This window comes from Arvicola amphibius, chromosome 15, assembly GCF_903992535.2.
Source record: "Arvicola amphibius chromosome 15, mArvAmp1.2, whole genome shotgun sequence".
NCBI classification, from domain to species: Eukaryota; Metazoa; Chordata; class Mammalia; order Rodentia; family Cricetidae; genus Arvicola; species Arvicola amphibius.
The window spans coordinates 4979677-5050592 of NC_052061.1; the positions used below are offsets into that span (position 1 = coordinate 4979677).

The window sequence follows — 70916 nt, forward strand, 5'->3', positions numbered from 1 at the left end:
GTGGGTGGCGGCACTTTGGGCTCCAAGTCACCTCCCTCTGAGACTTAGTTTCTACATCTGCAAGATGAAATTAATAATAGCAATGACATCAGAAATCTACGGTGCCTTTTTGTAACTATAACTGGCAAATTGAGCGTGTTCCTGATTTTAAATGCCATCTATATGCCCGTGACTCCGACTTTCAGAAACTGCAGACTCAAATATCCAGCTTCCTACTCAACACACCAAATAGGCATCTTCAACCCCCATGTCCAAAACTGAGTTCCTTTTTCCCTCACCCCCACTCCTACTCCACACACCCCCATTCTCCACCAGCCCCTTCCTTCCGGTTGCATGGGCCAGGAGCCTGGGTGCTGTCTTACCGCCTCTTCCTCTCTCCCTACATTCCATCTGCCGGAGAGCTCGGTGTGGCTTTCAGAGCCTCAGAATCCATTCTCTCTCCTCTGGATTCCTTCACCCACCTCCTGGCCTCTTCTGCTACACTTGCTCTGAACTCTGTCCACAGCACAGTAGCCCCAAAGTCACAGGTCTCCTGTGCTTAGGAATTCCCTGAGGCTCTGTGTTCACTCAAGGAACAAGCCCACAGCCCTCCTGGGCCACTTCCGGCCTTCACAAGTCTTCCTACTCTGGCTTCCTCACTAACCTCACATGCTGGACACATTCTCTCCAGGAAGAACAGTCCAAAGACCTCTGCACAACCTCAAGATCCTTATTCGGATGCCCCATGAGGTGCCATGTTTCAGCTGGCATCCCACACCTCCTTGGCACCACTTTTTCCTTGTCTACTGGCATTCTGCTATGGACTCCTTCTCAGGTCTGCTACTTGCCGCCCATTTCCCAGCTGCACCCCAGCCACGTTCCCACTGGGTCGAAATGTGTCTTTTGTTCAGTGCTGTTTATCCCCTGGCCCAAAGTCAGCTGAGAGAGAGAATGGAAAGGAGAGAGAGAGAGAGAGAGAGAGAGAGAGAGAGAGAGAGAGAGCGCTAGGCTAGCCTGGTGTCCCTCCCGAGGCAGAGTGCATAAGCTTTTACACAAGCCCTCACTCCTGATGATGAGCCTGTCTCAACACCTCTGATGTCTGGGCCTCAGGATACTGAACTCCCCTCTAACATGTACATCCGTTCTTTCTGCCCATCGCTAAGGGCCAGCTCCTCCCAAGGAGCTCTTATTCCAGTTGTCAAATTATTTCCAAGGTAAGTCCTTGGTAAGAACAGTTCAAGGCCCAAATGATGGAGACAATGAAGGAATTCATTGAGAAGTCAGCAGTGTGCTGTTCATAGGGTGACAGCTTGTTTATTTGGGCTGCTAGGGGCTCTTTCCTGCCCAGTCAATCCCTCTTGGTTCAGCACCAGGGCCAGCGCTAGGCACCCAGGTCTAGGAGGTGGAGTCTGGATTCTAAGGAACCTACACGATCCCTCCTGGTTGAAAGGTTTGTGTTGAAGGATTCCCCCTGCAACTTTATCCAATCCCAGCCAGAGCCAAAGGCCATCAGGAAGCGGGGCCAAGCCCCAGCAACACTTGGTGGCTTGACCACCCCAACCACTTCACCCCTTTCTTAGTAGGCAGGATTAGGAAGGGGTGTGGGCCCTTCTGAGCAGGGTCCATCCAGACCCAGGAAATGTGACCCTGGAGACCTCTTTCCAGAGAAGCTGGCATCCCACAGCCTCTGCCCCAGCCAGCAGGGGCAGCAGCTTCCTCCCTGTCTTGCTTGCTGCACAGCCCCACCTTTCTGCCACGCCTGGGCTCCTTCCAGCTCTCAGCTGAGTGCTGCTGCTTCTATTTTTAAATGAAACCAGCAGATCTTAATCCACCTCCACAGAAAACTGGAGGCTGCAATGACTTTACAGATTACTTAGGAAAGATGGACGTCAGCCCCATTCATATTCTCTACTCCCCTAGCCGCCCTCCCCACCCCCCCACCCCCAGCCAGATTTTTCATGTCTTCTTTCGCCCAGGAGTGGGAAGGTGGGACTCCTTCCTCTCTGTGTAGCCTTGGCCATCCTGGAACTAGCCCTGTAGACCAGGTTGGCCCTTGAACTCAGAGATTTGCCTGCCTCTGCCTTCTGAGTGCTGGGATTAAAAGTGTGCCCTACTAGCACCATGGGGCTCTTAGGTGAGTCTTTAAGGATTTATAGGCAAATCCTGGTGGTACAGGCCTATAATCCAGCTATTTGGGAGGCTGAGGCAGGAGGATCACAAGTTTAAGGCAAGCCTGGGATACATAGTGAGACCCTGTCTCAAAATACAAAAGTAAAAGTAACACCGGAGAGCTGCTGCTGGGGAGATGGCTCAGCGGTTAAGAACACTGGCTGCTCTTTCAGAGGACCTGAGTTCAAGTCTCCACACACATGTGGTGGCTCACAGCTGTCTGTAACTCTAATTCCAAGGGATCTGACACCTACTTCTGGCTGCTGCCGGCACACTAGTGGTACACAGACATACATGCAGGCGAAATATCCAAATACATAAAAGAAACAACTGAAGTATTTTTAGAAGAGAGATGGGAATGTGAATGAGTAGTATAGCCTTTGCTGGATATATATATGAGGCCCGAGGTTCAACCACAAACAGATAAAACAAAACACCGAAAAACAGCATACGGTGGGGGAAGGAAATGGCGAGGGAGTCATAGAATAAGAAGGAGGGGGTAGAGTAACTTAATGAGCAGAAGGGTGATTTCAGCATGCTGCCCCAGGTTGCTCAGGAGTATGAGAAATCAGACCAAGCAAAGAGAACCAGGCCAGACGCGTACCAGCACCGTGAGCCATGCCCATGTGTCCTTCCAGGCGCTCAGATGTGGTAGCCATGCCCCTGAATGTTCAGGTTCTTCTCCAGTCACATCCTCATGTACGAGGGAGAGCAGAGTCCGGCACCTGCTGGCCCCACATGTTCCTTTGTACTTTTCTAAGCACTGTGTACACCCTTAGTGTCCAGTTGTTTCTCGGTACCTCAGGGGTACCCTGTCTCGAAAAACCAAAAAAAAAAAAAAAAAAAGACAGGGTCTGACTAAATAGAACTGGCTGGCCTGGAACTCATTATGCAGCCCAGGCTGGCCTTGATCTCACAGAGCCCGACTGTGCTTCTCTACTGTTGGGATTAAAGGTGTGTGCTGCCACCCACACCAGGTTGTAAATCTGTACCTGATGTTTTGGGCCCATGGCTGGTTGATTTTTTTTGTGTGGACCCTGGGGTATAGGTTGACTATGTGGAATTCTGAGAGCACACTTAATTTTGCACGAACAGTATCACATTGTGTCTGTGCTTCACATCCCCAGCACTGCCCATTAACCCTTTGTGTTGATGGACACTTTGTGTTTCTTCCCATGGCTGTATGTTATTCTACATAGTAAGTACAGTACAGACGACAGAAAGCAAGTTGAGTTTTCGAGAGGCAGAGCGTTGGCTCAGTCACTCACGACCAGTGTGACTTTGGGTCTATTTGGAACCTTCTCTGGAAAAGGTAGCTCCTTTAAGCATGAACTCTTCTGAGAGCAGGAGTTATGTGAGAACACGTGTCGGAAGGCTCGCAGCAGGGATGGGGATCTGACTTGGCAGTTGGCACGCATGAGGTTCTGGTTGCCCTTAACAACAGCAGCAGCAGCAGCAACAGCAACACCTCCACACACGGAAGTCCATGGCTTTTGCTTAAGCACACCTCTCGGAAGAAGTCAGTGAGATCAGCACCTCTGGTAACTGACAACGGCTCTTCCCCCCACCCCCTTCTTAGCCATCCTACTCAGGAACAAGAACCCTGGGCCGTGTGGGTGGCACTCCAACCCTAAGTATCTGATGGTGGTCATGATAATACAGAGGCTACTGGAAAGAGGTTCCATGCATACAGCAGAGTGCCATATGGACCAAGAAACTGGTTAGGGACGAGTTTAGGTTCTCAGATTGCCCAGAGCTCAGGCCTGCTGGGCTCCTCAGCCACTGGTCTAAGGAGGCTGGAGGACATACAGGGCACCGTCCAAGCCCAGGCTTCCTGGGAGTCCTGGCCGGGCCTGAGGAGCAATATCCTGACAGGATGTGATGCTGGGTGGAGGCTCACCAGTCACCAGGGATGTGGGTGCGTTGCACTGGCAGTCACCAACGCCTCACGCCTCGTGGAGGCACCAGATAGGCAGCTCCCCACAGACAGACTGGTTATCAGGGGTACAGCACAGACATCAGGCTAGAGAGTGCCAAGGGACACAGGTGGGGCTCTGTCTCTTCCTCTTGTCACTACTTCCTGTATCCACGGACTGCCACAGAGAGGGGAGCCAGAGCCCCTCCCCCAGGGATCTTATAGAAGTACAGTGTTTCAAACCTGGGACAAAAGGCTGGGGTGCCTATTTGACAGACCAAAGTGGGCCTGGCCGCCAGGTTCTCCCCGCATCCTCAGTCCCTACCAGTTACAGGGCCCTCCTGGCTGGCATTCCCCACCCCCTAACCCTAAAGTTCTCCAGGCCAGGGGCTGGGCTGCCCTTCCCTATATAATCCAAACCATTTTGATTACCTGGTCCTTTCATCTACTCTCTTTTGGGCCTCCTAGTTGTTGCACCTGGCTCCCCTCTCCCTTTTCCCCTCCCCCCACTCCTCTCACATGGACAGAGCTCTGTCTGGTCGTGAACCCACTCTGTACTCTCCTAGATGTTCCTGGCCGCTGGCTATGCTTTCCCACCTATCTATAAGGAAATGTTCTCCTCCCCGACATAGGGACAGATTGTTGTCCTTTTCTTTCCTCTGTCTGATTTCTTGCGTTCGGATTTCGGTTCTTTCGTTCTTTCGGCTCGTGTCCTTCTGCTTCTGCTTCTTCGTCTTCTGTCGGTCTCTGCTCTTCTGCGTCGTTCGTCTCGTCTGGACTTTCCTCCTGCTCCCTTCTCCGTCTCCTTCTCCTTCTCCTCTTCTCTCACTCCTCTCCCTCCTCCTCTTCCTCCTTCTTCTTTTTGGTTTTTTTTTTTTTTTGGTTTGTTTTTTGAGACAAGGTTTCTCTGTAGCTTTGGTGCCTGTCCCAGAACTAGCTCTTGAGACCAGGCTGGCCTTGAACTCACGGAGATCCGCCTATCTCTGCTGCCTCCTGAGTGCTGGGATTAAAGTGCCACCACCGCCCATCTATTTTTTTTTCTTTTTCTTTCTTTTTTGTCATTCACAGAGAAGCAGCAGCTTCAGCTGGAAACACAGAGGGAAACTATCACTTTGATGAGGTGAAGGGAGGGCTCATCCCTCACCCCTGGTTCCTTGCCACCTACTGCAAGCGGGGGAGGGGTGGGGGGCGGGACTGGTTCTGGGGTCATGAGGGTGGGAGAGCTGGTCCTACCCTCACCGGCTCCTGCAGGATCGGGTCCTAAACCTCTGATAGAGCTGAGCTGACCCTGCTGATGGAGGCGCAGGTGATCCAGTGCCTAGGATGTGCTTGGGAGATCACCTGCTGTATTGTTGGAGTGGGTGAGGCAAAGATGTTACCACCCGTGGCAGGAGGGAGAGCTGGCCTGAGGCCCCAAGAGTGGGAGAACTGGCCCTGCCTTTGTGGCCATGGGTGAGGGAAATATGCCCTCTCCCCAACACCTTGCCACCTGCGGCCAATAGGAGAGCTGGCCTACTCTGGGACCTGAGAAGGGAAGAGATGGCCCGGCCCCTCATCCACTGCAGTAATCAGGAGAGTGGGCCTTGCACCTTGCCTGGGCCAAACAGTAGCGCTGACCCTGGTGGTGTGAGTATGGGTGAGCGGGACCTGAGGGCACGAGAGCAGGAGAACTGGCCCTGATCCTTGCTGCCTGCTGCCCTGGGTGAGCAAGCTGGGTGGGCCAGTACTGGAGAGTTTGCCCTGATGGTGACCACGAGGGAAAGCTGGCAGGCTGACCAACCCATCTACCACCCAGGCCTAGAACCAGGGCTATGAATTAGCCCACGACAACACCCACCTTATCTGTGAACTGTGGAGCATGTGAAGGGGCCGGACCTGCAGATCCAAAGTTACAGGATTTCCAGGACGCAGGCAACAACAGGATATCCAAGAGGAGTCCCAGTGAGAGCTCACTATTGATTTTGTAGCAGAAGCCAGAGGCATTGAACCAGACCAACGACTCATTGCAATGAACACTTACAAGTAAAGATGTATGGACTAACTGTGTTGTTCACTGGGCCACACTACAGCTTCCATGCCCAGATTTTTTTTTAGTTGCCAATTGTTGTTTATTTGTTTTTGCTTTTAAATTTTGTTTTGTTTTGGAGGAGGTTGCAAGGGCAGAGGGCAGAAGTGAGAAGACAAAGAGAAGAGAGGGATCTGGATGCATGATGAGAAATCCATAAAGAATCAATAAAAACTTTTTTTTAAAAAGAAAGAAAGAAAAGGCCTTTGAAAGAAGTGACACCCAAGCTAGGCTCGAAAGTGACTGGGAGCGAGTAGGGGAACGAAGGTGGACAAGCTGATCCCAGGCAAGAGGAGCTACAAGATGTGTGAACAAAGGGTAGGTAGGCATACCAGTCAGGGTTCTGTAGAGGAAGGGAACTGTCAGAAAGATCTGCATACATATAAAGAGGATACATTAGACTTGTGGCTCGTCGGTAGTGGCGCACACCTTTAATCCCAGCACTTAAAAGGCAGAGACAGACAGATCTTTGTGAGTTCGAGGCCAGCCTGGCCTACACAGTAAGTTTCAGGACAGCCAGGACTGTTTCACAGAGAAATCTTGTCTCAAAACAACAACAATGAAAAAGACTTACAGGCTGTGGTCCAGCTGGTCCAACAATGGCTGTCTCTCAACAGAAAGTCCAAGGAAACCGTAGCTGCTCTGGCCAAGGGGTTGGAGGTCTCGGTTGGTCTTCAGTATACGTTGCAATCCCAAAGAAGCAGGCTCTAATGCCGGTGAAAGAATGGACTTGCTAGTGAGAGCAAGGGCAAGCAAGCAAAGAACAATGTTTGCTTCTTCCATGTCCTATATATGGGGTGCCATGAGAAGGTGTGGACCAGATTCCTACCTCAAGTGATCTGACCAAGAAAAATCCCTTACAGGAAACCCAGCTGTGTGGGTTTCTAGTTAGTTCAAGATGCAGTCAAACTGACAACCAAGAATAGCCATCACAGGTCCACCCTTGACACACACTCGTATCTCCTTATGTCATGCTTAATTTCCAATTGAAAACAATAGTCAGGCCCTAATTATGCCTAATAGAAGGTAACTACCCCACGTACAACCACAAAACACTCTATGCATTTTAGAACAGGCCGCAATGTTGCTTGAGGGACATTTTTTTTTTTTAGCGTCTCATAACTTAAATATGATAACCACCGATAGTGCCTCAATTGATGTTACGTCACATGATAAAGCAATCAAGGAAAGAAAACAGACATCTGCACATCCACATGCTTAACACAACACTACAGAAACACGCATGTAAATTTGATCCTTGGTTCTGCAGCTGGTCACGTGGCCTTAGTTGGTATTTATCTCTACCCTCCTCTACTATCCATTCTGCACGTCCTCCACCCTCAACAAGCACCTCCCCAGGTCTTGGTTCTTTTCCTAGAGGAGCGATTCATACCTTCCTTTCTGAAGGGCCTGTCATCCGGACTGTACTGGGTGGTTGCGCTTTAACCAAAAGATGCCCTAGAGCATCTCCTGCACTTCAGACGTAATTTTCCTCATCCCCATTGAAAAGCAACCCAATTTCCCCATGCTAATTTGCATCTATAACCCCCCCCCCGCCCCCCGACACTGTTATCCCTTCCTTAGCCTGTTGGCTTAAGGCCCAAAGTGGCCAGCGGGAAGTCTGAGGTTCTAGTTCAGTAGAATGTTTGTTTTGTCTCCAGGCGGTAGCACTCCCTATTCTGGAATCAAAATTTAGCAGAATTTAAGATCTCTGGAACTGGAAGCAAAAATTTTCCTAGTGACTCACTAGGGGTGATGGATTAAAGTTTGCAGTAGTCAGCTGTGATCCTCCGTCATTCGTTTGTCTCCGGCTCAGGCCAAATGGGAAGTTTAGAGGGGGAGGTGAACCCCTGTCCTGCATCTTTCAAGTCTTCACTAATCTCCAGGATGTGATGCTGCTTTGGGTTCCCTATTTTCCCTGGTAAAGAGAACTCCAAAGGCTTCCATTTAACTTTCTAGGCATAATAACCCTCACTCCTCAGGTCAGGAAACTAGAGTGGAAATTCCGCTAATTTCTAAGTATATTTGTCCCAATTATACTTTCTGATCCCGGTGAAATAATCACAGAATGAGTTCTGTGACCCACTGGCACCTACTGGGAGTCGGCCTTCAGCCCAAAACTCCTTTAGTCACCTGACCTCTGCAAGCTCCTACTTTAACTGGAGGGCCACAAGTTTCTTGGGGGTCTCCTGAAATTAGAATAAATTCAGAACCAGCATCCAACAGACCCAGAAAGTCTGACTGTTTTCTTCCCCCCATTGTACAGTTACTTGTCTAAAAGACCATCGGTCCTGAACGACTGGAAAAGGCAGACAGTAAAACTCTCGGGTATTTTATCAAGGTCCTTCCTCAGGGGAACCTGGCTTCCCTTCATTCAAGGGGTTCTGGGTCTGAAAACTGAAAATCAACCCACAGGCCAGGATCCTCTTTCACCATGATCCAGTGTAGTCTTTCTTTCATTTGTTCAAGATTTTTCCCCCCCACTTATACAGATCAAGCAAAAACGCAGCAGGTTTCTTATTTATTTCATGCATGGGAACACCATGAATGATTAGCCACTACCAAAGGTCCACACAGGTCATGCCGCTATATATATATCGCTTTTTTGTGTGCTGCTTGTTACAGGTCAGGTCGTTACGGACATCGCTTTGCCTATGCGGTCCATTACAATAACCATAATCATCCTGCCTTTGGCACTCAGTGTTGCCCCCCCCCCCCGGCCTATGCTACTTTGGGGCCCAGTTAAACTCATGGAATTCAATCATCCAATAGCATCTCTGACCCCAAGTTCTGGCAAAAGGAGAGGATGACAATCCAAGCTCTATCGAATATGCTAGGGTCCCTCTCGCCATTTTTCATCTCATGGGATTAGTGAAGGGTGTCTCCTGGGCTTTCCCATTGTGGATTGGGTTTTACACAAGGATTCACTCTAGCATTGTGGCTCCTCTGAGCCTTAAAATCCTTTCATCAGAGTTGTGGGGTATTCGCCAGCCAAGACTGCTTGGAGTGGGTTTAGGTCAATAGAAAGTCTTTATTAGCTGGCCAGCAACTACACCGGGTGTTCTGGATCCCAGCATAGCCCCAAGACTTTCTCAGGGCAATCTTGTAAGCACACAGACCATGCCCTGGGTTGACACTTCAGTTAACAAGAACAGTTAGCCTGGCTTTCCACAGCTTCTTCCTTCTGCATCCTCTATATGAGCTGCCATGCCTGGTATGGCCCAGATAGAGGATGGGTGCTCCATCCTCAGACGATCCAGTCAAGAAAAACCCCTCACAGGTGTGCCCAGCTTGGGGATTTAGTTAATCCCAGATGTAGTCAGGTTGACAACCAAGAATAGCCATCATGGCAGGGCCAAGGCTGCAGGAACCTGGGGCTCAGCTGACCAATGGGGATCTTTGTAGAGTACAGATACTGAAAGAGCCTTTGTCAATCCTCAGCACTGTGGAAATGCACCCTGAGATCCAGAGAGCCCAGGTTTCCACTTTTGGACTCAGAATGTCCTTGAAAAGCATTAGATTGACCAGAGCAGTTGGCAAAGCTGGACCTGATGGTGTTATCATTCTCTCTGTTTACTCCCTTGTCTTGTGTGCTCAACAAGGTCACTAGAACACATTTGATGAGAGCCAAAGGCAGCCGAAGGCCCATGCAGATGCCCGTGCCATTTTCAATGAGGGTGGGTAAAGAGAAGGAACCAGCATGTGGGCAGCGTATTTATGCCCATTAAGAGACAGTATTTAGCTGGTTATGGTGGTGTGCGCCTGTATTCCTGGCTCTTGGAACCTAGAGATAAGAGGATCAGGAGTTCAAGGTCATCCTTTGCTATTTAGCAAGTTCAAGGCCAGCTGGGAAGTCTATGTCTGAATCAGAAGTGCTCCAGCCTTCGAAGGGCATCATGCCCAGCCTCCCTCCAAGCTTGTCTTTTCTCAGTGGTATCAGAGCCAACTGGATGGACTGATAATGCTGACTCATGAGTAACCTTCAACCATCCCAGATTAAAACCACAAAGATTTGTTCTAACCCTGAATATTTATGTGGATCAGCTGGGCTCTTTCCAGAGCCAGAAGCTCCATGTCCCATGTACCCAGGGACCCAGGTCCTTCCTGGGCTGAGTCAGTGGTACCGTAACTAGAGGCAATGAAGAAATGACAGGAACATCTGATGGAGAAGCCCCAGAACTCCAGACACTTGGTCTGCTTATATGTACCATTGAACAGGGAGGCAGAGCTGTTACAGACGGATAAACGAAGAGGCAGGGTGATTGCACACAGCTGGACAAGGAGGCAGGTTTCACCAATCGCAGAGGGAGCAGGCTCTGCGGAGGGGTAGCTGTGGAAGTCGGGGGAGAGAAAGCTCCGGAGACATTTTCTGCACACTCGGTCAGTACTTTCACTTGGACCCAAGGAAGGCTTTGCCGTCCCTCTGAGTCTTACCTGGAGCTGAGGCGTTTGGGTCCTTGTCACGCCCATAGCCGTGTTCACAGCATGAACTCACTTAAGAGCCCATTTGCTCCGTGTGCCACAGAGGCTCTGATGAGTGCCCATCTAATTAGCCGCTACAGACTGCCAAGTTGAGATCCACACCCTCCTCCCATCTCTCCCACCAGAGCTTCTGGCTCAGGCCCACCAGTCCAAGAGGAATGCCAGGTCATGTGCCTGAGCGGCAGCAAGCCAGGAGCATCCATAGCAACCCCAGTCTCCAAGGACCTGAAAACTTAAAAACTTCCCTTTCTGTTCAAGCATCTTAATAGTCTGGTTTGAATCATTTGTGATTCAATAATTTTACTTCATTAAGTCCAAAACAATAGAGGAGAAAACCCCTATCAACTTGAATAGCAAGAAACAGTTTAGGGGGAAATACTGCAAATTGCAGATTCTTCTTCTTTTTTTTTTTTTTGACATTTTATGTATTTTTGTTTTATGTGTATGGATGTGTATCCATGTGTCTGCAGTGCTTGAGGAGGCCAGAAGATGGCGTCTGATTCCCTGAAAGTCTGGAACTGGAGGTCAAAATGCTTATGAATCACCATGTGGTTGCTGGAAACCAAACCCAGAATCTCTGGGAGAGCAACCAGGGCTCCCAACCACCGAGCCATCTCACCAGCCCCAAATTACAGATTATTTTCATCTGCTTAATAATACCATAATTTTCCCCTCCTTCCCCTCCTTCCTCTCTTTTCCCTCCTTCCCCTCTTTCCCCTCCTTCCCCTCCTTCCCCTTATTCTCCCCTGCTGCTTCTTCCTCCTCTTCCTTTTCTTGAGACAGGTCTCACACTATAGCCCTGGCTGGCCTTGAACTCTCCACAATGATCCTGCCTCTGCCTCTCTAGTGATGGGATTACAGGCACAAGCGAATATGAACTATGTCTGGCTCTGGTGACATATTTCTTCACTGAAGACTGGGAAGACTGTATTTATTTATGGTCACTGTGTTTCTATGTTCTTATTGAATACCCAATAACACTGTGTATTCCCGGATACTTGGGAGGCTGAGGTTGAGAGGATCCTGTGCCCAATAGTTTGAGGTCAGCCTGGGTAACAGATGATATCCTGTTCCCTATTCCCCCAATTAGGCATGGTGGCAATCCCAGTACTTGGGATGAAGAGGCAGGAAGATTAGAAATTCATGGTCACCCTTGGCTACAAGGTGAGTTCAAGGCCCATCTGGTCTATGTGAGATCTTGCCTTTTTTCATTATTTATTTGTTATGTGTATGTCTGTGTCTGAGTATGCATACATGATATGCATACATGATGTATGAGTATGTACGAATATGCACACATGATGTATGAGTATGTACGAGTATGCACACATGATGTATGGGTATGTATGAATATGAGTACATGATATGGTGCCTGTGGAAGCCAGAAGAGGGCATCAGATCCCCTAGAACTATAGTCACAAGCAGTTCCGCACTGCCTGCTGTGGGTGGGAGAGCTGAACTCAGATTCTTGGGAAGAGCAGCAAGGATTTTAACCACTGAGCCATCTCTTCAGCCCTTAAAATCATGTCTTAAAAGTGAGTTTGTGTGGGAGTGGGGGGAATCAAACCATTTGGAAAGGTGGATCAGAGGTTCTGTTTACTTCCTGGGAACCCACTGGGACATATCACTTTTCTTAGATGTTTGGTGAGGATTATGTTATGACTGTTTTTACTCTAGTTATTATTCCTCTTTTATATGGGAGAAAAACAAGGTGCAGGGAGGTTAAGGAACTCAGCCAGAGTCACACAGTCAGCAAGCCCCATGTTGCATTGCGTCCCTGTACTGTCAGAGACAGTTCTGTTCTGCTCCCTAGGGGCAGCAGAGTCCCCTGGAGGTTGAGGAAGGGCATCTGCTCTGGAATTCTCCGGCTGTGGGGGCTGCACTGACTGCAGTATGTTGACATTACAGAGGTCCCTCGGAGGTCCTAGCTGCTGAACGTGGCTACTGGTTTCGGGCAAGCCATCCTGGAACTAGGTTTTCAAGTCCTTGGAGTTGAAACATTTTTTTACCGAGCACATGTGCATGGACCCTTGAGTCCTGAGTCCCCACCGCTCAGAGCAGCTGTATGCATGTGCATACCACACTTGAACATATATACTCTACATGTGCATGCTTGCTCGCTCGTACGCACGTGCGCGAGCGCACACACACACCCTCCCCAAAACAACTATTATTCAGCTCAAAGTTGGAAATTCCCAGTTATTCATTTATGTGTTTTTTTTTTCTTTTGGTCTGGCCTCGCCCTTCTGTGGAATGCACATCGGAGCCACAGACGAAAGTGAATGTAAGGGCCTAAGGTGGGAGAGTTGAGGCTGGCTACTATCTAGCGTCCCTGATGTTTTGCAGCGAGGGATGCACCTGCTGAGGTGGACTCTAAAACTCTGGCCATGTAACCAAGTCTAAGTGTGAGAAGGAGGCAAAGGAAGAAGAGGGGGTACGGCTTGATGGCTATAGTCCCAGGCCCTCACCCGTAGGGGGTGAGTGCAGGGGGTCTGAAAGACCTCAGGACTTTGCGCATTTATGAATCTGGGGCTCATGTTTTCAGAAACAGTGCCAAGTCGGGCATGGTGGCACACATCCCAGCACTTGGAGGGGTGAGTGGGAGGGTAGACTATCCAGGCTCTGCTCGGCAGGTGGCTCTGCTCCTCTATACCTGCTGGACTCCTTGCAGGGTAGTTAAGTAGGGAGAGGCCAGGGGAGAGAGCATCGAAGTCAACCTGGGCCAAACAGGGTGAGCTGGTCTCACCATCCAAAACAAAAGCCCTCAAAGGCTAATACATACTCCTCAAGATTTGGAGAAAGGCTTGGTCACGCGCCAGCTCTGCAGTACCTGTGGACTGGAGCAAGTCACACACCTCCATATCTTGCCCTGGGGATGGCACACAGGGTCAGGTTCTCTACCACTGAGCTGCACCCTCAGCCCGAGTTCACATGTCCTTGGCAAACTTTACTTGCATGGTAAAGCTCACTGCTGGAAAGAGTTTGGCACCCAGCCTGGCATGTGGAAACCATGAAGAAAGAATGGTCGCTATTAGCATGATTGCATGGGTTTTTTTTTTTTAGAATAACTGCCCTTTCAAACTTGGCATCGGTGGTAGGAGCTGCTTTGGCTAAGTCTAGCTTGCTAACTGAAAATAAAAATGAGAGGCCACAGCGCTGCAAAGCCCCTGGGGAGCCCTGAACCGGGATCCAAGTTTCCCCACTCCCTTCCTCTTCCTGAATCTTCATAGGATGTTACTAGTACCTGCAGCAATGCCAACCAAAAGCCTGTGGCCACATCCTGCAGGGTGGGAAGATCCTAGGACAACAGGCTGTAGTGGTTCCTTCTTGGCTGTGGGAATCAGGTCAGTAGGATGAAGGTCTGAAGAGCTCCCGCCACAGTGGATGAGCTAACTGTGGCTTGCAGGGAGTGGGGGGAGGTAGCCCCCATCCTTCAGGAACTGCAAGTCCCTGCTCCGGATGCAAATGGGTAGGAGGGAGGCCCTAGAAGTGAGGGAAGCGAAGTCATGGTCTGCCTTTCATTGATGTGTTTTTGATAGAGACAGGAGCACCAGGAAAAACATCCTTACCATAGGAAAACCAAGAGGACGATGATGGCAACCAGCAACTGATGGAGCCCAGTGAACCTGGAGCGCAGAGAGTGGGGGACGATTGAAAAGCAAAGGACAGCGGATGCACAGGCTCTAAGTCCCACTCTTAACCCCCACCTGTCACCTGCTGGGAACACAGGCCTATGGTGTTGGATGCTTCGGGTCACTGAGAAACTATAGAAAAATCAATGTGTATGTATGGGTGTCTGCATGCGTATGTTAGGTGCCTGTGGAGGCCAGGTGAGAGTATCAGATCCCCGGTGAGTTGCTTGATGGGAGTGCTGGGAAGCAAACCTGTGCCTTCTACAAGAGTAGCAAGCGCTCATGATTGCTTAGCTACCTCCCCAGCCCTATGCTGCCTCTAATTTAAGACAGACACTGAGTCTAAGATGTTATTGACGGAAACACGCCTTGATAATTAATAACTACAGAATATGTCATCCTAGCTGCTCAAGAGGTTGAGGCGGGAGGATTATAAGACCTGCCCGGGCTACAGAACGAGTTCAAGGCCAGTCCGACGATGTCTCAAAACACCGGGAAAAGATCAGGAGCACCGCACTTGCTTAGCATGCTTGAGGCCCTGGGTCTTAGCACTACTCCAAAAAGTAAAAATAAGTAAATAAATATATAAAGAGAGGAAGGATCCTGCTTTAAAAGATGTCCATCTGAGAGTTCACGAACGATACCCATAGGCTCCTGGACTTGAGCCTGCGCTGTTCTCAGTGTGCACGACAGCTCACAGTGGGGTCCTACAAATGAGTTTCCTGGTTTCTTTAGAAGAGCCGGTCCCTTCTCTCATCTTCATATGAACCAGGGATGAGCAGACACTGTAGAGGAAAATGTGGACACCAGGCAAGTGGCAGTAATATCTGGGGTACTTAGGTGGTGGTTCCTGGAAATCTGAGTAGGACCCACAGGGATCCTGAATCTTATTAGACCAACAGACCAGACATACCCACATGCATAGAGGCACAGAGAGGTGAAGGCATTGGCTCACCATTGCGCAGCAAGGCAGCCCCGAGCCAGCCCAGGGCCCAGTTCTCCTTATTCCCATCTGCATTGCCCTTTGTAAAATTCCTGCCCTGGTGCAAATGAGCTAGAGACAGGGTCTTAGAATTTGCCCCGTCTCCTATTCCCCCCGCCCCCGCCATTGTCCCCTCTCCTGGCCCTCCCTGGGCCTGCCCCAGAGAAAAGCATTCTTATTTGATTCACAAGACTTTTATATTTTATTAGTAAAATACAAAATGGCACAGACATTGGTAATGATGCTTGAAAAAGCCAAAGGACTGACCAACTCCTTCCGAAGTCCTCCCCAGATTGCCTTAGCAACACATCCTGTTGAGGAGAACTCACAAAGTCTAACAAGGGGACACACGCCCCAGCAGCTTTCTCAATAGGGAAGTGGGTGCCCCAACCCTTGAAGGCTCTACACTAAAGGAGCCCGGACAAAGTGCACTCAGGCTGCTGTTCCTCCAGCCCACAGCCTCCCACAAGCTTTCCAGGAGGGAGGGTCATCGAGGGGCTGGTTTCCTCACTCTGGAACAGAGCCAACTGTCCTGAGTTTCTACCTACCAAGGAGTGAGTCACTTCTGGGTGAAACCTGCCCACGGGAGGCTCCGAAGGTGGAGGGTTGGGGCTGTTAGGAGCAGGGTTGGGAGAGCTGCCACCAGGGACCCTGGTGGGGGCAAGGTCTGCAGGTCCAGCTCCAGCTATTGGAGTACAGGTATTGCCTAGCTGTTCCCTGTTGGACATGCCGGAGGCTTTAGCAGTCACTTTGTGCCCAGGGCAGAGTCCCTTCTAGAAAATTTCACAGGACTCTTGGAGAATGTTATGGGAGTTCTGGCCCTGCCTGTAGTGGGGCAAAGGTAAGACTGTGCTTTCAGAGCTGAGAGAGGACCCAGCCTCCTAACCATGAGGGCTGGGCACATACACGCTCAAGTCCCTAAACTTAAGTCAAGTGTGTGGCCGCTCCTGGTGCTTACCCTGGATCCTCTGCCTCCCAAGGGCTCGTCATCCTCTTCTGTGGCTTGTCTTTCAGGCAGGGCGGACCTGTGGCTGTCATCTTGGTGCGTGGAGTAGGGTGCCTAGTGAGGACACAGAGGGACCTTCTGAGTTGGCCTCTGTTCTTGCAGGTCCCCAACTCAGCCCCCATGTGGGGGCCCACAGGGTACGACCTGAACCCTCAAGTCACCCTTGCCCGTCCTCAGAGTCACAGGGTGTCAGTCCAGTGGGATGGCAGTGACCGTCAGCGTGGAGAAGGGCTGGGGGCTGCATCCAGGGATGGGGACAAGGATCTCAGAGGAAGTGACGACGTCAGGGCCATGGGGTATTGCCATCTCTGGGCCACGCTTCTTTTCTGTTACAGATGGGGCACCTTGTTCTGCAGATAGCTGAGTGGGGTTTAGACCCAGCCTTCAGATGCAGCATGCCATCACTGCACAATCTGTGGAGGAGTGCAGCAAAACCCCACGCTAGCTCATCTCCCTTCCCAGAGAACCCCAGGAGACACAGCGGTAACCTCATGCAAGAAAGGACATGACAGGGCATTGGTGGTGACAGTAGTGTGCTCTGTACAGGGGACAGGGAGAGATAGGAGAGATAGCACCGCAGCTGGCCAGGGAGGGGAAGGGGCTGGCAAGCGCAGCAAACCCAGAAGATGTGAAGAGGTCAGAGGGACAGGCAAATGGGCCTGACCTGCTGCTTGTGAGATGGGTGGACTACGGTGCTCACAGGAGACACGGGGCCTGGGAATTCAATAAATAATAGTTCACTAGGGTTGGGGTGTCAAAGGCCCCTCCAACCAGCCAGCAGCAGAGGAGTCTTTCAAATATAGGTGAGCTGGAAGGTCACCGGCTGTCTCTGATAAGGGGGTAATGGTAAAAGGTGGCCTCCAGGGCCTCAACTGGGGGCTTGGAGCACGTAGCTCCTGGAGGACCCAACCTCCCCATTCCCACTGCCTCACCTTGGGTGGGTATGAGGATGGGGGTCCCCAGGCAGCTGTCTGAATCGAACTATGGACACAGGCAGGCAGGCAACTCACACTGGCACCAGGACATATGAGTTACTGCCGCAGCTACGGGGGACATAGCGGAGGCCTTCCACCATCTCTCCCGCCATTTTGCGGGGACAGCCCTGGAGGCTCTGGTAGGCAAACATGGCCACCCCTAGACAGAAGAGCAGGCCCAGGAAGGCCAGCAGACCTACTGCCTGCCTCCGGGTGGCTTCCTGGGTGTCAGGGACAGGAGTGATAAGTACGCTTAGTTTCTGGGGGTCTGCAGTGGCATGAATGGGCTCTTCTGCCTTGGGAGGCCAACTGCCTGAAGTCACCAGGTCCCGGCTGGGGGTCCCTTCAGAGGAGACGGGGGCCACTGAGGAATGGACTATATTGCCAGGCCCCCTCTCCTGGAAATCATCAGTATGAGCTTGATTTGTTTCCTCAGTCCCTAGAGACTTCTCTGTACTGGGGCTCTGTCCCTGGACCCACGGGGGCTGGCTTTTAGGCCCAACATTCTCCTCCAGGGTTGACTGTGAACTGGTGGGTGCCTGGGTAGAAGGGGCTGTAGTGGATGGGGGCTCAGTAGCCTTCTCCTCAGCCCTGAGCCTAGATTCAGATTGGTAGACAGCAGAACTCTGCCAAATGGTGGTAGAGACAGCAGACTCCCCAAAAATCCCAGTAGTTTGAGGCTTGGCCGAAAGCCCTGCATCCTGTGCCTTGGAAGTAGAGGGAGAAGATCCAGTCACTGCTGCTGGCGGCTCCTGGGAAGTCCCCATGGGCCTCTGGGCCTCTTGGGCAATAGTAGTCAGCTCCAAAGTAAGGCCTTCCACTGTGACTTCAGGCTCTGCCAGTGCAGATGGGGACAGTCCCCTGGCGGCCAGGGTGATCCCAGGTGTCACATTGACCAACTTCTCAAACTTGCCACTATTCTGAGGCTGGGCAGCGGCCTGGCGGTCAAGGTGCTTCATGGCGTCTTGGACCCATTTCTCCTTTGGATCAGCACAGAAGTGTCTGTGCTGTCTCGTCTCCAAGCTATAAGGAAGACAGTGGCTGGTGATGCCCAGATTCTAGACAGCCAGACTGGAGCGGTGCGGGGCACTGCCCACATGCCCAGCAGGCAAGCTGTCCTGACTTACTAGTGTGAGGCATTGGGCTACTCCATCCCCTATGTCTCCTAGCCCTTGGAAGAGACATGATATGTCTGTGGTCTGGAGGGGACCACCACCACCTCGGAACAGGCATTTTCAGCCTGAGGGACTTCCCCTTTCAAAACCAGGAAAGTCCCAGGCAAATGGGAACCCTACTTCTGTATTATTGTTAAGCAAAATAAAGGGTAATGAACCTAGAGAAAAACAGAGCAGGCATCATAACAATTTCAGCATTAATAACCACATCACTGCCATAAAGGCCAGCAGCTCTGGACTTTGATCTGGGGATGCCATAGGTGTTCTCTGACACCAGCTACGTGACAAGGCGGGTTTCCTCACTCTAGAAAGATCCTGTGCATAAGCTCCGTGTCCCATGGTGATGGCTGCCCTCTGGCCCCCAACTTCCTCTTCTAGGTTTTCTCCTCAGGCTGAAGCAACTTTTCAGAGCCAAAGCCGTTCAGTATCCTCACTGGGATCTTGAGTGTGGTCTAAATCTGGAGCCTCCTGTGAGGCTGTGTATGGCTGCTTTGCCCCGACAGCAGCTCAGAGTTGATTAGCAGTCCACGCTACAACCTCTGCAGGTCATACAGCCTGCACGCGTCGCAGCCGCCACGCTAACCACGTTTAACCAGCAGGAAGATGAGGTGTGCCCAACTGCAAGGGTGCCATGTTCCCCTCTTCCACTTTCCTTAGAAGACAGAAGCAACTATTTGGGGGGGTATCTGAAAAAAGCAGTCTGTGGTGGGGAAGCAGAGAGGGCAGGCAGGAAGGCATTTTGAACCTCACTCCTTGGGGGAGCTGTCTAGGGGACAGGAAGTACTGGACTTCCGCTAGCAGAGCCCGAGTTAAGAAGGACTCTGGGCATTTCCTGCATGGCTGAGGTTGCTCAGGGGCCTCCATCAGTCCTAGGGAAGATTCAGACTGAGCAAATGGGCAAAACTCACCGTGTGCCCCAGACAGAACAAGGGACCAAACTGGCCAGGGAGAAAATGACTACTGACCGGGCCTGTTTCCTCCCCGGTGGCCCTGAGGGCTCTGGTCTTTTGCCACTTGGTGACAGCCATCCACGTGCCTTCCAAGGGCTCAGCCACCCACTTTAGTTCCTCCACCTCCTCTGCCCCTCCTGCCACCCATCTCCCAGGTGAGGAAACTGAGGCACAGAGGTAGGAAGTGATCAGGGCCTCTGGTTGACCTGCTGGAGTCTGGATCCTGCCTCTGGTAGACCACCTGGCTCAACCTCCCCATGGGATCTAACGGGCTGAGGGCTGTATAGACAGGACTCAGGCCTGAAAGGAAGCACCACCCTGGGTACTGCCCTGGACCACAGTGGACATTCCTCACCTCTGTTGTTTGTCAGTGAGGTAGCTTGTGGGCCTGCAACAAGGGCGCACTTGCCAAGGCCTTTGGCAGGAAGCCCAGGGTGAGGCGGGCAGGGGAGGGCTGGGAGGTCCCAGGTCCGTCTGAAGACCCGAGAGAGAAAGTGATACGTAATACGTACATGATGGCATGCTTGCCGCAGGATTCCTGATTCGGCCGATAGTGGATGAGCAGAGCCACAGGGATTGGTGAGGTCATCTTGTGGCATGTGATGTTGCATTTCGTCACGCCGAGGTGTTGACCTGAGTCCACAGAGGCCCCCAGTCAGTAGGACCCTTGGATATCTGGTATCCACCCCATTTCAGCCTCTCCCTATACCCGCAAGCCAAAGCCCTTGACCCACATCTGACTCACCCCTTGATAACCTGCTAGACAGCAAGAGTCTGCTCTGTGGTTGTTTTGGACTTATAAAAACAAAGCTTTATTCAAAAAGTTCCTTTTGCTTGGCATGCAGGAAGCATTTAATTTTTTTTCCAGACAGGGTCTTTCTACATAGCTCTGGCTGTCCTGGAACTCATTAATTAGACCAGGCTGGCCTCAAACTCACCAATATCCACTTGTTTCTGCCTCCTGAGTGCTGGGATTAAAGGTGTGGGCCATGGTGCCCAGCCTGGAAGGGCTAATTTTTAAAATGAAGTCATAGCAGGGGAGAGGACTCTAAGCGAGACACAGACCTGCCTACGGTTACCTGGCCTGCAAGGTGAGAGAGTGGCCCTGCCCAGTCCTGGTCCCTGGCCCATGGCCTTCCCTGAACTGCCCATCACTGCCTTTGGCATAATAAAGCATGTATTAGCCTTACTCCTCCTCCTCCTCACACAGGAATCAGGTACATGGAACAGGTAAGCTTACCTGCCTGGAACTGAGGGAGTGGGGGTCTGCTGAGCAGGTGCCCCTGTGCTTTGCAGAATGAGTTTGAGATAAGTTCAGGAGAAAAGGCAGGGGCAGAATAGGGGTCAAGGGCATGGAGATAGCTACACAGCAAAAGCCCCTGAGCAGAGGTTTCTGTTAATAGATAAACCCAATTATCTGATATAAACATTTGACATTTTTTTTCATTCTATTTCAAACCCCTTCTAAATCAGTGGTTCTCAATCTTCCTAATGTTGCAACCCCTTAATACAGCTCCTTGCATCATGGGGACCCCAACCATAAAATCACTTTCATTGCTACTTCACAACTATAATTTTGCTGTGATTATGAATCATAATGTAAATATCTAATATGCGGATGATCTTATGCGATCCCTGTGAAAAGGTCATTAGACAACCCCCAACGGGTCGCGACCCACAGGTTGAGAACCACTGCCCTCAATGTCCAGCAGAGTGTCCTGTCATCTTCCCAGTGTATACTCATGGAAAATGGGAAGAAAAACGAAGAAGAGTTAGGTTTCTAGATCTGAGTAAAGGTCATGTCGAACATCTAGAACCCAAGATTCCCCAAGAAGCAGTGTGTGGAGTGTGCAAGCTGATCTGGCTTGGTCTTTACAACGTGGGAGCCTAGTTGTTCCCCGGCTTCCACTAAAACTTGTGCACAAATACTTACACACACACAGATGTGCAAACACACTCCATCTTGCCAAGAAGGGACACAGGAGACTGGAGGCAAAGTTTGGGGATATAGTCCTTGCCTGGTATGCATGAGGCTGGTTGCCCTCTACACAACCCCTAGAAAAACTAGCCAAAGGCAAGTACACACCCGGACTTCCTAACCAATTCACCTCTGCATTGCTCCCGAGCCATGGGCCACTCACTGCACATTGTGGGAAAGGAAGCCTGGGCTGTGGGTCTGAGCTGGATCATCAAAGGCCAGGGCTAGGAGGTCCTGAACTCACTGGCTGAGTCATAGTACTGTCCTCTCTCCCCAAGAACCAGGATGTGAAAGTCACAGTTTAGGCCTGGGGAAATGGTTCAGTAGGTAAAGCGTTAGCCACACAAGCTTGAGAACCTGGGTTTGATGCCCCAGAAGCCGTGTAGAAAACCAGGCATGGCCGTGTGTGCTTGTAATCCCAGTACTGGAGAAGCAAAGACAAGCAGATAGCTGGGTTCACTGGCTAGGCAGTAGAGACCAATCAGTGTGCTCCAGACCCCGGGGAAGAGACCATCTCAAAAACAAGGTAGATAGTGGGTAATTCCTGAGGAACAACACAGGGGTTGATCTCTGGCCTACACACACACAGACACATACACAGTCCCCTACCCAAATTACAGTACAGATTTGTAACCCTCCTCCATCCCCAGTAGACTTAAGAATAATTTAGCTGCATGCTGCATGCCCCTGACCCCAAGTCCCTGTGACCGCAGCTTGGTGGCCACTCCTGCATGGGTCTGGCAGATACCTTCCTGAGCCCTGGGGTGACCTGCAATAGGAGGAGGGAAGGGAGGATGTGTGACAGGGAAGACCCCAGATTAGGATAGAGAAGACCATAGCCACCAGCAGAGCTGGCACAGAGCCACAAAGTCAGCCACTTGGCTGGGATCTACTAGGACAGCTATGTAACTGACTCGGGGTGGCCTTTCCTTTCTTCAGAACAAAATTCTCATTCCTAGAAAAAGGAGGCAGTGCTCCTGTGCGGCTAGCGATCTAACTGTACGCCAAGCGAGTCGTCAGGGACTCAGGGACTGTGTCTATCTCGTTGTCACCACGTATCTCTGCACTGACCACAACACGGGTACTCAGGAATATTCATACAATAAAGTAAGACCTCAGTCTACTTGTCGCTGCTTTAGATATATCCGCCCACCAATCCACCCATTTACTTATCCATCCGTCATCCACCCATCTTTCTATCCTCCTACTTCCTCCGTCCTCCTCGCTACTTCTACTCATCCCCATCATCCCCATCCATCCATCTACCCTACTCACCCACCTGTCCATCTGCCACTCTTTTAAAGTCCCAGCCTCCTCATCGATTTCTTTTCACCCAGTGCCTGCCACCAATCCGCTCACCAGTCATCCATCCATCCATCCATCCATCTATATCCATCTATCCATCCATTCATCCATCCATCCACCCACCCACCCATCCACCCATCCATCCATCCATCCATCCATCCATCCATCCATCCACCCACCCATCCACCCATCCATCCATTTCCTGAATCAGCCAGCACTGGCTTGAATTACGTCTCAGTCTATACACAGCCTGGAGGGAGCCCTCTGGTCTTTCACCCTGAGTGCTTTGAACTACAGATACTGAAGCTGTTTGTAATGATCACTGTTTACTGAGGCAACCAACAAATGCTGGCTCCTCCCTCTTGTGGGGGTCCTCAGCTGGGTGCTATGAGACATTGTGGGGGTGGGCAGGTAAATGGGGCCCGTCTCTTTCTTCAGAAGGGTCCCAGATCCACAGGCAGGTAAGAGGATGGGGATGAGAACCTCTCTGCTTGCACCTAGCATCAGATCCTGTGTTATCGGCTCCTATTAGCCCTCAGTCTCTGCAGAGGGCAGGTTGTTATCGCCTTCTTATAGATGCAGAAGCTGAACATCCGAGAGGTTCAGCCCCTTGCCCAGAACACAGTCTACTTCGTGACAGAGCTAGTTTAGTCCTGGTAAAGGATTGAACGTTCTGGTCAGACACACACATACTAGGCTTTACAGGAATGTGAGATAACTTTCAAACGTCAGTAATCAGGGGAGGCTTCCTGGAAGAAATATGTACTAGGTTGTCCCTTAAGGACTGTGAAGACACACTGGGTTCTGGGTGCACCAATAGAGAGGACTTGAGCCTTTTCTTATCTGGGTCCTTAATTTTCTCATCTTTAAAATGGACATGACAGTATGGAGTGACTTGAGACTAGATGTTTTTTAATGACTGGTGCATTCTGCCCTTGGGGAAGCTGTTCTCGGTGGCCATACTGTTCACGTTTTGAACCTGCCCACTCTTTATTGTGGAGGCTGATGCTGTGGACTCTATGCCAGGAGCCAAAAGTATCTGGACATCTGTAATAATAATTTTAAAAAATGCCTCTGGAAATTGCCAAATATCACCTGCAGGGACTATCACCCTAGAGCAAGCTCACCTGTTCCCTAATCTTCTTTCCATAGTTAATGCCAACATGATAGGCAAGGAGCAACGCATTTCCTACCCCAGCCCAGGAGGCTGAGACAGGAAGAGCATGAATGTGAGATCAGCGTAGTCTACATGGAAAGACCCTGTCTCAGAAACAAAAAAGAAACAAGCAAATAAAACAAGCTAAGTCCCCCCCTGCCACCTTCCTCCCGCCCCCTTCAATGTTTTTTCTTTCTAATAGACAGAACGGCTCGTTGGTTTATTTTTGTGTACTGCAGTCAAACTTCAGCTGGGCTCGTTGGCCTCTTTATTCAGTGCTGTGGTCCCAGCACCCAGAAATGTGCCTGTCACACAGCAGGTGTCCTGCTCGTGTGTGCCAAACGAATGGACAAGATGCATGCAGAAGTGCTTAGCAGCACATAAAACCTTCACCGACAGAGAAGTGGGGGAGCTCTTGATTAAACCCACAGGGCCCTGGGTCTGACCCTGAGGCTGTGCGCCCCTACCCTCCTCCACCCCCACGGAGGGTGGGGGAAGCAGGCTGCAACAGCTGAAAACAGATCTTTTCTTTTCTCTTTCTTGCCGAGACTTGAGTGGGAGGGGATGCGTCAGTGCTGGGGAGCAGCCTTGTTGGTTTGCAGGTTCGTTACATAAAGCACGGAGTGATCGGCTGGCACAGCCCTGTAGACCCACATTTGGGGACTGACGCAGATGCCCTGCACCAGCCATGCACTTGCCAGCAGCAGCCCAAAAGCCCGAGAACCCCCCCCCCCCCCCCGCTGGGAGCTCCAGGGTGGACCTAGCTGAAAACCTCATCTAAGGGGAGAAGGAGCTGAGGCTCACCAGGATTGCATCATGCCCACCATCTCCTAGCAAAGCCAGCAGATGTGATTAGGGTCCTCAGACCTCAAACATTCAGGGTCTCCTGTCCAGCCTTGCCTAGGATTTCCCCACGAGCTTAGGAAAAGTGATATCCCATTACCACCATGCACACCTCCCATAATGCCTCCTTAGACACTGAAGCCTTTTCCCCAGCCAGGCAGTGGCTGCATTGACAAGTGTAGCAGTTGAGACCAGAGAAGTCAAGACCCAGGTCAGGGACACACAGCAAGGTGATGGCAAACCGTCGTCCACCCGATTCCCACTTCCCAGTGTTCACTGTCCCCAGATATCCCAGGCCTGTGGCCAGAGCTCAGACAGCAGAAAGCCAGGCACAATTTTATTTCACTCTACCCCCACTCCCCACCCACTCATTGCCAGCTCCCTGTGGCACTGGTGATTTAGTTCCATGGAGATATTCTGGAAGCTGGGGGTTGGTTCACATTCTCCCAGTTTCACTGTGTGCCCCAAGGCAAAGAATAACCTTCTCTGAGCATCAACCTGCCAAAAGGCATCACCCTTTCCTGGCTTGCTAGCTGGTTCTCTAACCATCTCTGAGGTCTCCATCTTCCCTACATTCCCTAGGTATGTCTACACCTTGTACTGCCAGGTAGTGGAGTCCAGTAGGCAGGTCCGTGGAGATAAAATATTTAATAATCTGGGTTTGGAGGAGGTGGCCAGGATGATGGGGCACAGACAGAGGGACGATCTGTACGCCCCAACAGAGGCAAGCCTAGTAAGCTGTGGTGACCTTGACCGTAACTACTCCTAAGGGCCTTGAAAAACAGGGCAAAGGGAAGTCTGGTGTCTTTTTTGGCCTCCGGCCAGGGCGTATACAGGCTAGGTAGTTAACCGCGGTAGGAAGAACTAACCTAGTCCGCCAGTCAGGGGACTGCTCAGCTTCTCCCAGCCCTCACTCTCTTCCCCACACACCTTGTGCCCCTCCCCCCCCCCCCCCCCCCCGCCCCAGTAGCCACTGGAATGACCAGACTAGCGGGGGTCGACTCCCCCCACCACACACCAGAGAAATGCAGTCTGTACCCCAACACACTCCTCCCTTCTTCCCCAGGTAGGGTCCAGACCCACTCACCCGCCAGCGGGGTGCACAGATGGTAGAACGCGGCCAGGCGCAGCAGCCACGCGAGCGGCGAGGGAACCATGGCTGGAGTGTAGGAATCCGGTGGGCTCGGATACTGGGCAGCGTCGCAGCTCCAAGTCCCTCCGCCACCAGCTTCGGTAGCTTTTTATAATGGGCTGGCAGCCTCCGCCCCCGGCGCCCGCAGTAGGAGGCGGTGGGAGGGGAAAGGAAGAGCCTGTGGTTGCGGCTGGATTCCTCCCAGGTTGCCAAGGAACCTTTCGAGCTGAGCTCTGCTCTGGGAGCGGTGCGGTGAAAACCCAGGGGGTCACTGGATAACCTAGGTCTGGTCTAAGTGGAACCCTGAGCCAGGGACATGCAGAGCGCTGGGCCCGCCATGGCGGATCTGCCAAGCCCTTTCTTATCAGGAGGTAGTCGGGGTCTTTTGACCATGTGATGCAGAACCCCCAACCCTCACTCCTTAGACCCTCCGCACCGCCAGTGCATCTACACGGCTCAGCACAGAGCCTGGCAAATGATCCAGTCCTGCCTCCTGTGGACAGAGAGGGACACTGAGGCCCAGAGAGGGGAGGGACCATTCCAAACCATATAGAGCTTCACTGTGCAGAATAAACTTATCAGGACCAACGGAGGAGACCACAGTCGGGGACTGCTTAGGACATGGAGGGAACCCAGGCCTCCTCAGCTGTTGTTTGGTCTCTCTTGCCTTTTCCCCTACCCTTTGCCAGCTCTGCTTTCTTCCGGCATCCAGGATAGCACAACTACGAACTTATTATGGGAGCCTGGGCCTATTGGCTCTCCCTGGACCCTAGCGCAGAGCCTTGGAGAAGCCCCGCCTCCCACCACTGTACAAGGCAAGTCTGGCTAATAGGGCTCTGATCTTCTAGAAGCTTTCTCGCAGAGGCCAGGCAAGACCTAGCAGCAAGACTTGGGGTACCGCACATAACCCACTTCCTACTTTCACAGCAGGCTTCTCTAAGACAGGGGGTACACTCCTGGGAGTCTAGAACAGTCAGCTTCTAGAGCTGGGTCTGGGGCCAGAAGCGAATAGTGCTACTCTTTTTGGGATGCCTGCCAGGGGAAAAACCAGTTTGTCTAGAAAAGTGTCCCAAGCTATGGAGCCAGCTGGATCATAGCCAGCCTCTGGTCCAGACTTGGCCAGGCAGAGAGGCTGCAGCTGCCACACGACAGGACCTCTCTTCTCTCCTGCTCCCCCTGGGTGGGTGTGGGGCAGCTGGATACTTATACTTACAGAGTTGGGGACAGCTTCCCTGGCAGGGGTCAGTGTCCACTGGGGCCCAAATGACTTGCCCTTACCTGGCCAGATAAGAAGCTAGGAAGCCTCATTTTACAGCTGGAGAGACTTAGCAAGGCTTGATAAAAATGGAGGCCCAGGTCAGGTATGGTAGCTCATACTTGGAATCCCAACATTGAAGGGGCCAGGGGAGGATTGCCTGAAGTTCAAAGCTAGCCTGAGCTACATAGTTACTTCCAGTTCAGTCCACACACACACACACACACACACACACACACACACACACACACACACAAATCCAGAGACCTAGCCTCCTTTTTGTTATGTTAAGAGCAGAAGATAGGAGAAAAAGAGGTGAGAGGAGAGAGAGAAGAAAAAGGAGGGTGGGGGAAAACCAGGGAGCACTATGGGAAAATAGTGCTTGCATTTTTAAAGGAGAAGGATGTGGGAAATGGAAACCTGGAATCCCTGACTCCAGGGTGTGCTCCAGAGGAGAATCTGGAGGCAGAGAAGAGGACCTGCGGAGCCAAGTCTGGCTCTGCAGTGCTGCGCAGTGTTCGTTCTGTAAAACTGGGAAGGAATTATTAACTTACCGTGAGCCAGGCACTTTCTAATGAGGTTTCCCACGGTGCTGGAGGCCAGCTCAGCTCAGCTGCACAGCGCTCACCTAGCATGCAGAAACCCCAATACCACAAAACTTCAGAGCTCTCCACAACTAACTCATGCAGTCACGGCAACCAACCCAGGGTGTAAGACTGACATCTATCACCGTGGTGGCTCACTTTATGATGGGGTAGCTGAAGACAGGAAGTGAAAAGACAGCTTGGCCCATCTAGCTGTCTCTTGGGTGTGAGTCTCCATCCCTTGGCAAGGAACCGTTTAACAAGCAAGCGTCTGAATGTCCACACAGGGGTGAAAAGACAAAAACAGCTTTGCTCTAATTTGCTCAGTTCCAGAGACAGTCCGTGCTCCCTACAGGTTCAGCTTCTCACTTACAGATGGTCGTTGAAACCCATCTCACCCAGGCATCAAGGAGTAAATTGCAGAGATGCAGTTTGGACACAGTAGCCAGGCTTTCGGGCCCACCCGACCCAGTGCAAGTTCAGCTCTGCCATTCCTAAAGGTCTCACTAGGGCAGGGTGCAGTATCCCCATCTTTACAATGGGACACTAATGGCCACCCCAGCAAGTCTCTGGGGAGTGAATGAAGCTAAAGATGTTCTTGGTGCACGGCATGAAAGAGCAGTGGTATTTGCAAAGCCCTTGCGTGTGTCCGGAACTGTGGTAAGACAAAGAGACTCAGGGGCAAACAAATGAGCTTCAATCCTCGGCCTCAGTGAGCCCCAGCTCAATATCAGGAGGGAGATACCAGGCCTCCCAACGACTCTCAGGCTGTGGGACTGAAGCAGGAAGTAAGAAAGCAGTACGACCGACAGGGTGTAGCTCAGTGTTAGGGCGTTTGGCTGGCATATGTGAGGGCCTGGGCTCCATCCCTAGGCTGTAAAAGTAAATAAAGAAAGAAAGGAAGAAAGGAAAAGATGGGGCTGAGGTGCAGCTAGCTTATTTAGTAAAGTATGTGGCTAGTTTGTCCAAAGCCCTAGGTTTCATCACCAGAACCACAACATACACACACACACACCACACAAACACACCACACACAACCAGGTCAGGTGTGCTGGTTCACATCCCTAATCCCAGTACTTGGGAGGTTGAGGCAGGAGGATCAGAATTCAAGATCATCATCAGCTACACAACCTGTGATACATGAGACCCAGAAGGAGGAGGAGGAGAAGGAAAAGAGAAAGGAAGGAGAGCGAAATAAATTCTTACCCCAATGATAAGCAAAGGAGATTTGGTTCCTCAGCCATTCTTTGAAAAGTTTCAAACAAAACGGAAGAATGGCACCAGGGTTTTCATATTTTAACCCCAAGATCGAATGCTCAACATTTTTCATACTTGTTTCATTTTTTTTTCTTGGCCAAACAACTGCAAAGTAAAGTCTGGAAGCTTGACATTTTGCTCCTGATAGACCAGTGTGCACCTCCATCTTCGTTCATGAGTGTAATACAGAATTAATAGTAGCTCCTCTGTGCCGTCCAATACCCAGTTCACGTTCAAATTTGCCCCAAATGTAGGTCGTCTTTCTCCTGCCCTACCTCAAATCTTTTTCTTGTTTTTTTTTAAAATCTTTCTTAATTTTTGCTTATGTGCATGCTTGTGTGTGTGTGTGTGTGTGTGTGTGTGTGTGTGCCACCTGTGTGCAGAGCCTGCTGAGGACAGAAAAGAGCATGAGATCCTAGGGAGAGGGAGTGGCAGGCATCAGGGAGACGATTGAGGTAGGTGCTGGGAACTGAACCAGCGTCCTCTGCAGGAGCAGTAAGTGATTTAACTGCCGAGCCTTCTCTCCAGATGGTTTTCACCTCTCCTTCTTCCTCTCCTCTCTCCCCCTTCCCTTTCTCTTTCACAGGTCTTAATACATAGCCCAAGGAGGCCTTGAACTCAAAATCCACCTGCTCTGGGAATATCCAAGCTTGAGTCACAGTTGGCAACTCCTGCTTTTGTTTCTTGAATTAGGCAATCGGCTAGGTGTGTGCATTGCATACAGTTACTTTCTGTTAGGCCTCGGAGATCACGTGCATGTTTTTATTTTTATGACATCGACCTTTCAGAGTCAAGACTATGTTTGTACAATGTTCTCATTCTAACTTATCAAGTTACTTCCTTATGAATCATCTAATTTTCCCTTATCCTGTGTGCTTCCTATAAACCAGAACTTTAACCAGCATGTTGGATGAGATCCAAAATACACATTTCAAGGCAAAACACTGGCTTGAGTAATACTGGGAGGTACGTAGAAGTAGGATGCTCGCACTTTTCCTTTTGATGGAATAGATAGATTGGCCAGCGAATGAATTGACTTCATCGCAGAAGTACTATTAAGTACTATTGTCTTGCAACTCACAGACTTTGGGGCACGCCCTAGCCCTACCAAATGCATACAGGCAGGCTTGCTTGTTTGTTTATTTGTTCATTCATCTTTCTCTTGTGTAGTCCAGGCTGGTCTAGAATTTACTATCTAATCTAGGCTAGCCTTGAGTTTGAAATCCTCCATCTGCATATCCCAAGTGTGTAGTGACACCAGGCTTATGGGCAGTGCTTGAGCCAACTCTCCAGGCAAGGAAGAGCCTAACCCAGATGAAGGTGCAGGCCCCTTCATAACAAGGGGGATGTTTATGCCAGTGGCCCTGAGGAAGGGGTTCTAGGGAGGCTGCAGCTGGACCACAACAAAGAAATTACAGGAAGCTAGGGGATGAGGGGGAGGGACTTTGAGTGAAGGAATGACCAGGGAAGCAATGTGAAATTGTGCAGCATGAAGAAGGGAGCTTCCTCTAGTCACACTGAGGGTGACTCTGAGGCCACCTGGTGGGGGGGTGTCACAGGCTTTTCAGGCTCCCAGCCCTCCCTCAGTTCTTAATCAGGAGGATACAAACACACTCCCCAACCCCTTCCTCCAGCTCAGTCCCTAGACTTAGATGTTCAGGAGGCCGTTGGCTGTCCGTGCCTATGAATTGCCTCATGGCCTATTCTTATTTTCACCTTACTTATTGATTTACTAGCATAAAATGTGAGTTTTATTCCCTATCATTACACAGCAGGTATTGTCTGAGTTGGGGAGCAGATTGTTATAGAGCCCGGGCGGCCTTTGAACTCCAGAGCCTCCTGCCTCTCTCTCATGTGTGTTAAAATGCAAGGCATATTCCACCAGGCCCCAGGTTTTTATGGGAGAGGTGGCCCAGGACTGTGGACATGCTAGGCATGCACTCTACCCACTGAGCCAAACCCCAGGACCATGCAGTGTTACCCCAAATGGTAGACAACAGAGAAGGTCATTCATTGTTACTGCTTTATTACATTTACGATGCATGAAGATGCATTGGTAAAATTGTCATGCAGTTTCAGGAACGTGGAAGGGAAGTCTGTATGGCACCTATGTTAGCCTATGTTAGCCATAGACAACATGATGGGTCGCGGGGCTGTGGAGTTAGTGAGAGGAGACTGACCACTGCATGGAGAGACGGTGAGTGCGGGGGATACTGAAGAAAGGGATCCTATCTCTGAGAGACCTCTGAGAGCCTACTGAATTCTCAGGGAAACCAGAGACACAGGATCCAGAGAGAGACTGGATTTGCAGATAGAGGGGGTGGAGTCCCCTGCCCTCCCCCCCTCAAAAAAAACTATAAGAAGACATTAGAATTCCCTGAAGGTCTCCAAAACCATTATCTGTGGGATCTTAGCCATGGGTATGACTTAACAGCTTCCCTGATAAGAAGAACAAATAGCCAGATTCAAAAAACCCCTGGGTGGTGTGGCATTCACCTTCACTATGTGTGCTTAGGAAAAAGGAAGTGTTTCATTTCTATTTTATGCTTATATGGTGCTTCAAGGTAAGAAAGCCTATGTAAGATCTAGGGAAATGAAGCTACATGTCCCGTCCATAAGCCCACTGCTTCTCTATCTAGCAAGCAAGTGCAGATAAACTCAAGTATAAATATAAAATTGAATCTGAGGTATCAAATTGGCTGTGCTCTTAGGTAAAGCTACTTGCAATCCACAGATGAGAGTTTGTCACATATTTTTCTCCTTAAAATCACATCCTCAGCACCATACCGATGAACTCTTAATGGTTTTTCATCGACAGTAGACGAAGTGCCATCCCTAATCCTTTATTAATGTGGAAACCTGGGAAGAGTGGAAATCTACAGCGAATGCCATCCCTTGGAGCTGTAACAAGCTTTGAGAAGCATGAACGACAATGGTGTTCAGGTTCCCGGCTTTAGTGAACACAGACATACAGGATACAGAATCTCAGCTCATAGAAAAACTCAAGACAAAACACAAAGTGTCTACAGAATTCTAAACTGAAGACCACAAGAGGTGGAGTGGGTGTGTGGTGGTTCACACTAATAATCTCAGCCCTTAGGGGGCTGCCGCAGAGGAGTTCAAGACCAGCCTTGGATACACAGCAAGACCCTGTTGTACACAAAAATAGAAAGCATATTTTAGGCCACTAGGTGCCCATCCAAACCCTGTAATTTGGAAGGAAAAAAAAAACATTCCTTTGCCCAGAAGACCATAAGAAACTTCTTAGAATTTTTGTTTACAGTAGCCCCACCCAACCCACACCTGATTGCCTCCCAGTAAATATGTGACTAAATACAACAAAGTCACATCACTCTGAGAAATGGCATCTTTCCTTTTTCTATGTCAAACCATTTTATTACGTCTTAATTACCAGTACGGTTTAATATAGTATCCAGCATCCAGCCTCCTTGCAGTATAATGACTTTAAAATCAAGTGCAAAAGTTGGAAAGGGTGCAGATGTAGAGAGTTCTGCACTTGTTTGGTGGGAAGGGAAAGGGCCCCACTGTATCCCAGGCCAGGCCTCCTGCACAGCCACAGCACAGCTTTGTACACGATACCACTTCAGAAACAAGTACACAAAACCAAACCCAGGATTTCTGCCATAGAAAGCAGAATGATGAGGACCACTGCTGCTGCTCCGGGCTGGTGTGTGCGTGTGCGTGTGCGTGCGCGTGCGCGTGCGTGTGCGTGTGTGTGTGTACGCGTGCGTGTGCGTGCGCGTGCGAGAGAGAGAGAGAGAGAGAGAGAGAGAGAGAGAGAGAGAGAGAGAGAGAGAGAGAGAGGGAGGCCTGTCAAATACAGGGGGAGGGGAGGGACCACAGAACATTGTCATCCAAACGCTGCTGCTGAACATGGCTCAAAATGAAAACCACGAAGATCTGCACGGTGTGAAAGTAGTCTTCCTCACATGCTGCAAGACGCTATTTCACGGAGGCAGGCTTCCAGGAAGAGACAAAGACAGCAGCTGTCTCCCCCGCCCCCTTCTGCCCCATGAGGCCAACAGCAACAGCAATCATTCCCAACAGAACTATTTCATTTCGTTTTCGTTTTCTTTCTTTTTTTTAAGCAAAAAAAAAAAAAAAAAAAAAAAAAAAACCAATGACTTATCATTACTCAAGCTTGTAAAGACCTTGCTAATTCCAAGATGTGTGCAGAGCAACAACAGGAAAGGACAAAGCCACTGCTGGTAGGACGTGAAGGAAAAGAGTGTCTGGGAACTGAGTCCTGTGTGCACCCCCCGAGCATGTCTACAGCGTGCAGTTCTAAGAATAAACCCACCCAGCCGGGCGGTGGTGGCACAGTCTTTAATCCCAGCACTTGGGAGGCAGAGGCAGGTGGATCTCTGTGAGTTTGAGGCTAGCCTGGGTTACAAGAAACAAAAAAATCAAGTTGTTTACATTTCAGTTTAGGAAATCTGAGATCATTATTTTCAAACCCTGATTTGCACGTTGCTTCACACACAGATAACCAACTGACGGTCCAAGCACGGGACATGTACCTCTCTGGACAAGTCTGTGACAGGAGGGGTAGGATGGGTAGTGTCACATGACTACAAACTTTCCTCCAACTTCCCAGGAAACCCAAGGTAAGAGCAGAAGCTAGACCATGAAGACAGGTGCAGGGGGAGGGTGCTGGAAGGCTCACTGCTCAGCAAAGGGGGAGGAGGATCTTGACCAAGCCTTCATGGCCACTGTAACATGGGTGTGGCTGCTTTCCTTCTGAATCTTTTTCCTGCCACTGTGCCGCATTGCTGTGAAACAGCAATCTGTGATGTGAGACAAAAGAAAAAACACAAACCAGGGACAAAGCTACATCACTGACTCAGGGACTGCCATGGGCTCTGGCTCTCTCTCTCTCTCTCTCTCTCTCTCTCTCTCTCTCTCTCTCTCTCTCTCGGTGAAGCAGGAAGGATTGGGTTTATTTGGCTACACCTCCACATCTGCAGTCCATTCCTGAAGGAAGTCAGGACAGGAACTCAAAAGATCAGGAACCTGGAGGCAGGAGCTGATGCCAAGGCCATGGAGGGGAGCTGCTTACTGGATTGTTCTCTCTGGCTTTCTCAGCCTGCCTTTGTTTTTATTGGAAATAGAGTTTTCTTTTCTCATATAATATATCCAGATAGGGTTTCCACTCCCTCTACCCCTCCGAGTTCCTCCCCACCTCCCCTTGTATCAGCATCCACTTCCTTTCTGTCTCTTATTAGAAGAGAGCAGGCTTTGAAGAGATAATAATATTACAGTATAGCACAATATAGTAAGATAAAAGCTATCACATCAGATTTAGGCAGGACAAGTCAACAGAAGGAAAAGAGCCCAAGAGAGAGCACAAGAATCACAGACTCATTTGCATACTCAGGAATCCCATAAAAAGACCAAACTGAAAGCCGTGATATATACACAGAGGACCTGGAGTGGCCCTGTGCTTGCTAGTGTAGTCACTGAGTTCTCATGAGTTTTGTCCATGTTGATGAGGGTCTTGTTTCTCAGTGTCCTCCACCCTCTCTGGCTCTTATTCCCTTTCCACCTCCTCTTCTGGGTTCCCTGAACTCTGAAGGGAGGGGTTTGATGGAGACATCCCATTTATGGCTGACTGTTCCAAGATCTCTCCATCTCTGTGTAATGCCTGGCTGTGGTCTCTGCTGCAGGAGGCTGCTTCTCTGAGGAGGGCTGAACAAGGCACTGATTTTATCCCTACATCTTCCTCCCCTTCCATTTTTTTGACCAATAGTATTTGGTTTTACCCTAGGTCCTTGGGGTATCTAGTCTTTGGTTCTTGTTAAACCAAGCAATGTCAGGTATGAGTTCCATTTCATGGATCTGGCCTTAAGTCAAATAAGTATTGCTTGGTTACTCCACAAGCTTTGTGGCCACCATTGCTCTAGCAGACCTTGCGGGCAAGATACAATTGTGGATCAAAGGTCTGTGGTTGGCTTGATATGAATGTTTCTCTTCTAGTAGCCTGCAGAGTAACTTCCTGTACCAAAGACACCAGAACATAGGGGTGAAGGCTCTCTGTAGGCACCAGCTTGACTTCTCCATGCTCAATGAGCTGTGAAGGTGTTGCCTTCAGCCATGAGGCCTGTTGTCAGTTTGTGGAGAGCAACCTATTGTCTCAGCAATAGCCAGTTACTGCCTTCCACTTTTACACAGGTTCACAGGTTCTACACATCACCATGTTTGTGCAGCAAGCACCTTTACCTTCTGAGCACTCTTATTGGCCCTCCTTTGCCATTTGCAGTTATTTGGGGAGCTCTCTTTTCAGTTCCATACCTGCTTTCTAGCTGGATTTGTTCATTCTTTATTTTTTTTTCTTTTTTTTTTCATGGTTTATTTTTTTATATTTAAAAATTTCCATCTCCTCCCCTCCTCCCCCCCTTCCCTCCCCTCCTCCTCCCCCTTCCCTCCCGTCCTTCTTCCCCTTCCCTCCCCTCCCCTCCACCCATACCTCCCCTCCCTCCCTCTCAAGGCCAAGGAGCCATCAGGGTTCCCTACTCTATGCTAAGACCAAGGTCCTCCCAACTCCCCCCAGGTCCAGGAAGGTGATCGACCAAGCTGAGAAGGCTCCCACAGAGCTCATCCATGCAGAAGAATCAGAGCCCAGCGCCATTGTCCTTTGCTTCTCAGTCAGCCCCCACTTTTGGCCACATTCCGAGAGATGGGTTTGGTCGCATGATCCATCGGTCCCATTCCAACTGGAGTTGGTGATCTCCCATTAGTTCTGTCCCACCGTCTCCATGAGTGAACGCACCCCTCACGTTCCTGACTTTCTTTCTCATGTTCTCTCTCCTTCTGCTCCTAAGGACCTTGGGAGCTCAGTCCGGTGCTCCAATGTGGGGCTATGTCATTTTCTTCATCTATCGCCAGGTGGAGGTTCAGTTCAGATGGAATGTCAGTGCACAGGATCAGGGATTCCAGGCAGCCCAGGGACACCGCCCGGACAAAAGGGATTCTTTATTTTTATATATTTATTTTGAGGTAGGGTCTTCCTATGAAGCTTTGACTGGCTTGTGAGTCACAATGTAGACTAGGCTGGCCTCAAACTCATAGAAACCTGCCTGCCTCTGCCTCCTGAGTGCTGAGATTAAAGACGCGTGCCACACCATGCCTGGTAGTTGTCTGCTTCTATTTAGTTTTTCAATACAGTGTTCTCTGTGTAGTTCTGTCTGCCCTGGAACTTACTCTGTAGACCTGGATGACCTTGAACTCAGGGGTCCACCTGCCTCTGCTTCCTAAGTGCTGGCATTAAGGGCATGAACTCCCACACCCAGCTTAGGTTGATGGTTTCTTTTTATTTGTTTGTTGCTTGCTTTTAATTTAATTTTAAACAATCTTTTTTATTTTACATACCAATCCCAGTTCTCTTTTTCTCCCCTCTTCCCATGCCCTACTTTCCCCCCACCCCACTACCCATCCATTCCTCAGAGAGGGTGAGGCCTCCCATGGGGAATCAACAAAGTCTGACACATCAGTTGAGGCAGGACCAGCTCTTCTCTCTGTACCTAAGCTGTATCTATCCCTCCATAGGGAATGGACTCCAAAAAGTCAGTTCATGCACTAAGGATAAATATTGGTTCTATGACCAGTTGCCACACAAACTGCCCAAACCACACAATTGTCATCCACATTCAGAGGGCCTAGTTTGGTCCAGTGTATGTTCCTCAGCTGTCAGTCCAGAGTCTGTGAGCTCCCAAGCTTGAGCCAGCTGTTTCTGTGGGTGTCCCCATCGTGAACTTGACCCCCTTTGCTCATAATATCACTCCTCCCTCTCTATGACTGGACTCCAGGAGTTTATCCCAGTGCTTAGCTGTGGATCTCTGCATCTGCTTCCATCAGTTACTGGATGAAGGTTCAGTGTGGCTGGATTTATGTTGAGGTCTTTGATCCATTTGGACCTGAGTTTTGTGCATGGGGATAGATACGGATGCATTTGCATTCTTCTACATGCCAACATCCAGTTAAACCAGAACCATTTGTTGAAGATGATTTCTTTTTTCCATTGTATAATTTTAGCTCCTTTGTCAAAAATTAGGTGTTTGTAGATGTGTTCTTATCTTGCTTCCTCTGTGTCTGGCTTCCTCTGTGACGACTACAGACTGACTCTTTCCTCTTCCCAGAATTCTCCTGTTCTCATCAGCCCACCTCTACTTCCTGCCTGGTCACCCTGCCTATACTTTCTGCCTGTCTACTGGCCAATTAGTATTTTATTAAAACAATACAACTGACAACTCTTTACAGGATACAAGATTATTGTCCCACAGCACTCTATCCCCTTTTATTTCCAAAACAAGAGCTCTGAATCTAATCTCCTTTCTTTAGCTTTCTTCCTGACCATTATCCATAACAACTTATTACCAACACTCTAAACAAGAAAAATATCCATAATTCATTTTTTGGGAATGCAGGCATAATTTTCCAGGCTACTTCCTGCTGATTGGGGGTGCTGATAATCTTATGGGGACCTAAAGAAAATTTAGAATTATGATCAAGTCCTGACTGGAGTATCCTGTGAAGCTTGATCATCTCAGCCAGCAGTCTTGAAACTGTTCTGGATGTAGAACTCAGACATCTGAGCGATCTGCTTTTATCAGAGATTTCTCAGGGGGTCTTCCTTGATCAAATCTGATTTTTCTTAGCCCAGAATGAATCTACAGCCTTTCATTTCCTGTGAAAACAAAAGCAAAACCTCTTCTCCAAAGTAACATATCTTTTGACTTATATTTTAAAGTCAAGGCATTTTAAAAATATATTTTCAAAATATATATGTTGGATTAATCCAGCAGCATTTATAATCAAATGTCTTTTAGCAACTGTTGCTCCTTCCTCAGCATTCAAACAATTCAAAGACAATACAATAAAATACAGTATCCAGACTCTCTGTGTATTTTCCATCTTTACATGGCTTTCTTTAAACTCTATTTCTTTTCTTTTTCTTTTCCTTTTTCTTTTTGAGACCAGATTTCTCTGTGTACCTTTAGCTGTTCCTGGCCCTCACTCTGTAGACCAGGCTGTCCTTGAACTCACAGAGATCCACCTGCCTCTGCCTCCCAAGTGTTGGGATTAACTACTTTCTTTCTTATTTTAAGAACTTTATCCTTTTTCTTTTCTTTCCCAAACCTACATATATATTTTTAAACACAGTCTAAACCATTTAGAAGTTTTATTTGTCTGAATCTATCTTTACTGTGTATTTTTTTTCCTGACCACATGAGTCTTTAATTTGCTAAGTGGTATGGCTAGGATTAAAGCCATAGCTTTGACAAGTGGATCCACCCCATTCCTTAGATTTCTGAGAGTCTAGCTTCATGTCAGAGGTACTGACCAGGGCCATGTTTATTGCCACAACTTTATGGAGTTTCAAGGTCCATGCTGCTACCAAGAAGCATGCTGTTGGCTATTCATAAACACCATTTAAATGTTTTGTGGTGGGGGCCTCTTAAAAGGTTTATAAAATTTTTGCAGCTAAAGCTGAGTCAGAAAGCCTCTCTTAAATGAGACGAGCTTGCCTCTAGCAAGTAGAGCCCACCCAAGAAAATGCTGCTATCAAGAAGCTGTGTTTAACTGTGTTCTTTTGGGTCTAGAATTACTTCCCAAACTCTCTCAGGCTTTAAGTGGATTTAGCTGTCCATGTTGGCACCATTTGTTTTTGTTTGTTTGTTTTTTTAAAAAAATATTTATTTATTCATTATGGATACAATATTCTGTTTGCATATATGCCTGCAGACTAGAAGAGGACACCAGATCTCATTACAGATGGTTGTGAGTTGCCATGTGGCTGCTGGGAATCGAACTCGGGTCCTTTGGAAGAGCATGCAATGCTCTTATTTGCTCAGCCATCTCTCCAGCCCCTTATTGGTACCATTTGTTGACAGAGGTTTCTGTCTTGCCAGGTCCTGCAGCCATTCAGTCCCAAAGAAACACACAGAGGTCTACATTAATCATAAACTGCTTGGTCTATTAGCTCAGGCTTCTTATTAACTCTTCTTATTAACATCCTACATTAACCCATAATCCTTGTCTGTGTCAGTCACATGGTTTGATACCTTTTATCAGTGAGGCATTCTTATCTTGCTTCCTCTGCTTGTGGGTTATGACTGCAGATTGGATCATTCCTCTTTCCAGAATTCTCCACTTCTGGCTGCCCTACCTATACTCCCTTCCATTGTCACACAGCACCCCACTGTTAGTGTTGGGGTTTAATGTGTGATTTGTTTTAGTAATAGTTCTTTTACAAATGAGGGCACCCTTGAATTTAGGGCAAAGATATTCAGAATTGAGACATCATCTTGATGGATGATTGAAAATATTTTCCCAACGCTTTACTCTAAGGTAATGTCTGTGTTTGAAGTTGAGGAATGTTTCTTGTATGCAGCAGCAGGATAGATCCTATTTTGTATCCATTCTGTTAGCCTGTGTCTTTTTATAGGTGAATTGAGACCATTGATATTAACAGATGTTAATGACCAGTAGTTGTTAGTTCCTGTTAGTTTTGTTTTGGTTGCTGGTGGTGGTGGTATTATGTGTTTGTTTCCCTTTTTTTGGTTTTTCTAGTATGGGATTATCTATTGCCTGTATTCTGTGGGTGTAGCTTGTTGTGGGAATTCAGCATTCTGGTCAGAAACTTCAAATAATAACTTCAGAAAAACCCTATGAACTACTTAGAGACTGTCTACAATTGTACTAGACAGTTTTGAGACTCAATCATCATTTTAGTTTTTATAGGATTCCATAGAAACTACATCACCCCATGACAACTGGAAGTAATTCTAGAAAATGGCATGCCCTCTCACAACAGAAATGGTCTTCAGTGTTAGGGATGGTTGTCATCTATTAGGGGTTTGTTATAAGTTATATAGGGTTGGGGGTGGAAATGGAGTAGGCTCAGGGATCTCTTGAAAAAAATGGGGGAATGGATGGAATGGGATGATATGTAGATTAGTGTATCTACTTGTAAACTATTAGTTATATTGGTATAGGTTCTAGTCTGTTTACAATATTTGTGCACCTACACAAAGTAATTTTCTCATATTTTATGGGTGCATGTTTCTACCTCTGCTTAAGATATTTTGTATATTGATACAATTTTAGTATACATTTCTATTTATTTATCATATTGCATTATAAATTTATACCTTCTATTAAGATACTTGGTGTGGGAAGTTCTTCTGTATCTGTGTTGCTTTTATTTGTTAATAAGTAAAGAAGCTGTCTTGGATCTGCACATGGCAGAATAGAGATAGGTGAGGAAAACTAAACTGAATGCTAGGAGAAAGAAGGAGGAGTCAGAGAGACACCATGTGGCTGCCAGAGGAAAAAGACACAAGCAGCCAGTTGGAACCCTGCCAGTAGACCATGAGCCTCATGGTAAAACATAAAATAATAGAAATGGGTTAATTTAAGATAGAAGAGTAAGCCAGAAATATGCTTAAGCTATTGGCCAAACAGTATTGCAAATAATATAGTTTCTGAGTGATTATTTTAGGTCTGTGCAGCCAGGAACAAACAAGTGGCCTCCTTCCTACTATAGATACTTATATTTATTGTTTATATTTTGAGGTCATTGTCCTCATATGTTACACATCTGTTTAAAGATTGTTTAATTTTATAATGTAAAACCTTAGTCTTTAAGCTATATAGATATTAAGAATTACAAATCAATAGCCACCCATGTTTATCACAGTTATAGTTAGGCTGGTCAGGTTGTCTAGAGCTTGTACTCCACATGGACAGATAATTTTCAACCATTTCAAAAAACTTCTGAATATGGCATTTAAATAATTCAGAATTCTGCTGACATGAGACATGATTGCTCCTGGCAGCACCAATCTATTCCCAAGAGAATGTTTGGTACCAACAACACTCAACTTGGAGATTGTTTTCTTTTCAGCAAAACTGACCATTGGGCTAAGAACTGTCCCTGCCTTGACAGTATGCACTCTGTCCAAACTGGACAAGCAGGATCCAAGCAAAAACAACTGCCAAACCTTGCCAAGGCAGGGTAGGCTAGTCTTTTGAATTTTCTTGCCTCTGAAAATGGACTGTCAGATACTCTAGGCCTTAGTAAAAGTTGGTTGCCCCAATGTTGTAAGTGAGACTTTGGGTGATTGGCCAGGTAGCCAGCTGTCTCTGTTGTTTCTCATACCTTTTAGGAGTCACTTGCTTACACTTTCTGCTTATGCAGGTAATATTATTTTCCTTCTCAGGACTTGATGAGGCTGAAGACTAGATAGTTATAGCTACTTTCTTTTCATATTTAGCTAAGATAAGACTTAGTCTCCTCAGGATAGAACAGCTATTGAAACAATCTCTGTTATTTGCTAATTATCTTACACTGAATATTTAACATGTGTTTTTTGCATGAAGTTAATCATGTTGGTTTTCATTCTATTTTTGTATTTTTGCCTTTTCTTTTTCCTGGACAATACTTGATATCTGTTCTTATTGTATATAGTTTTATTTTAGGTTCAGAACCCTCTTACTTAGACAAAAGGTGAGGTGTTGTAGGAATTCATTCAGCCAATAGCCTTTTGGATTAAGGCATTGTCTGAGGTACAAGAAGCACAGACAGGAATTGTGCCTTTTTCTTTTTTCTTGGTTGATGGTTGAAGTCCAGTTCACAGGTCCCAGCACCCACAGAACAGAGAAATGCAGCAGCTCTCTTATTGTGTGTGTTCCCCCAATAAACATTGGTTATTTAGTTAGTTAGTTTTATTTTATTGATTTTTATTGTGCTCTACATTTTTCTCTACTCCCTTCCTTGACTCTCCTCTCCCCTTCAACCCTCTCCCAAGGTGCCCATGCTCACAACTGACTCAGGAGATCTTGTCTTTTTCTACTTCCTATGTAGATTAGATCTATGTAAGTCTCTCTTAGTGTCCTCACTGTTGTCTAGGCTCTCTGGGATTGTGATTTGGAGGCTGGTTTTCTTTGCTTTATGTTTAAAAATCACCTATGAGTGAGTACATGTGATAATTGTCTTTCTGTGTCTGAGTTACCTCACTCAAAATAATGTTTTCTAGCTCCATCCATTTGCCTGCAAAATTTAAGCTGTCATTATTGTTTTTTGTGTAGTACTCTGTTGTGTAAATATACCACATTTTCCTTATCCATTCTTCGGTCAAAGGGCATTTAGGTTGTTTCCAGGTTCTGGATATGACAAACAATGCTGCTGTGAACATAGTTGAGCACATGTCCTTGTAGCACAATTGAGCACCCTTTGGATATATACCCAAAAGTGGTATTACTGGGTCTTGAGGAAGATTGTTTCCTAATTTTCTCAGAAATTGCCACACTGACATCCAAAGGGGCTGCGACTATTGTAAAGGGTGATGTTTCTCTGCTTTCTTTCTCAGCCCACTTATCATCTGTGTACAAGAGGGTTTCTGATTTTTTTTAGTTAATCTTGTATCCTGCTACATTATTGAAAGCGTTTATGAATTGTAGAATTTTTGGGGTTGCTTATGTAAACTATCATATCATCAGCAAATAGTGAGAATTTGACTTTTTCTTTTCTGATTTGTATCCCCTTGATCTCCTTTTGTTATCTTATTGCTCTAGCTAGGACCTCAAGACCTCTATTGAATAGATATGGAGAGAGTGGACAATCTTGTTTTGTTCCTGATTTTTAGCTGGAAGTTTCTCTCCATGTAATTTGATGTTGGCTGTTGGCTTGCTGTATATTGCCTTTATCATGTTTAGATATATTCCTTATATCCCTGATCTCTCCAAGACCTTTTTTTATGAATTGATGTTGTATTTTATCAAAAGTTTTTTGGCATTAATGAGATGATCATGTGGTTTTTATTTTTCAGTTTGTTTATATGCTGGATTATGTTGACAAATTTTCATATGTTGAACCATTTCTGCATCTCTGGGATGAAGCTGACTTGATCATGGTGGATGATGGTTCTGATGTGTTCTTGGATTTGATTTGCCAGCATTTTATTTAGTATTTTTGCATCAATGTTCATGAATGACATTGGTCTGTAATTCTCTTTCTTAGTAATGTCTTTATGTGGTTTGGGTATCAGGGTAATTGTAGCCTCAAAAAAAAAAAAAAGAGTTTGGCAATGTTTCTTCTGTTTCTATTGTGTGGAACAATTTGAGGAGTATTGGTATTAGTTCTTCTTTGAAAGTCTTGTAGAATTCTGAGCTGAAACCATTTGTTCCTGGGCTTTTTTTGGTTGGGAGACTTTTGATGACTGTTTCTATTTCTAGGTCTGTTTAATTTGCTTATCTGGTCTTGTTTTAATTTTGGTAAGTGATATTTATTCAGAAAGTTGTCCATTTTCCTTGAGTTTTCCAATTTTGTATAGGTTCTTGAAATATGACCTGATGATTATCTGTATTTCCTCTGTGTCTGTTGTTATATCCCCCTTTTCATTTCTGATTTTGTTAATTTGGATATTCTCTCTCTGCCTTTTGTTTAGTTTGGATAAAGGTTTGTCTATCTTGTTGATTTTCTCAAAGAACCAACTCTTTGTCTCATTGACTCTTTGTATTGTTTTCTTTGTTTCTGTTTTGTTGATTTCAGCTCTCAATTTGATTATTTCCTGCCATCTCTTGGGTAAGTTTGCTTCTTTTTGTTCTAAAGTTTTAAAATGTTCTGTTAATTTACTAGTGTGTGATTTTTCCAGCTTCTTTAAGTTCATTTAGTGCTATGAACTTTCCTCTTAACACTGCTTTCATTGTGTTCCATAAATTTGGGTATTTGTTATCTTTTATTACAGACTTTTGTGATTTTCCTTTAATTACCCTACAATAGCTAACTTCCTTGGGTTGGAGTTTTCCTTCTAGTACTTTCTGTAGGGCTGGATTTGTAGATAAGTATTGCTTAAATCTGGTTTTGTCGTGGAATATCTTTTTTCCTCCATCTATGGTAAATGAAAACTTTGCTGGGTATAGTAGTTTGGGCAGGAATCCATAGTCTCTTAATGTCTGCATAATGCTTGGCCAGGACCTTCTGGCTTTCACTTTTCCTATTGAGAATTCAGTTGTAATTCTGATAAGTCTATCTTTATATGTTACTTGGCCTTTTTCCTTTGCAGCTTTTAATATTCTTTCTTTCTTCTGTATGTTTAGTGTTTTATTTATTATGTGGTGAGGGGACTTTGTTGCTTTTTTTGTTTTTTTAGTCCTGTTTATTTGGTGTTCTGTTAGCTTCTTGCATTTTCATAGGCATGTTCTTTTTTAGGTTGAGAAAGTTTTCTTCTATGATTTTGTTGAATATATTTTCCATGCCTTTGAGCTGGACTTCTTTTTCTATCCCTATTATTCTTAGGTTTGGTCTTCTCATGGTGTCCCAGATTTACTAGATATTTTGTGTTAAGAATGGTTGGATTTGCCGGGCGGCGGTGGCGCACGCCTTTAATTCCAGCACTCGGGAGGCAGAGGCAGGCGGATCTCTGTGAGTTCGAGACCAGCCTGGTCTACAAGAGCTAGTTCCAGGACAGGCTGCAAAGCTACAGAGAAACCCTGTCTCGAAAAACCAAAAAAAAAAAAAAAAAAAAAAAAGAATGGTTGGATTTAACATTTTCTTTGACAAATGAATCTATTTCCTTTATTGTATCTTCAGCACCTGAGAGTCTTTCTTCCATCTCTTGTATTCTGTTGTTTATGCTTGCATCTGTAGTTCCTTATCATTTAACCAGATTTTTCATCTCCAGAATTCCCTCAGTTTGTGTTTTCTTTATTGCCTCTATTTCAGTTTTCAAGTCTTGAGCTGTTTTTTTGATTGTCTTTCTTTCTTGCTTGCTTGCTTTCTTGCTTTCTTTCTTTCTTTCTTTCTTTCTTTAACTTTCTTTGAGGGATTTATTGATTTGTTCTATTTTTTCTTTGTCTTTTCCTCCATTTCTTTAAGGAAAATTTTCATTTCCTCTTTAACTGCCTCTATGACCTTCATAAAATTATTTTTAAGATCATTTTCTTCTACTTCTTCTGCACTGGAATGTTTGAGTCTTGTTGATGTAGAGCCACTAGTTTCTGGTGGTGCCTTATTGCTCTATATGTTGTTGAATGTATTCTTACACTGTCATCTACCCATCTCTAATGGCTGCAGGTAGGGCTTCTGTTTCAGAAGGTACCTCTTCCTCCAATTAGTACAGGTGGGACCTATGTCTTAGATGGTTGCTCTTTCTCTGATGGTTGTGGATGCATCTCTGGGGGCTCCTCTCCAGGTGCAGTCAGAGCCAAGGCTCTAGTGGTCACAGATGTGGTGGGGGATGGTTGTGAATGTGGGGAGGCTGCTCTAGGGTTTCTGGTGCTTTTCAGGAGCAGTCAGGGTCAAGGCTCTGGTGATTACCAGGTTAATTATTCCTTGATTCTTCTTAATTTTTTAAAAATCAATTCTTTATGTAGATAAGAGGATATCAGGGCCCCCAGAACTAGCCACCCAACATAGATGCTGGGACTTAAAAGGACCATGAATTCAGCACAAGATGCACCAAGACCAAGTTCCTAGACCAAAGGAGATTTATTTTCTCCAGAGGTACAAAGTGCAGGTAATAAAGGACAGGACAGGAGATAATGGACAAGAGAAAAGGGAAAAGAAACAAGGGAGGTAGGAAAAGGAATATTTGCCCTGGAGAGACAAAGAACTGCCTCTGTACAGACAGGAGACAGATGCAACCTGTGGGCAAATGGCAGTTTAAAAAGAAATAAGGGGAAAATCCCTGTTGGGATAAGCTGTTTAATTTTGATTGGACATGTTAATTAGGGTAGTCAAAAGGGTCTTTTGATTGTGTGTTGTGATTCAAAATAGTTCTACACTAGCCCAGAGTGGAGTATTAATAAAGGTTTATTTATCAGTGGGTAAACTCACAGAATAGTCATCTGCACTCCTCTGTGTAGTCTAGGAACTGGGACCAAATCTAGCAGCTAAGGGGCTCATGCACACCCTTATGTCTGCATATATAGTACTCAACACCTTGCCCTAAGTGTGTCAGCATCCCGAAGGCCATTGGCTGAAGGAGTTTCCACAGCACCTCCCCCTTTTGTCTAAATAAGAGAGTTCTAAGCCTAATACAAAACTATATACAATAAGAACAAATATCAAGTATAAAAATTAGAATTACAACCAGAATAAACAATATTAAGCAAGAGGCATATGTTAAATGTTTTAATTATTATCCTATCCTAAGAATTGTAAGTTTTGTATTAGAAATGGCTTGGCTAAGTCATGAGAGAAAAGTAACTATGACTATTTAGTCTTCAACCCCATCAAAGACCTAAGAAGGAAAATAATATTACTTGAGTAAACAGGAAGCACAATCAAGCAACTTCCAAAAGGTGCGAGAAATGAAAGAGACAACTACCTGGGCAATCACCCAAAGTCTCATTTGAAATGTTGGGACAACCAACTTTGGCTAATGTCTAGAGTAACTGACAGACCATTTTCAAAGGCAGGAAAATTTTCAAAACTGTCTTACCCAGTCTTGGCAAGGCTTAGCAGTCTTTTTGCTTGTATCCTGCTTCTCCAGTTTGGACAGCGTGCATTTTGTCCTTTAAGGCAGGGGCAGCTCTTTGCCCAAAGACCAGTTTTGCCAAGAAGAAAACAAGCTCCATGTAGAGTGTGTCTTTGGTGCCCAATATTCTCTTGGGAATAGATTGGTGTTTCCAGGAGCAATTTTGTCTCACATCAACAGAATCCTAAGTTATTTAAATGCCATATTCAACAGTTCTTTGAAGTGGTTGAAGATTACCTATCTGCTGTATGAGGGCACTTGTTCATTTTCTGGCTGCCCAGACTCCCAAAATAATCACACAGAAACTATTCTATTTGCAATACTGTTTGGCCAAAAGCTTAAGTGTATTACTAGCTAGCTCTTACATCTAGAATTAACCCATTTCCATTATTTTATATTTTACAATGGGGCTCATGCCCTACTTAAGGTTCCAGCTGACAGCTCGCATTTTTCCCCTCTGGTGGCTGCATAGTGTCTCATGACTCTGCCTTCTTTCTCCCAGCATTCAGTTTAGTTTTCTCCACCTAGCTCTACTCTGCCTTATCTATCACAGGCAAAGCCAACTTCTTTATTCATTAACCAATAAAAGCAACACATATACAGAAGAACTTCCCACACCACCTATCTATGTGGAATACAATCTCTATGCATCTAAAGAACCTGATTAATCTAAGTATAAGTATGAAAAACATGAATAACTATTGGCCTATAATTCTTAATACTGAGATAGCTTAAAGACGAAGGCTTCATATTAAAATACTAAACAATCTTTAAATAACTGTGCAGTCAATGAGGACAATGAACTTGAAATGTAAACAATGTATAAGTATCTTGATTAAAGGTAGAAATGTATAATGCAGTATGATAAATATATCCTAAAATTGCATCAGTATACAAAATAACTTAAGTAGAGGTAGAAACATGCATGCATATAATATGATGAAATAACTTTGCATAGGTGCACAAATACTGTAAACAGAAATAGAAGCATATTTAATATAACAAATATAATTTGAATTTGTATCAATATACAAGAAAATATACCAATGTAAATTGTCTATAAATAATAGCTCACAAGTATTCTCACTATTACTCACTATTATTATTAGTGTGAGTAAGCTCACACTAATGTGCCTATTATCCTTTCCAATCAAGTTTTTAATCTGTTGTAATTTAAAATAGCTTAACACTAACCCAAATTGGAGTATAATAAAGGTTTATTTATCAGGGGTAAACTCATAACAGTGATCTGCAGTCCACTGCATGCTCTAGGAACTGGGACTGAATCTAGCAGCCTAGGAATTTGTGTACACCCCTGCATCTGCATATATAATACCCAAGACCACACCCAAAGTGAGCCAACTTCCCAAAGGCCATTCACTAGAGGCCATTCTCACAGCAATTGTGGACTTCAATACTTTGATAGCTGGACCATGGTGATTAGCCTCGGGAAGTTACAAAATAAGGGAGTAGACCTTGGCTAGCTTTAAGAATGTAATCTAATGGTTTTTAGCAAGGAAGAGGGAATGGGGGAAGGGCAAGACTGGGCAGCGCCATGTTTGCCATGTTCTTCTCAAATTTTGGTCCTCTGAAGATGCAACAAGTGCTCTTAACCTCTAAGCCATCTCTCCATCTCCCCTCTCCTTCCCTCTTAAAGGTGATTGTGGACAGAATTGGTTCCCTAATTGTTCAGTGTGTTTGTCTTTGGTATTTAGGAAGGCTAGTGATTTGGGCATGTTAATTTTGTAAGCTTCCATTTCTTTGAAAGTGTTTATAAAATCTAAGATTTTTCTGTGGAATCTTTGGGGTCTCTCATATACAGAATTATATCATCTGGACTTGAACTTTTTCTGTCCTGTTTGTGTCCTTTTTATTTCTTTGTCTTGTTTTACTGCTGTAGCTAAGACTTAAAGGACTATATTGATAGAAGTGAGTGTGGACACCTTTTACTTGCTCCTGACCTTAGTGGGTAATGCTTTGGGGTTTTTTCCTTTCTATTTGTCATGGTAGTGGATGTAGGTGTGCCATATATAGTCTATCATTTTAAAATATGTTTTCTCTATCCCTAGTTCCTTTGGAACTTTTATTTTGAAGGGATGTTGGAGTTCATTAAAGGCCTTTTCTGCATCTGTTGGGATAACCATGTGATTCTCATCTTTAGTCCATTAATGTAGTGATTTATATTTATTGATTGCTGTGTGTAGAATCATCCTTGCATGTCTGGAATGAAGCCGCTTTGATCACCTTGATCTTTTTGATGTGATGTTGAATTTGGTTTGTATTTTATTGATAATTTTTTTTTGAGGGACGAAAGGCATTTATTTAACTTACACTTCTACATCACAGTTTATCAGCAAGGGAAGTCAGGAAAAGAACTTAAGCATGGTAGGAACCTGGAGGCAAGAACTGTTACACCAGCCCAGGGATGGCACCACTCACACCTGGGCCCTCACCCATCAATCACTAATTAAGAAAACATCCAATAGGCTTCCTTACAGCTGAATCTTATAGAGACATTTTCTCTTTTTCTTTTTATGCTTTTTTATTGTTTATATTCAGCTATATATTTTTCTTAGCTTCCCTCCTTTCCTCCCCTGTCTCCTTCTGCCCTCTCCCATGATCCCCATGCTCCCAATTTACTCAGGAGATCTTGTCTTTTTCTACTTCCCATGTAGATTAGTTAGATCCATGCATGTCTCTCTAAGGGTCCTCTTTATTGTCTAGGTTCTCTGGGATTGTGAATTGTAGGCTGGTTTTTCTTAGTTTTATGGCTAAAAGCCACTTATGAGTGAGTAAATATTATATTTGTATTTCTGGGTCTGGCTTACCTCACTCAATATGATGTTTTCAAGATCCATCCATTTGCCTGCAAATTTCAAGATACCATTATTTTTTTCTGCTGTGTAGTACTCCATTGTGTTAAAGTACCACATTTTCCTTATCCATTCTTCAGTCGAGGGGCATTTAGGTTGTTTCCAAGTCCTGGCTATGACAAGTAATGCTGCTATGAACATAGCTGAACACATGTCCTTGTGGTAGAATTGAGCATCCTTTGGGTATATACCCAAAAGTGGTATTACTGGGTCTTGAGGAAGGTAGTTATTTCCTAATTTTCTGAGAAATTGCCACACTGACATCCAAAGGGACTGTACCAGCTTGCATTCCCACCAGCAATGCACAAGTGTTCCCTTTACCCCACAACCTCTCCAGCAGAAGATGTCATCAGTGTTTGATCTTGGCCATTCTTAAAGGTGTAAGATGGAAGCTCAGAGTTGTTTTGATTTGCATTTCTCTGGTGGCTAAGGATATTGAGCATTTCCTTAAGTGTCTTTCAGCCATTTTAGATTCTTCTGTTGAGAGTTCTCTGTTTAGGTCTGAACTACTTTTTTTTTTAAATTGGATTATTTGTTCTTTTGATGACCAACTTCTTGAGTTCTTTGTATATTTTGGAGATCAGACCCCTGTCTGATGTGAGGCTGGTGAAGATCTTTTTCCATTCTGTAGGCTATTATTTTGTCTTGTTGACCATGTTGTTTGCTTTACAGAAGCTTTTAAGTTTCAGGAGGTCCCATTTATTAATTGTTTCTTTCAGTATCTGAGCTGCTGGGGTTATATTTAGGAAGTGGTCTCCTGTGTCAATGTGTTCAAGTGTACTTCACACTTTCTCTTCTCTGAGGTTCAGTGTGGCTGGCTTTATGTTGATGTCTTTGATCCATCTGGACTTGAATTTTGTGCATGGTGATAGATATGGATCTATTTTCATTCTTCTACATGTTGATATCCAGTTATGCCATTTGTTGAATATGCTTTCTTTTTACCATTTTATATTTTATGCTTCTTTGTCAAAAATCAGGTGTTCAAAGGTGTGTGGATTAATATCTGGGTCTTTTATTCGTTTCCATTGGCTGTCCTGTCTGTTTTTATGCCAATACCAGGCTGTTTTCAGTACGGTAGCTCTGTAGTAGAGTTTAATGTCAGGAATTGTGATGACTCCAGGAGTTTCTTTATTGTACAGGATTCTTTTGGCTATCCTGAGTTTTTTGGTTTTCCATATGAAGCTGAGTATAGTTCTTTTAAGATCTTTGAAGAATTTTGCTGGATATTGATGCACACTACATAGAATCTGTAGAGTGCTCTCTACATTTACGTTTAAATTATTACTGTTTTAATTCTGTTCACCCAAGAGCATGGGTGATCTTTCCATTTTCTGGTATTTTCTTCAATTTCTTTCTTCACAGACTTAAAATTCTTATCATACAGGTCTTTCATTTGTTTGGTTAGAGTTACTCCAAGATATTTTATGTTATTTGTGGCTATTGTAAAGGGTGATGCTTCTCTGATTTTTTTCTCAGCCCATTTATAAAAGAAGGGCTACTTTTTTTTTTAGTTAATCTTATATCCTGCTCTATTACCGAAGGTGTTTATGAACACTTTGTAGAAGTTCCTTGGTAGATTTTTTTGGGTCACTTATGCAAACTATCATATCCTCAGCAAATATTGAGAGTTTGAATTCTTCTTTTCCAATTTGTATCCCCTTGTGCCACACCAACTCCAGTGTCATCTGTATGACATGACATATGTCATTATGCCGGATGGGAGCTACGTGTCCCATGGGACTAGGCTTCCTGGAGGTCAATGGCAGACAGCCTGGTATTGGCTGCCCTTGGAGCATAGACAGGTTTCTCGATTAGCTGACTATGTGGGATATGAGATTTGCACAATTTCTTTCATAATAATGATAGTCTTTATATATACAAGACAAGGATCATTCTCTTCAGGAACAGCTTTGAGATAGGGAAGCACAATATGGGAATGTATAAGACTACAGCAGAACCTTTGTTCATCTACGGGGAGTATGATGAACAAGGGAATAGATGGGTTAATGTTGATGGACAAAGACTGTTATGTTATATTTTGAACTTTATGGATAGGCTTGCTAGATCCCAACCCCCACAGTGTCTCCTGCATAAGAAGGTACTAAAAAGTATATCTCCACAGGTGCAGAGAACTGATTAGGCATATTTGGTCACTAGATGATATAAAGAAAGGGTTAGAAAGAGGAAAGGCCATGATAGCGATAATGAGACAGAAACTTTCTATTCTTAAGATGAAACCACTTGACTGAGGTTACGTTCCCAAGGACAAGATTTCCTTTTCTAAGGATGTTTTTTTTTTTGGTTTTTTTTTTTTTTTTTTTTTTTTTTTTTTTTTTTTTGAGGCAGGGTTTCTCTGCAGCTTTTTTAGAACCTTTTTTTTGTAGACCAGGCTGGCCTCGAACTCACAGAGATCCGCCTGCCTCTGCCTCCCGAGTGCTGGGATTAAAGGCGTGCGCCACCACCGCCCGGCTCTAAGGATGTTTTATGTCTAACACCTGTCTCTGATAATGTGACTAAGAGAAGCTTTCATACTGTGCCAACTGATGACACATGACCTTCTGATTTGTTCTTTGTTTGAACACTATATAATGAAAACATGAATTTAGTAAAATTGCAGCAGATTCCAACCACTCTCTTGTGTGTTGTGTCTGTCAGTCATTCGCCGAACTTGTGCCTTCCTGTTACCAAGATCCTGCATCTCCCATGGTCTGAGTGGCTCTCCTGAGCCGGTCCGTGGCACCCTTGATCTCCTTTTGTTGTCTTATTGCTCTAGCTAGAACCTCAAGTACTATATTGAATAGATATGGAGAGAGTGGAAAACCTTTGTCTTGTTCCTGATTCCAGTGAGATCGCTTTGAGTTTTTCTCCATTTAGTTTGATATTGACTGTTGGCTTGCTGTACATTGCCTTTATTATGTTTAGGTATGTTCCTTATATCCCTGATCTCTCCAAGACCTTTATCATGAAGGGATGTTGTATTTTGTAGAAGGGTTTTCAGCATCTAATGAGATGACTATGTTTTTTTTTCAGTTTGTTTATTTAGTGGATTATATTGATGGATTTTCATATGTTGAATCATCCCTGCATCTCTGGGATGAAGCCAACTTGGTCATGGTGGATGATGTTTCTGATGTGTTCTTGGATTCAGTTTGCCAGTATTTTATTGAGTATTTTTGCATTGATGTTTATGAGTGAGATTAATCTGTAATTCTCTTTCTTATTAATGTTTTTGTGTGGTTTGGGTATCAGGGTAATTATAACCTCATAAAAAGAGTTTGGTGATGTTCCTTCTGTTTCTATTGTGTGGAACAATTTGAGGAGTATTGGTATTAGTTCTTCTTTGAAAATCTTTTAGAATTCTGCACTGAAACCATCTGGTCTTGATTTTTTTTTGGTTGGGAGACTTTTGATGACTGTTTCTATTTCTTTAGCAGTTATGGGTATATTAAATTTGCTTATCTGGTCTTGGTTTCATTTTGGTAAGTGATATTTATCCCAGTAAGGTTTTTCAATTTTGTGAATACAAATTTTTTAAAATATGACCTAATGATTCCCTGGATTTCCTCCGTGTCTGTTGTTATGTCCCTGTTTTCATTTATGATTTTGTTAATTTGGATATTCTTTCTCTGCCTTTTGATTAGTTTGGATAAAAGTTTCTCTATTTTGTTGATTTTCTTGAAGAGCCAACTCTTAGTTGATTGATTCTTTGTATTGTTTCCTTTGTTTCTATTTTATTGATTTCAGCTCTCATTTTGATTATTTCCTGTCTTGTAGTCTTCTTGGGTGAGTTTGCTCCTTTTGTTCTAGTGTTTTCAGTTGTTCTGTCAACTCACCAGTGTGGAATTTTTAGCTTCTTTATGTAGGCGTTTAGTGCTGTGCACTTTCCTATTAACACTGCCTTCATTGTGTCCCATAAATTTGAGTATGTTGTGTGGTCATTTTTGTTGAGTTTTAGGAAGTCTTGAATTCTTCCTTGACCCGTTGATCCTTGACCCACTGAGTTTTAGGAAGACTTTATTTCTTCCTCAACCCATTGATCCTTCAGGTGAGCATTTTTAAATTTATGTGTTTGTGGGATTTCTGGAATTAGTGGTGCTGTTGAATTCTAATTTTAAGCCATGGTGATCCAATAAGATACATGGGTTTTTCCATTTTTTTTTGTATCTGTTGAGGTTTGTTTTGTTACCTAGGATGTGGTCAGTTTTTGAGAAGGTTACACATGGTGCTGAGAAGAAGGTATATTCTTTTATGTTTGGATGGAATGTTCTATAGATGTCTGTTAAATCCATTTCAGTCATAACATTTGTTAGTTCCCTTATTTCTCTGTTAATTTCCTGTCCAGTGGTGAGAGTGGTATGCTGAAGTCTCCCACTATTGCTGTTTGGGGTTTAAAGTGTGATTCAAGCTTTAGTAGTGTTTCTTTTACATATGAGGGTGCCCTTGTATTTGGGGAATAGATGTTCACTATTGAGATTTCCTCATGATGGATTTTTTTCCCTGTGGCTAATATGAAATGTCCTTCTTTGTCTCTTTTGATTGATTTTAGTTTGAAGTCTATTTTGTTACATAGTAGGATAGCTACATCAGCTTGTTTCTTAGGTCCATTTGATTGGAAAATTTTTCCCAACCCTTTATGTTGTGGTGATGTCTGTCTTTGAGGTTGAGGTGTGTTTCTTGTATGCAGCAGAAGGATGGATTCTGTTTTTGTATCCAATCTGTTAGCCTGTGTCTTTTGTTTGTTTTTTGTCTTTTTGAGACAGGGTTTCTCTGTGTTGCTTTGGAGCCTGTCCTGGAACTAGCTCTTGTAGACCAGGCTGGCCTCAAACTCACAGAGATCCATCTGCCTCTGCCTCCCGAGTGTTGGGTTTAAAGGCGAGTGCAGCCACCACCACTTGCCTAGCCTGTGTCTTTTTATAGGTAAGTTGAGTCCATTTATATTAAGGGATATTAATGACCAGTGATTGCCAATTCCTATTATTTTAGTTTTCATTGTTGGTGATGCTATTGTGTGCATTTTCCCCTTTTGTGGGATTTGTTGCTGTGGGATCATCTATTGTCATGTTTTTGTGAATATAACTAACTTCCTTGGTTAGAGTTTTCCTTCTAGTAGTTTGTGTGGGACTGGGTTTGTGGATAGGTGTTGGTTAACTCTTGTTCTGTCATGAAATATCATGTTTTGTCTCTCTATGATGATAGAAAGTTTGCTGGTATAGTAGTCTGAATTGCATCCATGGTCTCTTAATGTCTGCATAATGCTTGACCAAGAACTTCTGGCTTTCACTGTTTCCATTGAGAAGTCGGGTGTAATTCTTAGAGGACTACCTTAAAATGTTACTTGACCTTTTTCCTTTGTAGCTCTTAATATTCTTTCTTTATTCTGAATGTTTAGTGTTTTGATTATTATGTGGTGAAGAGACTTTTTTATTCAGTCTATTTGGTGTTCTGTAAGCTTCATGTATCTTCATATTCATATCTTTCTTTAGGTTGGGAAAGTTTTCTTCTATGATTTTGTTGAATATATTTTCTGTGTTTTTGAGTTGAACTTCTTCTCCTTCTTCTACCCTATTATTCTTAGGTTTAGTCTTTTCATGGTGTCCCATACTTCCTGAATATTTTGTGTTAAACATCGTTAGATTTAATGTTTTCTTTGACAGATGAGTCTACTTCCTCTATTGTATCTTCAATGCTCGAGATTCTCTCTTCCATCTCTTGTATTCTGTGGTTTATGCTTACACTTGTGGTTCCTGATTGTTTTTTCATAATTTCTGTTTTCAGAATCCATCCGTTTATCTTTTCTTTATTGTGTATATTTCGGTTTTCAAGTCTTGATTTGTTTCTTTCACCTATTTGATTGCTTTTCTTGGTTTTCTTTAAGGAGTTTGTCGATCTCTTCCATTTTTTTTGTTTGCCTTTTTCTCCATTTCTTTGACAGAATTGTTCATTTCTTCTTTAAGGGTTTCAAACATTCTCCTAAAGTTATTTTTTAGGTCATTTTCTTCTGCTTCATCTGTATTGGGGTGTTCAAGTCTCGCTGTTTTAGAGTCACTGTTTCTCTTGGTATTGTGTTGCTTTTTGTGATGTTGATTGTGTTCTTACCTTGTCTACCCATCTTCTCCTCTGATTGGTGTAGTTGGGGCTGTGTCTCTGGTGAACAATCTTCTAGGTGCCAGTGGATCCAAGTCTCAGATGGTTGCTCCTTATGGTGCAGTCAGGGCCACAGTTCCAGTCACCCCAGACATTCCTGGAGGTGGCTCAATACTCCTGGGGAGGTCACTCTGCAATCCCAGGGGTCAGTCGTGCCTTCTTCTAGGGAGGTCACTTGCTTGGGCCTGTTCCCCATAAGGTTGCTGGCTCAGGCCTGCTCCTGCAGAGGTTGCTGGCTCAGGCCTGGTTCCAAGGAAGTGGTTGACTCAGGCCTGCTCCCACGGAGGTTGCCCCCTTGAACCTGCTCCCACGGAGGTTGCTGGCTCAGGCCAGTCCCACAGAGGTCTTATTGAGAAGTTTTGAATCTATATTCATTGGAAATATTGGCCTATTTCTTTGTGTTATATATTTATCTGGTTTTCATATCTGAATAAAACTGGCTTCCTAAAAACAATTTGAAAGTGTTCCTTTCCTATTTTTAAAATTTAAATTTTATTTACTTATTTGTATGGGGTGTGGGTGTACATAGAAGCCAGAGAACAACTTTTTAGGTTTTCTCCACCTTTATGTAGACTCCAGAAATCAAACTTGGGCTGCCAGGCTTACACAGCAAGGACCTTTGCCTGGTGAGTCATTTACTGGTCCTCTTCCTTTTCAGTTTCATGAAATAACTTGATATTGGTATTCATTCTTCTTTCTGAAGATCTGGTAGAATTTTGTATAGAGTTTGTCTTGCCCAGGCCTTTTATTAGTTGGGAGATTTTTTTTTAAATTATTGCTGCAATCACCTGGCTTGTCAGAAATCTGTTTATCTTAGGTATGCCATTGTCTTAGAGTTTCTGTCGCTGTGAAGAGACAGCAGCAACTCTTATAAGGAAAACATTTAATTGGGGAGGGGCCAGCTTACAGTTCCAGAGGTTTAGTCCATTATCATAACGGTAGGAAGCATGTCAGCGTGCAATAGACATGGTTATGGAGAACGAACTGTGAGTTCTACATCTTGATCCACAGGCAGCAGAAGAAGAACGTGTGCCACACTGGGCATGGCTTGAGCATATATGAGACCTCAAAGCCCACTCTGACAATGACACACTTCCTCCAACATGGCTACCCCTGCTCCAGCAAGGCCATACCTCCTAGGAGTGCCGCTCCCTATGGGCCTATGGGGGCCGCTTTCTTCCAAACTGTCCCAGTCATAATCATCTACAACAGTGGTCCTCAACTATGAGTCATGACCCCTTTGGGGTTCAAGCAACTCTTTCATGGGGATCGCATATAAGACCTCCTGCGTATCAGATGTTTTAACTATGATCCACAGTAGTGACACAATTGCAGTTATGAAGTAGCAATGTCATAATTCTATGGCTGGGTGCCACCACAGGAGGAAGTGGTCTTCCACTTAAAGAGTCACAGAGTTAGGAAGTTTGAGAACCACTACTTTGGAAAGTCGTACGCTTCAGTCAGCTCTTCCACTTTAAATCTTAAAACACGCCCTTGTGGTTTTCTGATCCCCTCTGTCATGTGATGCCTCCTTTCTCTTCTCTGACTTTGTACATTTGGGGCTTTCCCACCTTTCTTCTGGTTAATTTGGCCGAGGGTTTGCCCGTCTTGTCTTTTTAAAGAACCAACTCTTTGCTTCATTGATTCCTTGTATTTATTTCATTAATTTCTGCCAGGATCTCAAGCACCTCTTGAGCTTTTGACTCTTCTTAGGGCGATCTAGGTCTGTGGAGCTCATCACACACCTTGCAAGAATGAGGTCCGTGGTTCAGTCACCATCAGGGGAGGGGATGGGTGAGGGGTGTCAAAAGAAAAGAGAATGAACAGCAGCAAAAATCCCCTTACAAACAGAAAAATGCAATCGTCATCCCTTTGTAACTGGATCGTTTCATTGCCCTTAGTATAATGTCCTCAAAGGTCATGCACGTGTGTGATAGCGTGTGTCAGAATTCCCCTCTTTAAGTGCTGAGTAATATTCCACCAAGGCTGTGCAGACCGACTCCCCTGCTGGTGGGCACTTGGATACTGTCTGCCTTTAGAGAACTGCAAAAATGTTGCAATGAACATGAATGCACAGCTGTCTCATAGACACCTTACTTTCAGTTTTTTGGGTGTATACATATTACCCACAGGTGAAACTGTGGAGTCACATGACTGCATCACTCGATTTCTGGAAGAACAGCCAGTGTTCTATACTCCAAGCATCTGTGCCCAGAAGTTCAAAGTTCACATTCTAGCCAATACTTGATGTCTTTTGGGTTTCCTGTTGTATTTTCTGTGGGTTTTCTTCTCATTTCTCCAGTGATTGGTGGTGTTATGCATATTTTCATGTTTTCTTGGCCACCTGAGTATCTTCTGTGGAGAAGGGTCTCTTCAAGTTCTTCTGAGACAGGAAAGAAGGCAGGGAAGACTATGAACAGTCATAGGAAGAGGAAGGAGCCCCTCCATCTAGAATCTAGTTGAAGCCTCTAGCCAGCACAGTTAACACTGGCACAAGGAGCCAACATAGAAATACTATCTCTTTCTGACATTGTATGGTAGCTTAGCAGCAAACAGGCATGAGGCTATGCCTATGACCTGGGGAAGTGTCTATTCCTCTCCCAGACATCCTTGGGAAATCCCAGACATTAATTTTGTTCACGGTGATTGAGAGGAGACTTATCAATTGCGGTCCTGCTGGATGCCCCTCAGGAACCACTCTGGGATCTCATATGGATTCCTTGGCAAACTTTCGAGGACAAAGCCTCAGAATTCATCAGATACGTAGACAGTGAAAGACAGCATGGCAGGGCTGCCTTTGAGTTGCCCCCAGCTCATGCAATCAGCTTCATCTTTCCTCCTGAGTTCCTCTCTATTAACCCCTACTTCAAAATCCATTTAAAAACCACCTTTGAGTAAATGCCAAGTCTGTTTCATATTGACTTGTCCTGGAATCCTCTTCTGTGACAAAGGCAAGGACCTGGGTTCACCCGAGTGAACAGGTCTCTGAGAAGAACCCTACAGACTGCTGTAGGCACCAGAGTGGAGCTATGTCTCCATTCCTGTCACTGCTGACACCTCCTCATCTATTTTGTTACAGAGTTGATGGCTGGGATCATCTTGTCAGATTCTGACAGATGCATGCTGTTTTCTTCCTTGCTCACACGGAGGGAACTGAGCCTCCAGGGCAGAGCACCTTGGTACATCCTCAGAAGCCCTGGATCTGTCTGAATTGTTGATGTGAACCTTTCCAGATGCTGCATGGAGGCAAGAGCCCTGCATCTGCAGCTACTGCCTGCAGAGTCCAACGAAGCAGACATGAAGGGAACCCTTGTTGATAGCATGTGAAGGGACTGGAGTCGGTGCAGAAACCGCCCCCCCCCCCCCCCCCGAGACCACGTTCTCAGCACAAGGAGATGGATTTGTCCCAGAGAGACAAAGGGCAGGGAATAAGAGACAAAGACAGGAGACGGGACAAAAAAAAAAGACAGAAAACAGAAAAAGGGAGGAGTAAAAGGATATTTGCCCTGGAGGGACAAAGGACCACCTCTGGACAGAGTCCTCCCATAGGCAAATGGCAATTTATAAAGGGAAAGGGGGAAACTCCATATTAGGATGAGTTGTTTTCCTTTAATTGGCCATGTTAATTACATGAACCAAAGGGGGCTTTTGATTGCTGGGCTACAATACTTTGATAGCTGGTCGTTGGTGGTAAGCCTCAGGAGAAGGAAGTGGCTGAATTTAGGACTGTAATCTAACAGTTTAGGAAGGAAGAGGGAATGGGAGGGAGGCAAGACCTGCCAGAGCCATCCATGTCTGCCAACCTTGGGCCTTCTAGAGCCTTTCAGGAAGCCTGTGGTTGGTGCTTACCCTTAAGAAATCAAAAGACATTGAGCTTGAAAGGTTCTTCTTTGTTGCCTGGGCAGTGTGAGGTGTGTGTGTGTGTGTGTGTGCCTCTCTCTCTCTCTCTCTCCTCTCTCTCTCTCTCTCTCTCTCTCTCTCTCTCTTTCTCTCTCTCTGTGTGTGTGTGGTGGTTTGAATAAAAATGACCCCCCCATAGACTCATAGGGTGTGATTATTGGAGGTGTGGTCTTATTGGAGGAAGTGTATCACTAGGAGTGGGCTTTGAGGTCTCAGATTCTCAAGCAACACCCAGTGTCTCAGTCTCTTCCTACTGCCTGCTTATCCAGATGTAGAACTCTCAGCTACCTCTCCAGCACCATGTCCGCCTGCATGTAACCTTGCTTCCCACCATGACAATAATGAACTAAACCTCTGAACTGTAAGTGAACCCTCCAATTAAATGTGTTTTCCTTTATAAGAGTTGCCATGGTCATGGTGTCTCTTCACAGCAATAAAAACCCTGACCAAGACAGAAGTTGGTACCAGGAACTGGGATATTGTTGCAACAGGCCTGACAATGGTTTTGTTTAGATGAAACTTTGGAACTTTGAATTAGAAAAGCAGTTGAGTGCTTTAAGGGGGGCTTAATGGGTCATCCTAGTAGGAGCGTGGAAGACAGTGGTGCTAAGGGTGATATGAACTGTGGGGGCCTGGTTCTAGAGTTCTCAGACAAGAATATTAGTATTGTAGCATGTGGTGTAGAGACCATTCTTGTGATATTTTGGCTAAGAATGTGGTTGTTTCTGCCCATGTCTAGAAAAATCTGTCTGAGGCTAAATTGAAGAGTTTTTGGTTAATTGAGCTAGCAGAGGAAATTTCAAAACAATCTAGTATAGACTCTGTCATGTGGTTATTAGTATTCACTCATATGCAGATCTATAATGAAAACAAGCAAACTGAGCAAGGAAAAATGCAAAATGTACAGTTTAAGGAGAAAGGGGACGCCGGGAAATGGGATGGAGCCAAGTCCTGTATTCAAGGAGATAAACAGATTAAAGAAAATCCTGATGTTAAATGGAAAAAAAAGGGAGCAAGATCAGAGCAAGATCTCACCCAAATAAGCTTCCAACTTGTGAAAAGGAATTAAAGAAAAGTTTAGAGCTGGGGGTGGTGATGCACATCTTTAATACCAGCAATCCAGAGTCAGAGGCAGGGAGATCTCTGAGTCTGAGGCCAGCCTGGTCTACAGATCCAGTTTCAGGACAGCCAAGCTCAGACAGTGAAGGAGACCATGGGAAACAGAAAGTCAGTTAAGATGTATTTGAATGAGGGGGCCATGTTGCAGCCCCAGCAAGCAGCAGAGCTTGGCAGCTTTGGGTATATGGTTCTGGTTTTAGAGTCAAGGATACAAGAAAGGGGTTATGGAATCTCTGTCTTTGACTAAGGAAAGCCATCGAGGCCAAGAATATGTCAGAGGTGTCCCTGCATGGAGACCAAGAAAGGCCCTTGTGTGAAGCTGTAAAGGTGAACCTTGGATTTCATTGGAGAACACAAGATGTTAGAGATGCCAGAGTTGGATACCTCCGAGGAGAACTGCTAACAGGGCTGGAACCAGCCTGGGAGAAAAAAATGTGTTGCTGTTAATAAAGCTGAAAGGAGCTGAAAATCTGAAGAACGTTTTGACATCACACATGGAGATGCAGAGTCTGGAATTTTGGGTTTTGGTCTTGCTTTGGTCTGGTTCTATAGCCTTTCTCCCTTTTCTTCATTTTTGAATGATAATGTATATTCTGTGCCATTACATGTTGAAAGTATGTAATCTATTTCTTATTTTGATTTTACAGGGTGTTATAATTAAGAGATTGTTTGAGTCTAACAAGAGACTTTGAGCTGGGTGATGGTGGTGCATGCCTTTAATCCCAGAACTCGAGAGGTAGAGGCAGGTGGATCTCTGTGAGTTCGAGGCCAGCCTGGTCTATAAGAGCTAGCTCTAGAAAGCTTCTGTAAAGCAAAGGACATGGTCAACAAGACAAAATGACAGCCTACAGAATAGGAAAAGATCTTCACCAACCTCACATCAAAAGAACAAATAATCAAATATATAAAAAAAAGGAGTACAGACCTAAACAGAGAACTCTCAACAGAGGAATTTAAAATGGCTGAAAGACACTTAAGGAAATGCTCAGTTATCCTTAGTCATCAGAGAAATGCAAATCAAAACAACTCTGAGCTTCCATCTTACACCTGTAAAAATGGCCATGATCAAAAACACTGATGACAACTTATGCTGGAGAGGTTGTGGGGAAAAGGGAACACTTCTGTATTGCTGGTGGGAATGTAAGCTTGTACAGCCCCTTTGGATGTCAGTGTTGCAATTTCTCAGAAAATTAGGAAACAAACTTCCTCAAGACCCAGTAATACCACTTTTGGGTATATACCCAAAGGATGCTCAATAGTGTCACAAAGACATGTGCTCAACTATGTACATAGCAGCATTGTTTGTCATAGCCAGAACCTGGAAACAACCTAACTGCCCCTCGACTGAAGAACAGATAAGGAAAATGTGGTACATTTACACAATGGAGTACTACACAGCAGTAGTACTGACAGCTTGAACTTTGCAGGCAAATGAATGGAGTTAGAAAACATCATTTTGAGTGAGGTAATCCAGACCCATAAAGACAATTATCACATGTACTCACTCATAAGTGATTTTTAAACCTAAATCAAAGAAAACCAGCCTACAAATCACATTCCCAGAGAACCTAGACAACAATGAGGACTACATTGAGAGAGACATACATATATCTAATCTACATAGGAAGTAAAAAAAGACAAGGTCTCCTGAGTAAAATGGGAGCATGGGGACTTTGGGGTTGAAGGGAAGGGGAGAGGCAGGGAGGGGAGCAGAGAAAAATGTAGAGCTCAATAAAAATCAACCAAATTTTAAAAAAAATAATAAAAAACAAAAAGCTAGTTCTAGAAGAGGCTCCAAAGCTACAGAGAAACCCTGTCTCAAAAAAGAAGAGAGAGAGAGAGAGAGAGAGAGAGAGAGAGAGAGAGACTTTGAATTTAGATTTTTAGATAGTGTGAAGACTGTTAAAAACTAGGAAGATTTTTTTTTTTTTTTTTGGTTTTTCGAGTCAGGGTTTCTCTGCAGCTTTTTTTAGAGCCTGTCCTGGAACTAGCTCTTGTAGACCAGGCTGGTCTCGAACAACTAGGAAGATTTTTAAGTTGAACTAAATGCATTTTTTTTCTTTTTTCTTTTTTTGGTTTTTCGAGACAGGGTTTCTCTGTAGCTTTTTTAGAGCCTGTCCTGGAACTAGCTCTTGTAGACCAGGCTGGCCTCGAACTCACAGAGATCCACCTGCCTCTGCCTCCCGAGTGCTGGGATTAAAGGCGTGCGCCACCACCGCCCGGCGAACTAAATGCATTTTGCATTATGATACAGCTATAAGTCTATGGGGGCCAAGGAGTGGAACGTAATGGTTTGAATGAAAATATCCCCATAGACTCATAAGGAGTGATATTATTAGAAAGCATGGCCTTGTTGGAGGAACTGTGTCATTTGGGGTGGGTTTTGAGGTTTCAGAGGCTCAAGCCACACCCAATGTGTTGCCCTCTTCCTGCTATCTGCCTATTCAGAGGTAGAACTCCCAGCTACCTCTCCAGCACCATGTCTGCCTCATGCTACCCTGCTTCCCTCCTTGACACTAATGGACGAAACCTTTGAACTGTAAGCCAGACCTTAAGTGTTTCCTTATTAAGAGTTGTGGTGTCTCTTCACAGCAACAGAAACCCTAAGACAGTGTGAGGACCCAAGAAAGGGGCTGGGCCTGTGAAGAACTGAGGAGCCTAACACCAGCCCAGCCCCACACAACCTCTTTCTGTTTCCCAGCTACCCATGCAGTCAGGAGGACAATGTGACTGAGTCCTGCCAAGGACACATGGCACAATGGGGGCAGACTCTTTCCCACCATCCCACAAACCTCCCTTCCCTTCCACAGAGGGGTTCAGACCCTGGAAGAGGGCATAACCAGGAGAAGGAAGGCATTAGGTTCCTGGATATCCACCTGGAGGCTGTCCATTGATCAGAATGTTTGATACACCTATATGAGAGAGAATTCTTCTATTGAATGAACATTCTATACCTAGCTCTGGACCTGGGGACAAGCGGTGATCTTATGCATGGCCAAGCCAGGTCAGTGGGAGCTTGGGGACAAATTCCTGGCTTTTCTCTTGGTATTTATGTAGCTGCGTCCCAAGCCTTGTATCCCAAGCTTGTATCCCAAGCCTTGTAACCTTATACAACTCTCTTTATATTTGAATGTCAGATCTTCTCCAGTAAGTGGCACAGATCCTGGTGTCCCATCCTATTTCCCGGTGACACAGATGACAAGGGACCAAGGCAGACACTGTTGGTAAACATTTATTTTCCCAGAAGTAGGAGAGGAGGCGGATGGGTCTCAGGGCACTTGAGGCTCCGTGCATGGGCAAGTGGGCAGGTTAGCACTAATGGTGTTCCTGGTTGGCAGATGTTCCTGCTGGGTTCTGGAGGGACATGAGCCGTGGACACAGCTGTGGCTGCCAGTGTCTGTCCCCACGGTTTGGATCGAACCCTCCACAGTCCCCATCTGTCAGCTCAGAAAGGTGAGGCAAGGTTCTCAGGGTCACACAATCCAGCCACTCTGCTAAGCCAAGCCACTTTCCCTTCAGAGGAGCAAGCAGATTTATCCCCTCCCCCAGGACACTGCTGTCCCCATGGAAGCACAGATGAATCCTAAATCCGTGTCCTAGCTTGCCCCAACCACCCAAAAATAATTCCCAACTAAACTCTTCAGCTTATCTATGCCACCCACTGCAGTCACCATAGCCAGCTGCTTTCTGGGGATGAGAACGTATGGCCTTCCCTGACCCCAGTTCCTAAGACTCTCCAGTTCATCTATTTGGCCTCTTTTCCTATATAAATATTTATCCTCTTTTCCTATATAAATATAACTAGAGCTTATAATACCAAGCCATGGCAGTCACTAACACCATAGCATGAATGTGAGGACCAGCGATTCAGTCAAGCAGTCAGGAGAAGCAGGGTGAGGAAGAAATGGTTAAAGAGGGTATGGAAGGCGATTCTCGGTAAAGTTAGAGTTTCACGGTTGACTTTCTAACAGCCCGAGTCTTTGTGGTGACAGGAGACTGCCCTGTACCCAGGGATGGGGAAATATGACTTTTACTGATGGAGTCTGCAGCTCCTTTCAGAATCCTGATTCTGAGCCTGCCCGTGTGCACCCCGTCCCATGCCCTGTGCTCCCTGTCCCATGCTCCTGTGTTCCCTGCCCCATGCTGGAGACCAAGAGACAGGAGGAGCTTTGGTAGACCAGCCTGAAACCCTGAGAGTTCTATGGAGAGAAGGCAGAGACCACAGAAGTCTGAAGAACGGTGCTTGGCGGGTGCCCACCGGGATTGATTGAAGCCTTGGAGGCCATTAGCACTGGACCAGTGCAAGCGGAGGAATAGCGTTCTGAATAGCAGCAGCCTTCCAGGCAGTGAACCTGAGCAGCACAGACCCGAAGCATTTTGGGTCTTCCCTAGGCTGGGGAGAGGGGAGGCAGCCAGATCTGCAGGACCAGGGTACCAAAGCAAGGGTGTGGTCTCATCTAAAGCAATGGGGAGGGGATGCTGGGAAAGGGCTGGCCTGAACGTGCTCCCTCAGCTGCCATGTGAAGAGGATGGGTTAGAGGGGCTACAGGGGAGGTGGAGGGGACCAGAGGCCTGACAGGGTGACAGTCCAGGACACAGAGGTGAGTGAGGGCAGCGTTGTTAGCAGCTTTCTTGCAGAAATGGCAGCGGGAGTGGCCACGCCCATGGTCATCAGGCCCTCCTCACTAGGCCAGCTTATGGAGAAGTCTCTTCACCCAGGGCATCCTGGGGTCGGCACAGATGTCCCGGTTCTTGATGGTTATCAAACTGGAAGAGATACCAGGGAGTGAGTTATAGCAGTAATGGGCTACTGGACGGAAGTGTGGACTTGGGAGTGGCCTATCTGGATTGGATTCTAGTTTAGCTCCTTGTTCACAAGTCAGGTAACTTCTCTGGGACCAGGTTTCCACATCTGTAAGATGGGGTGACAGTCCTGCCCAGCTACATGAGATTTCAATGAAGCTGTCGAAGTACATAGTAGGTGCTTTGTCATTGTGTCAGAAGATGGCCCCAACGCTTTACATTACATTGGTTTTCTTTTGTGTGTGTGTGTGTACGTGTGCGCGTGCGTGCGTGCGCGTGTACACACACACACACACACACACACACACGTGTATGCATGCACACAGATGTGTAGAGACCAGAGGTTAACATAGTGTCTCCCTCACTTGCTCTCTATCTTATTTTTAAATGCAGTTTACTGAACTTGAGGTTCCAGTTCAAATAGACAGGCTGGCCCACAAAGCCTAGGTTAGTCCTATCTTTGCCTCCCCGGCACTGGATTACAGGCACAGGCTGCCTTGTTTGGCTCTTTTGCATGAGTGCTAAGGATCCGAACTTGGGTCCTCATGCTTGCTCAGCAAGCACTTTAGTGACTGAGCAATTTCCTCAACCTCTTTTATAATGGCTTCCTTGATTCTTGCAATAACTCCACGTTATAAAGAAATTTGACCAAATATAAGGAGTAAAATATGTCTGGGGTGGGGGCAGGTCTGTGACTTTGAAGAAATCCCCTCCGGGCCTCTTTGAGAGTCCTAGAGCATTTCGGGGAGAAATAGGTTTGCCCTGCGGTGATGGAAAAGTTACTGTCATTTGACTCATCTAGGAATGCCTCGGAGACCTCTGGGCACGCCTACGGGATATCTTATTTTAAGTACTGTGAGAAAACCCCTCTGAATTGTGGGTGAGGCTGGTTCAGGGCAGTAGCTGTGGTGACACACGCTACGCATTTGCATTCATCTGTTTCCTTCCTGACTGTGGACAAGATGTGACCAGCTGCTTCCAGCTCCTGCTGCCTCGATTGCCCTGCCCAAAGGCCTGCACCTTGAACTGTGGGCTAAAACCCACCCTTTCCCCCCTTTCCAACAAGTGTGGCCCAAGGCTTCTGCCCTGCATAGCTGCAGCAAGTACCAGGCCAGGCCTGGGCACTGAAGCTGTGTTGGGCAAGGTGGGTACAGGCTGGCCGATGCTGGGGCCACTGCTCTGGTTCCATAGCTGCATCCCAATAGTCCTGCCATACAGCTGAGAGCTGCTGACTCCCCACATCCCTGATTTTTGCATCATAGACCACTAATAAACAGCGTCTGAGGACAATAGCAACCCCAAGCTTGGATCTTTTCTTTTTCTTTTCCTTTCTTGCTTTCTTTTTTTAGACAGGGTTTCCTCTGTGTAGCCCTGGCTGTCTTAGAACTCACTAGAATTCAGGTTGGTCCTGAATTCACAGAGGTCCACCTGCCTCTATCTCCTGAGTGCTGGGATTAAAGCTGTGGGCCACCACGGCCAGCCTGAGTGTGGCTTCTTAGGCATCTTATGTGAGGCTGGTCCCTCTCTGTGAGCCCATCTCCCCACCTGTCAAGCCGTTTTCTTTCTAGTCTCCCTTTGGGCTCATAGACCAAGGATCAGTAGTGTTTGTCCTTCACTGAGCATCTCTTGTATTACAGGCCAGAGCTCTGTGACTTCCATTTGCTGCCCTGTGATGCTAAAGAGACCCTTAAGCTGGCATTACCTCCTCAGTGTGCAAGGGAACCAGACGGACTGGGATTGCTGCACAGGGTTGCTTCTAGCTAAGGGTTATGTGCCTTAGGCTTAGCACAGAATTGTTCTGCATTCAGGAGATGGGGCTATGGTTCTGCTGGAGTGATGGGAAACAGACTCAGGGCTGAAGGAGCCAGAACCTTGGGAGGGCTCCTGCTCCACCCTTCTTTGTCCTTCTCCAGCAGACATCTCTAAGAGATGGAGTTGGCTGTGGGAGGAGGGAGAGAAGATATAGAGCCCAAGGGGTGGGGTTGTGACCCCAAATCCAAGAACTGTCCAAATGGTGACGTGGCTGGAAACTGGCTCTAAGGGATTAGAAGCATTCAGGGGACTACCAGAAAAAAAAGGGCAGACTTCCTGCCATGTAGAGAAAACTGGGGTGTCGAGGGGAGAATCACAAGAGGAAACTTCTCCCAGGAATACGGGAGCTCCTGCTACAGCCTAGGAAACCTCGACCCCTGCTCTTCTTTACTGAGCCTGCTTTCCATTCCTTCTGCTAAGCCTAAGTCCTCTTCCCTCTCCTGAACCTGGGTCCTTTTCTCTTTGCTGAGCCTGGATCCCTTCCCTTTGCTGAGCCTGGGTCTCACCTATGAAATAGGCTAACCTCCTTGTAGGATCGCTTCCAAGACTGAGTGAGTCACACACGCAGTGCTCAGAATAGCCCGGGCACATGGGCAGCCATCTCTAGGTGTCTGCACTTCATAGTATGTCTCTGGCCAAAATGGTTACCTGGAAGAATTCTAGGGGGCTAGGAGGGCACAGACTGTCTCAGCAGGGAGCAACTCTAGACATGCTGCTTGTACCCTGCACCCACGCTGCTTCCCCATCACCAATAGCCTGTGACTACTACTGCCCACATGTGCGTACCACGCTGGGGTGGTACCCGTTGATTCAGCAGCCATTCTCAGCTCTGTCACGTTACAGACGTCCAACAATATCTGTTGAATGGTACCATCATTTTGGAATTCAGAACACCCACGCCTGGCGGAACCATCCCATCCAGCCAAGCCTCTTTGCATTGGAACTTGCTACATCCTGCCCACCCTTGGACCACATCTGTCAGGCCCCTCCTCCCGAGCCCTGCGGCCCAGCTCTCTACTCACACAACGCCAGGCTTGCGGCATGACTTGGAGGTCCAGAAGTACTCCTTCACTACACGTGTTGGCAGGGGGTGACGCATGTAGTCCTGGCAGCAGATGCTGTCTTCCACGTTGGTACCGTAGGGAGCTGGTGGAAGGGTACCCAGGGCTCGTTAGCTGGAGTGCAAAGAGGCCAGCCCCAGCCCTGATTGCGGACTGACCTATAGGTTCTATCCTACCCAGATAAAGATCTTTTCTAGGCCTCATCCAGAGCTGTCACTCAGGGCCCAGTGTCTACACTCTGGGACAGCCAGCTCCAGGAAATGGATTCAGAACAGCTGAGCACCACCCGGCTTCTAAATGGGGTCCTGCACCTCTGACCCAGAGGGAGCCCCGGTGCTCATCTTGGCTTAGTGTGTGGACACCAGTACCAGCTTCCCAGGAGCTTGGCGGATGGATGCCCAGCCCTACTCCTGACCCACCAACCCTCATGTGTGCAGTGCAGAATTAGAAACATCTTCCTTGTCTCTGTGCCCTGGTGAGGCGCAGAGCAGAGGCAAGCATGGAAGATCACAGTGAGACTGTAGCGGTATCGGAATCAAGGCTCAGAGAGATGACAGTCACAGGGCAGACCTGGGTCAAGTCCCACTCTGCCCCTGAATGGCCCTAATCATTTGTCATCTCCGAGGCCCGTGGAAGAATACCAATCTCATAGGACTTTGTGTCGTGGAGGCTCCGTGAACAACAATTGGTTGGTTGTAGTTGCCTCATTCCGACCACAGAGACTCTTCTCCTGCCCTGCCCAAAGCAGGGGTGATGATAGTGCGAGGGGAAAGAGGGATCACGACCCTGTGTCGACCACAGGCTCCAGAGCAAACCTTGGGTGTTGTGAGGGCAGGGACAGCTTTCGGAGTGAGTCTCTGCCTTCCCCAACTCAAACCTGATACCTTGTAGGCCCTGTATCCGCTTCAAAATCACCCTACACTTGAGCTGTCTAGGCAACAGGGTCCCTAGGCCTTGCATACTACAACCACCAAACCAACTGAGGCAGGTCCTAATACAATCCTTCCTGACCATCCAGTTTATAAATGGGTAATACCAGTTTTTACACGGTATTACCCATTTAGAAGTAATAGCGCTAGCCCAGGAGAGTGCCAGAGCTAGCCCAAAATTACAAGACTCCATGGCAGAACCACTCTGAGACTGTTTCCCGACACTCTAGGGTCCGCTCTTCTGCTCCCCAGTCTCACCTGCATCAGGCGTCTGAACGACCACAGCGAGAAGAACGAGAGCTACGAGGAGCACAGTCCGCAGGCTGGCCATGCTGAATCTGTCCTTGCCAGGTGTCTAATGACCAGAGGACAAGGAGGCCTGATATTTAAACACTCTCACCACCCACTGGTTCAAACATCTCTTAGTCACCACCGAGCCTAATATTCATGCCCTAAAAGAAGAAGTCCTACTTCCCCAGACGGGAGGATCCAAAGGTGGGGAAGTACTCAGAGGGGACTGAAATTACGGGTCCCCAGAGACCTGTAAAGTCCCCTCAGTGGTGATCTCCAGGGGCTGTTTGCCCTATGACCTCAGTCATGCCAGTAGGGGTCTTGGGGAGAAACTTCTCCTGGCAGAGACTGGGAGCCAGACCAAAACCCCGCTGCCCACCTCAGTGGCTGTTGGCACACGGACAGCAGACAAGGACAGACTATTGGGGCCTCTTAGACAAAGATGGAATGTTGCAGCCTTCTTCATGCCTCAAGGCCGGGCATCAGAGTCTCTCTGCAAGGGTGGAGGCCCACGAGCCCTTTGGGTCAGGCTTTTGGCCCCATAACCTGACTTTTCTAGGCCTTCTCAGACGCCTCAGCCTCCCCCGGTTCAGAGAGGGCTGCTCCTCAACTTGCACAGAACCGGCATCTTCTTGGGCTTTTCTCGCCCGCTTCATCTCCCCCTCTTGCCCCATCCCACTGATTCTACTTGCTTTAGACACAGTCCCTCATCCCCAGTCCTGTCCAACCGCACCGTCTGCGTGGACACCAGCAGATTCCCCTCCCCATGCCGCGGCTTGCGGGAGTGCGGCCCTTTCTGACGTTGTTAAAATCCTACTGGGGGTCCCCCAGTCACCTGAGGGCTGAACCCAGACTCCGGGCTACGACATTCAGGACTACCTTTTCAAAACCACTCTCCACACACAGTCCGAGAGATCACACGTCACTAACAGTTCCTCAAAGAGGTCTGTGGCCTGACCCTGACTCTGTTCACACTCTCTACTTCTCTGCTGAAGGAACACCTACTCAGACGTCAAGAGCTGTCTGAAATGTCACTTTTTTGGTCAGCCCACCTACTCAGAACGTCACACTCTCCAAGTGTCCTGGAATGTGGCCCAAGAGAAGCCAGAGCGAGACTCATACAAGCACTGGAGGGCTGATCTCTTACCATTCCCAGTCTTCAACCTGCTGAGCTCCAGGCTCCAGGTTCCCAGCTCCGTGAGCTGTCACCTGTGCTGGGGTGGGCTTTGGTGGTGCAGGTTGTCTTTTAATCATTTTTACTCCTGTAAGTAACCCCTCACCCGTATTCCTATAAGCAACCTCCCAAAAAACTCATTGTTCACCAAGTTGGACCTTAGCGGTATCCATACTTTGGCCTGTGTTTGGGCTCCCTACCAGGAGTGTGAGTAGCTGTGAATGTTACATCTCCCTGTGAGACTAGTCACATAACATTCAGCAAAACAGATGGCAGTCAGAGTCGCAAACATCTGAACACGCCTTAATGCTGCTGAGCGTACGCCACATGGTTTGAAGTACTAAGTACGTGTTGTGTAAATGTATGCCAGAAATGTGGCCCTCCCCAAGGTAAACCAAGCTTCCATTACTAATTTCTAGTTAGAGAAAACACAGGCATTGGATGTGGTTGTATTCTCACACGTGTAT

The 70916-nt window shown here is 46.4% G+C and overlaps 2 protein-coding genes across 3 annotated transcripts; both read right to left on the reverse strand.

Moving 5' to 3' along the window:
• Positions 1 to 13677: 13677 nt before the first annotated feature.
• Positions 13678 to 25809, reverse strand: Cx3cl1 (C-X3-C motif chemokine ligand 1). 2 transcript variants are annotated; one of them, XR_005283328.1, is made up of 5 exons: positions 25699 to 25809; positions 19842 to 19962; positions 16183 to 18227; positions 14180 to 15027; positions 13678 to 14093 (listed from the first exon to the last, which is right to left on the reverse strand). XR_005283328.1 is itself a non-coding variant. In XM_038312806.1 (3 exons), exons 1-3 carry the CDS (start codon positions 25766 to 25768, stop codon positions 17237 to 17239), a joined length of 1182 nt encoding a protein of 393 aa, XP_038168734.1. In that variant the 5' UTR covers positions 25769 to 25809; the 3' UTR covers positions 15403 to 17236. The 2 variants fall into 2 exon arrangements, 1 of the variants encoding a protein (XP_038168734.1); XM_038312806.1 differs by lacking the exons at positions 13678 to 14093; positions 14180 to 15027 and having other exon boundaries at positions 15403 to 18227.
• Positions 25810 to 65064: 39255 nt separating this feature from the next.
• Positions 65065 to 69323, reverse strand: Ccl22 (C-C motif chemokine ligand 22). The gene is made up of 3 exons (XM_038313342.1): positions 69243 to 69323; positions 68017 to 68140; positions 65065 to 65146 (listed from the first exon to the last, which is right to left on the reverse strand). The coding sequence occupies exons 1-3, from the start codon at positions 69313 to 69315 to the stop codon at positions 65065 to 65067; spliced, it is 279 nt and encodes a 92-aa protein (XP_038169270.1). The 5' UTR covers positions 69316 to 69323.
• Between the last annotated feature and the right edge of the window lie 1593 nt (positions 69324 to 70916).

Bases quoted from the DNA above. Each gene is read 5' to 3' on its own strand.
- Ccl22 (XM_038313342.1), bottom strand. From the start codon at position 69,315: ATGGCCAGCCTGCGGACTGTGCTCCTCGTAGCTCTCGTTCTTCTCGCT. The intron at 68,141-69,242 runs GTGAGACTGGGG...CCCTTCCACCAG, and splicing joins CGTTCAGACGCCTGATGCAG to CTCCCTACGGTACCAACGTG. The intron at 65,147-68,016 runs GTGAGTAGAGAG...TATCTCTTCCAG, and splicing joins TGCCGCAAGCCTGGCGTTGT to TTTGATAACCATCAAGAACC.
- Cx3cl1 (XM_038312806.1), bottom strand. From the start codon at position 25,768: ATGGTTCCCTCGCCGCTCGCGTGGCTGCTGCGCCTGGCCGCGTTCTAC. The intron at 19,963-25,698 runs GTGAGTGGGTCT...CTGTGGACTCAG, and splicing joins TCTGTGCACCCCGCTGGCGG to GTCAACACCTCGGCGTGACG. The intron at 18,228-19,841 runs GTACGTATTACG...TCTTCCTTATAG, and splicing joins TGCGGCAAGCATGCCATCAT to CTTGGAGACGAGACAGCACA.